The 71,500-nt window shown below is 41.0% G+C and overlaps 3 protein-coding genes across 13 annotated transcripts in view; 2 read left to right on the forward strand and 1 right to left on the reverse strand.

Annotated features, from left to right (window-relative positions):
• Positions 1 to 2,425: 2,425 nt before the first annotated feature.
• On the reverse strand, positions 2,426 to 19,036 carry CMPK1 (cytidine/uridine monophosphate kinase 1). The gene is made up of 6 exons (XM_073357780.1): positions 18,762 to 19,036; positions 9,215 to 9,361; positions 7,970 to 8,122; positions 5,912 to 5,988; positions 5,737 to 5,833; positions 2,426 to 4,165 (listed from the first exon to the last, which is right to left on the reverse strand). Exons 1-6 carry the CDS (start codon positions 18,930 to 18,932, stop codon positions 4,124 to 4,126), a joined length of 687 nt encoding a protein of 228 aa, XP_073213881.1. The 5' UTR covers positions 18,933 to 19,036; the 3' UTR covers positions 2,426 to 4,123.
• Positions 19,037 to 19,104: 68 nt separating this feature from the next.
• Positions 19,105 to 58,759, forward strand: STIL (STIL centriolar assembly protein). Of its 7 annotated transcripts, none has more exons than XM_073357784.1 (17): positions 19,105 to 23,326; positions 25,280 to 25,342; positions 30,611 to 30,718; positions 32,640 to 32,755; positions 32,936 to 33,123; positions 35,385 to 35,632; positions 36,571 to 36,654; positions 36,788 to 36,874; positions 38,905 to 39,052; positions 41,638 to 41,747; positions 42,661 to 42,775; positions 46,409 to 47,494; positions 49,032 to 49,197; positions 50,096 to 50,321; positions 53,486 to 53,678; positions 54,439 to 54,695; positions 57,021 to 58,759. In XM_073357784.1, the coding sequence occupies exons 2-17, from the start codon at positions 25,299 to 25,301 to the stop codon at positions 57,850 to 57,852; spliced, it is 4,008 nt and encodes a 1,335-aa protein (XP_073213885.1). In that variant the 5' UTR covers positions 19,105 to 23,326; positions 25,280 to 25,298; the 3' UTR covers positions 57,853 to 58,759. The 7 variants fall into 7 exon arrangements, with proteins under 7 accessions (XP_073213885.1, XP_073213882.1, XP_073213888.1 ...); XM_073357781.1 differs by lacking the exon at positions 19,105 to 23,326 and adding an exon at positions 24,313 to 24,734; XM_073357785.1 differs by lacking the exon at positions 19,105 to 23,326 and adding an exon at positions 26,150 to 26,273 and having other exon boundaries at positions 24,741 to 25,342.
• An 8,227-nt stretch (positions 58,760 to 66,986) lies between these two features.
• The window catches only part of TAL1 (TAL bHLH transcription factor 1, erythroid differentiation factor), an 18,063-nt gene continuing 13,549 nt past the window's right edge, over positions 66,987 to 71,500 (forward strand). Inside the window, exons 1-3 of one of the 5 annotated variants that reach the window (XM_073357792.1) lie at positions 66,987 to 67,188; positions 68,227 to 68,328; positions 69,479 to 69,717. Coding sequence is in view for 2 of the 5 variants with exons in the window: in XM_073357789.1 (XP_073213890.1) it covers positions 67,175 to 67,188 (14 nt within the window). In the remaining 3 variants the exon portion in view is untranslated. The other 4 variants (XM_073357791.1, XM_073357790.1, XM_073357789.1 and 1 more) reach the window with 4 other exon arrangements.

Raw genomic sequence — 71,500 nt, forward strand, 5'->3', positions numbered from 1 at the left:
GGACATCAGGCAGCCGCAAGTGAAGTCCTGAGCCCTGTTAAAATTGATATACAAAGTACTGCATGGAAACTGAGTGAATCCCCATAGCTTCTTGGTTAGTGTAATCTATAGTCACTGATTGGCTAAGAGAATGTACACATTCTATTATTTTTGTTGCTCTGTCTCCTGTACCCTTCACTCTTACTTGTCTGGTTATCATATCTACCTGTATATCTTGTGTTTTAGGATATAAACTCTTAGGGGCAGGGACTGTGATTTACTGTGTGTTGTACAGCACCTAGCACAATATGGCCCCAACCTGGTTGGCCCCTAAGTGCTAAAGCACTATAAATCTGTGTTCTGGAGAAACGACCTCGTCTAGGTGAGGGACCAGGTACTGGCTTCCTCTGAGCGCAGACTGCCAACTCTGTTATAGGCAGTCCTTTTGAACCTCTTGGTATAATATGAGACAGCACTGGTATAAAATTCATTTCAGCAAGGACTTCAAGTCACGTCTGAAGTAGAAATCTAGTCTCCTAAAATGCCACCTTTCCAGCTGAATAAAATAATCATGGATGACTACTGCAGTTTGAGCTAAGGTTTTCCATGCAAATAATTAAAACTCTCCTCACTCAACTCAGTTCCTCCTGGTTAGCTGTAAACAAGTTTACATAGCAGCATAAATCAGAGTACACTGCAGAGTAACTCAGTGTTACACTCATGAACTCTCTTTTTAGGTTCATGACAAACACTCCCGTTGGGAATATGCGGTAAAGTAACCAATAACCAACTAACTATCTGTATACCTTATTCTATGATGAAATATTTTTTCACTTTAAAGCTGGCAACTTTTTGCACTGAATCTCAACTCAAGAAGGGGTTTCAGCAGTTGAACACCTAAACCAGAGCTATAGCAGTTCCTGACATCAAAAATTAAGACCTCCAAGCAGATCTCATTTGAGGGGGGAAAAAGTTCGGGGCCCAACGAACCAATCTTACTCCCGCTGACATCAATGAGGTTTTACCATTCATGTCCACTGGAGCAGGGTCGGGGACTAAACCTAAAAGCAAGTTCAACTTTGCTGTATCTGAAATAGTGCCTTTAAAGCTCTAAGGAGAAAAATACAACTCTTAAGTGGAAAAATGAATCACAAATGTCTCACCTACAGCCAATAATGGCGTTCTATTGAGGAAGCCAGATTTATGAGGCATCTAAGACTCAACAGGCTGCGCAGGGGGCCGACACACTTTGAGAAGACCAAGTGCCATTGAAAAGAATTATGGGGGAACTCAGACAGTGAAAGGACATCCATACCTGTTCAATGGTGAAAAGTTTCTTGAGAGCACAGAGATGCTACAGGAGCTTGCAGTGCCTTGGCACCAAAGAGAGCAGCTGATGGCTGAATAAAGCTGGGGGCGGGGGGAGAAGGGAAAGAAATACGAGCCCTTTTATAGCAGTTGTAGACCAGAAACAGCTTTTCTGATCCATGTGCCAACACTGATGGGTCCTTTTTCTTTTACAGACGGATCAGATGAATTATCACTGCATGATCAGATAACATTATATACATATCAGAGAGAAGGAGAAAAGCCATGTTTTCAAATACTATATGCTCCCCAATCTTAACCTGGGTTGAGTAGGGTCTCTGGGGCCTCGTTTTCTGACCTTGGAACCTGTGTGTTATATAGGAATATATCCTTAATTTGTCATTTTTCATGGCAGATCATAAATGTAAGCCAGGAACTTGGATGAAGCCACACAGCAAAATGTATTGGAGGAACTACTCAAATTCTTTATACAGAATGCCGCTACATGGAAAAGACACATTGATATATTACTTTCTATTTTTTTATTGAATTTAATTTTAATTATGTCTCATCTTGAATAAAACCATTAATGGCATCTTCAATAAACAGAAGGACAAGATTACTCAAATTGTACAGACAATGCACAATTTACTCCAAATTCAATACTGCCAACATTTTTTGTTTTTAAAACAGTGTTTTTTAAAACTTATTCCTAAGTAACTGTTACTTATTTGGCTTCAGCTCTTAAATACATAGTAAGGTATATAATGAGAGGAAACAGAATCTATTCTTATCAGAACTCTTAAAAGCCAGTATTATTAGACCACCACCAAAATAAATATTTGCATCTTCAGACAGATTTCTTCAATCTGCCTACAAAAGTGTTTGAGTCTTGATTTCAGCTTTTATATCAGAACTGTAGTTCCATTTCATCCTGTCTTAGGTCAGCACATTTAGACATGGAAAACAGTTTCAGTAGTTTTGAAAAGGGGAGGAATTAATCAGGTGAAAGCATTTAAAGGATTTTGTGAAAATCTTCCAAATTCTCAGGAACAAGGCATGGTCCATATTTTCTGTGTTACTAAGCTTTATATTATTTGTGCTCAATAGTCTGACTTTAAACATCCGATGTGTTGGGAAAAAAATCTCTTTTAGCAGTGGCTATGTTCCATTGCATATTAAAAACTCTGAACTCGCAGTCTTATAAGCTTCAGTAAAGTAAACAGAGTTTCATGCAAGAGTTGGCCTGAGCAGATCCGAATGCAGGATCAGGACTAAAGTAGTCGTAATTAAATCAAAACTATTATTAACTCACTTGTGACTTTCCCAAGTAGGATTTCAAGATGAGCTGAAGCCCAAAAATTCAAGACCATTTTTCCCTATACATCACAACATGTTAGAGTATCACATCTAATTATAGCAGCAGCTGATGTAGCAAAAATAATAATGGATAACGCCAAAAAAAAAAAAAAAAAAGAAAAAGTTAAAATACTCATCCTCAGGTTTCTGGATGTCCTTTAATGAAAGTTTTGGGACTTGAGGAATGCAGGATTGAACCCCTATAGGTCTAGGAGCATTAAAGCTTGTGGAAAAAATGGTATTTAACAAAAGAAAGTCATAACTATATTACAACTGCACAGTACTTAAATACAGGATGGCTTGTTTCAACCAGTCACTTGTTAATTCCAACTATTACTGCTGACAACTGCACTGCACTAATGCAAGATAATGCCATAAAGCATGAACTAATTTGTTTAAGGGAATGAAACATTTAAAAAAATTCAAACTGGTCAAACGAAGTGCAATAATTAAAAAAACTTTTTAAAACAAACTATTAAAATTATACAATTTTAGAGAAACTACAAGTTTAACCATAAAAATCTCTTTCCCTATATAACAAACCTTAAAGTATTCAACAATACAATCAATAATCAACAATACAGAAATGCCCTTTCATTTGTTACAAAAACAGAAACTGTTAAAAGAATAGTTTTACTACACATCTGTTTGGAGGTTTGTCACTGTCTAATTACTTCATTGTACTTAAGAGCATAATTACCATCACAAAGTGAGTGCTTAGACACTAAACTAACTCTGCAATTCTATTCTTAACCCCTGCGTAGTCCTCCTGTGCAAAAGGGGGTACATTTTCTCTAAGTACTCAATAAATTACAACACATGCTATGCACTCAGAGTCCTAAGAGAGTACCACTTTACCAAAGCACTTTGTACATCTATTGCTTAACAGCTTCACACTGTATTAAATTAGTTAGACGAAAAGTTCTAAAACAAATGCACATGCTAATTTTACAGTTCTGCTTACAGAATTTAGCTGTGGGATAAAAGGACTATCAACTGCATAAAATTTTACTTGGAAAAAGTTTCCTAAGTTTGGTCCAAAAACAGGCTGAGAGGTTTTTTTTTTTTTAAAAAAAAAAAAAAAAGATATGTAGGCTCTGCCACTGAGCATTGCTATTTATGGACTCTTAAAAACAGATTTATGGCAATAAGGGATAAGAAAGGCTGCCCATGAATGGCACAAATTGTAAAAGGATTGATAGTCTCTCCAGATCGATTTTGACTACTATCTTTATTTTGTAAGTAACTGAACTAAGTTAGAAAAGAATCCTGAAATTTATTGTCTACTATAGCCACAATAAATGAATCCATTCCTATTTAAAAACAATTTAATTTTCAATTAATTGCTTTTCCAACTATCTGTGAATACAAGAAACATTTAAAAAAACCTTTAAAATGATTACAAAAGTGTTGAATTTAGTAGCAGCTATTAAAGCAAGATTCAAGCACAATTTCAAGAGAACTTTCAAGAATGGAACTAGCCTTCTTTGTCAAAAATGTTCACAACCTTGCCAAAAACCTGAAAGAGAAACATTTAATTAAAATTATGGAACATTAAATATTCAGCCATTTTCAGTTAGACGACCACACACAGGTATTGATGGTAAATCAGTATTTTTTTAAAATGTACAAGACGTAGTTCATTTTTTTAAAAGACATGTGCATATCAGAATAGAGGTGAGGGAATCTGGCACCAAATCCTATTCAGTCTCTCATCTCCATCTATTTTTGTTTAGGTTATCAACATTATTACATTTTCTTTTTGTGTGGCAGCATGAGAGCAAGCCATCTATAGCAGAAAACTCTTCAAAAGGGATTACTACATTTTAAAAAATCTAAACAAAAACACAGTTAAAAAAAACAGGCCCCTGTCACAAGCAGATCCAGATAGGTGAGCCCTTGTGGCTTGACTACAAGTGGTCTGTATGTACTGAACTAATTGCAAAATGGAGGGCCAATTTCCCAACCTTTATGATGTGAGGGTAACACCAATAATTAGTAAAAACAGAACTTTTTTCTACTTATAATGTTTAGTTTTTGCATTTCATTCAGCTTCAACAATGAAAAGAGACTAATACATTTAATTTTCGTTTTTAGTTAGTTTCTATTTTACTTTGGTTTTGTATTTCCATGCACTGGCATAAAAACTGCAGTGTTTGGATTGTACGGGAATATTTGTTTGAAGCAAAACTGGTTCCCAGTTGAGGAGGAAAAAAATTCAATTTATGGAAACATTTTGTTAAAGGAGTGCTCTATCTGTATATATGTAAACAATTAGTTAATAGTCAAGGTGGCAGTAGACAGAGTTTAATGTATATGAAGCATAGTTCCTGGGTTTTGTAGAAGAAATAAAACTTCCGGTTGTGTGCACTGCAAATGTCTTCCTTCACATGCTATTTACATCAGTTCTTAACACATTTTATTTGGTTTTAGGTTTCATAAAAAATATATTTTTACAAATTCTAAATTCTGGGCAAAATTTGACGAGACATAGTCCATTTCAATTAGAGATGTAGCCAAACATACACCCAGCTTTCAACCATCCTTCAACTTTAGGTAAGTGAATCATGATCCACCCTTGCTCCCCAGAACTCTCTTGGAAGAGTAGATGGAAAAATCTACATTATGATCCAGTCTGGTGACTGGTCTGGGATTGCACAATAGCTTGTTTCACTGGGTCTCAGTGTTAAGAACTAGAGCTTGGTTCCTTGGTCCTGAACGCGCAAAGGTTAATAGCATTGTGATGCAATGCATTCAGCCCCAGGGTGAATAGGAAGCACATCATAACCCCAGTTGACTTCCTACATGGAGCCCTCTCTAGCCCTCCTATCTTCCTGTGATAAGGCAGCTTTTGAGAAGCAGGAAAAGGAGGTGATTAAAGGTGATAAATGGGGAGCTCTTGTAAGAGCCCTACCACTAAAAAGAAAAAATTATTGTATTTGACATTTCATAGGCAGACCAAAAAGACGAAGACTATATGTAAGGGATGGAGAGAAGGGATATCACTGACTCTACATCTCAGAAGAAGGGATCCAAAAATATATACCATGTTATTGTAAGCCCAACAATTTATTTGTCCTTGAAACTTACTTCATCAACAGATTTAGAGGCATCCACTTTCCTGACTTTTCCCATTTTCTCATATTGGTCTATTATGGGCTTAGTTGACTGCAGGTATGTGTGAAGTCTGTAAGACAGAAAAAGATGTCTCACATCATACAAAGAAAACAAGAAACATAACTATGAAAACTTCTGGGTACAGTACCTCTTTTCTAGACTCTCTCGGTTGTCATCACTCCTACCACTGCTCTTTCCTCTTTCAAGGCAGCGGCCAATACATATCTACCAACAAACACAGAATGAACTCTTAAAAGCATGTGACCATTATCTTTCTATATCTGAAGAAAGACTCAATAACAAACCTTTGTCCTTTGTTCAATAGGCCTAGTTCATTAATGTGAAAACCGATTTGAGGGCGAGTGAACCTGCGCGCACATAGTTCAGTGCATATATTTTACAAAAGATTAGCTAGATCTAGACAGTATTATGAATTAGTTTTTGATTCACTTGCCTTTTTAATTGTGGCTTGGGAAATGGGGGGAGGAGGGGCGGGAGGTGATGGCTTACAGTTTCAAGAGTGACTAATGATTTTGGGTGCCCAATCTGAGACACTAAGATTGAATACCTAAACTTTCAGAGAGCAGATGCTCAGCGCTGTTTGAAAATCAGACTCTTTAATTGTCAAGTTTAGCCACTAAAAGTGAATATATTAAAAAAAAAATCCATTAGTCTCTTTTGAAAATACAAGCCTATAACATTTAAGGTACACATACTAAATGTTAACTTACTAGGTCTGAATGACAAGCGTCTTAATTTTTGCTCAGTCAGTATCACTGTATTTATTAAATTATTCTGATCTGTAATATATATATATTGTTCACAAAGTATAACTGGTTAATAGTTACTAAATACATATAAAGTTATGGTTACATTCTAATGTTAAATGAATAATCTTGATAATACATGGCAAATTTTTTATATATGTCAAGGTGCAAGAGAGGGATCTTTTAAAACAATTTTTCATATGGAATACATCGCTGATTTAATTTAAATAAAGTAAAAGGTCATTCAGATATTATTGTAGATTATTAGAACTAGTCAGACAAATTTGATCAAGAACTTTTGGGGAGGGGAAGAAATTATCTTTTTTTCAAAAATGAAAGTTTTCATTTAGTTTCCCCCCCCCAATTTTTCTGATAGAAATTTCTGATGAAACAATTTAGCTTGTTTGTTCTTTATCATGTTTTTTTCAGCTGGTCATCTTTTGAATTCCCAAGTTTGACTGATCAGTTTAACTATGAGATTTTTTTCCAAAATTGAACATGTGCAATTTTAAAATTTGAAAAAAAAGAAAAAAAAAAAGGAAAAAGTAGATTTTTTAATTAAAAAAAAGTTCCCCAGAAGGTCAATCTACCTACCATTTTAAATGTTTCAGTTTCTGACTAGCTCTAACGGTTACATCTCACTTCAGTTTGTGGTGTGCATGTGAGGAGCTGGGAGCAAAAGGTACTAGGAGCTGAGAGTGAGAACGCGGACTGTTGGAGGACTGAGGAGTACAAGCACTATCAGACACCAGGAGGAAGGTCCTATGGTGAGAATAAAGAAGGGGTTGGGAGGAGGCCATGGGGAAGTAGCCCGGGGAGTTGTAGCTGTCGCACAGCTGTTCCAGGAAGCACTTTAGACAGCTGCATTCCACAGTGCCCTGGGCTGGAACCCGGAGCAGAGGGCGGACCCGGGCTCCTCCAAAACCTCCCAACTCCTGGTCAGACACAGGAGGAGTTGACCTAGACTGTGGGTTCACGAAAATGGCCAAACTGAGGGCTGCCGTGAAGCTCCAAGGCGAGCAAATCCACCAATAATCCACCAAGACAGAGGAGGAACTTTGTCACAAGATATGTGACACAATCCTTTTGATTTCAAAGGGTTCTTAAGGAAAAACTAAATTGTTCAGAATTGTTGTTCAATATAATTTCTTAACGCAACTGGACATTTGCTATTCTGAAGAACACAGTAATAGCAATACCTAGATCTAAAACCAATTTACAAAGGTTAGATTATTAACCCCATTTTGCACAAGAAGTTTTATAGCTACCAAGTGAACTACCAAAAATCCTCAGTAGTCATAGCCCCAGGACTTCCTTATGTTGCTAATGCTCATGAATATTGGAAAATTCAGTACCTTCAACACAGTTTTACTGTTCTCGCTATCTGCCTCTCATCATACAACATGGGATAACAGTACACAGCAATGATATTTCAATACCTCATTGTCACAGTCGAAAAACAGAACAAAAGACACGTCTGCCTTTCCATCCATAGTCTTATTCCAGCCTTGAAGATTGTCTTCATTCCTGGGGAATCCATCAATCAAGAATTTGTACTTTTGGACATTGGCAGCCATTGTTTGATCCATAACCTAATAGATAGCACAGTTCAGTTCAATAACTTCTTACACACAAAATAATATATTTGTCTATTAAGTGTTGGTCAGATGTTGACATGATTTACAAACTTTTAACATGAGAGTTTTATTGGACCAATGTCTGTTAGCGAAAGAGAAAAGCTTTGGCGCTGACACAGAGCTCTTCAGGTATGGAAAAAGTATGGGAAAAACCACTGAGGGGAGGGATAACTCAGTGGTTTGAGCATTGGCCTGCTAAGCCCAGGGTTGTGAGTTCAATCCTTGAGAGGGCCATTTAGGGATCTGGGGCAAAAATTGGGGATTGGTCCTGCTTTGAGCAGGGGGTTGGACTAGATGACCTCCTGAGGTCCCTTCCAAACCTGATATTCTATGATTCTATAAAGTAAGGTACTCAGACTTTCAGAGCTGAACACAAAGTGGAACAGATTGTTTCGCATAAGGAGTTAACACATTGTAAGAGACCATTCAAGATGAAGTAGCCAGTTAACACCTCTGCAGTCATAGGACAAAAAAGAGGCAAGGATTAGAAAGGGCCCCAAAGGGTCACACGGGGGCGGGGGGAAGGAACCAGCAGCCAGGAAGATGAAGGGGCGGGGCCAGAGCCTCTCCTCTTTGGGCCATGATGCCTGGGACGCTGCCCCGTGCAGCACAGCAGCTGCACAGTCCCAGGCAGCTGCACGCTCCCAGACAGCTGCTGCGCTGCACCAGGCAGCATCTGGAAGTAGCTCCATATGCCAGGGGGAGCCGGGGCAACAGGAGGACAGAGACCTCTCACAAAATACAATGTGCCCTGAATGTACTTGGTTTTGAATTAGGTTCAGTTAAAAGCTTCAGAGAAAACATAATAAAATGTACCAAGTGCCCTCTTTGTGCTTTATGTAATGAAAGGCATTGCCTCTTGCCTACTGTAAGGACCATAACATAGCCATATGTGATTTTAATGAAAAGCAAGTTTACAACATGCACCCATTGCCTATCATCTTCCTCTTGCTGACTTCAAACGGAGGGAAATGTTTTCTCAGGCTACACCCACTACCTTATTTGCTTGGAAAGGTGAACCATCAAGACAACATTCACTTTTCTTACCCTCTTCAACAAGCTGATAGTAATCTCAACTGGTACGATTGCTCCCTCTTTAATATATTTTTCAATTAGTTCTCCATACTGAGAGCCTGGTCTTTTTCGTTCATCTCGAAGGAGATCGCCTGCAGAAAGGTGGGTGTACCCATATTTCTGAAATACGTATAACAAGTGTTAAGCAGATGAAGACTCCTTTGAGTAAGTACATATCCTAAATTAACTTAGCTGTTAAAATTAATTACATTATCCTATTAATAAAAAGGCAAATTTACAGCCAAAAATAGTCAGTTTGGATAAAAAGCATTCTATTTTCAGCCTCTGTCATGATTTCACAGTATACCCAATATGTGCAGGAAGCCTGGCAGACTGCTGCACCTTGGGTAAAAATTTTCAAAAATGCCTACGTGACTTTTGAAAATGAGATATAGGCTCCTTAGGTCTGGTCAACACTAAAAACTTCGGTTGGTTTAACTACATTGGTCAAGTGTGAGAAAAATCCACATACCTCAAGTGGCTTAGTTAAACTGTAGACAGCCCATGTAGACAGCACTAGATTGAAGCTCAAGCTTCACAGGGGGGTGGATTATCTTTCCCAACGGGAGAACCCATCCCATGGGTGTAGGTCATGTCTACACTGTGCTGCTGTAGCGCTTTAAGTGTAGACAAGCCCATAGTCACTTAGATACCTTTGAAAATGTTACCCCTTGTAATGAATTAGATGTTTAAAGTAAACCAAAAGACTAAAAGATACATGTTACAGTCCCACCCAAAATACATGGCTATTTAGAAATTCACTGGCAATTTTAGCCAGTAGATCAAATTTTAATTTAGAAAATGAAAAGGAGTCAAAACAGCTGCTTTACTTGGTAAGCTTGAAGGCAGGTTTGTATTTTAAAATAATTACGTACCTTTACTGCAGATATGGGACTACTATATGTTTAGACTAAAAGTTCTTTATTTAGAGAGGGAGCATGCTCCAAGCACAGTGCTAGAAGCTAGAAATACCTGCTTTCTACTTCTGACTCTGACATCTTCTGTGGCCTTGGACAAATCACTTATACTCAGCTGTAAAAGCTGTGTGAATAATGGATTTTTTTGGTCTGTTGGCAATTCCAAGAAACTGCTAAAAATAGCTGTGAGCCAAACAAAATGGTTCATTTCATTTGAGCACTTTTTTACATTTTTAGTTCTTTTTAAAATAAAAAAAACTTTTAAATTGTGAAATTTCCTTTATGTCAAATAAAAAATTGGAGGAGTCCGGTGGCACCTTAAAGACTAACAGGTTTATCTGGGCATAAGCTTCCGTGGGTAAAAAAACCACTTCTTCAGATGCATGGAGTGAAAATTACAGATACATGCATAAATATACTGGCACATAAAGAAAAGGGAGTTACCTTACAAATGGAGAATCAGTGATGACAAGGCCAATTCAATCAGGGTGGATGTGGTCCACTCCCAGTAATTGATGAGGAGGTGTCAATACCAAGAGAGGGAAAATTGCTTTTGTAATGAGTCAGTAACAGTCTCTATTCAAGCCCAAATTAATGGTGTTCAGTTTGCAAATGAATTGTAGCTCTGCAGTTTCTCTTTGAAGTCTGTTTTTGAAGTTTTTTTGTTGAAGGATGGCTACTTTTAAATCTGTTATTGAATGTCCAGGGAGACTGAAGTGTTCTCCTACTGGCTTTGTATGTTACCATTCCTGATGTCCGATTTGTGTCCATTTATTCTTTTACATAGAGACTGTCTGGTTTGGCCAATGTACATGGCAGAAGGGCATTGCTGGCACATATTACATTAGTAGATGTGCAGGTGAATGAGACCCGGATGGTGTGGCTCATGTGATTGGGTCCTATGATGGGGACAGAGTAGGCAATAGGGTTTGTTACAGGGATTGGTTCCTGGGTTAGTGTTTCTGTGGTGTGGTGTGTAGTTGCTGGTGAGTATTTGCTTCAGGTTGGGGGGCTGTCTGTAAGTGAGGACTGGCCTGCCTCCCAAGGTCTGTGAGAGTGAGGGATTGTTTTCCAGGATAGGTTGTAGATCGTTGATGATGTGCTGGAGAGGTTTCAGCTGGGGGCTGTATGTGATGGCCAGTGGTGTTCTGTTATTCTCCTTGTTGGTCCTCTCCTGTAGTAGGAGACTTCTGGGTACCTGCCTTGCTCTGTCAATCTGTTTCCTCATTTCCCCAGGTGGGTATTGTAATTTTAAGAATGCTTAATAAAGATCTTGTAGGTGTTTGTCTCTGTCTGAGGGATTGGAGAAAATGTGGTTGTATTTTAGGGCTTGGCTGTAGACAATGAATCGTGTGATGTGTCCTGGATGGAAGCTGGAGGCATGTAGGTAAAAATAGCGGTCAGCAGGTTTCCGGTATAGGGTGGTGTTTATGTGACTATCACTTATTTGCATTGTGGTGTCCAGGAAGTGGATCTCTTGTGTGGAGGGTCCAGGCTGAGGTTGATGGTGGCGTGGAAATTGTTGAAATCCAGGTGGAATTCTTCAAGGGTCTCCTTCCTGTGGGTCCATATGATGAAGATATAATCAATGTAGCACAAGTAGAGGAGGGGTGCTAGGGGATGAGAGCTGAGGAAGCGTTGTTCTAAGTCAGCCATAAAAATGTTGGCATACTGTGGGGCCATGTGGGTACCCATAGCAGTGCCGCTGAGTTGAAGGTATAAGTTGTTCCCAAATCTGAAATGGCTGTGGGTGAGGACAAAGTTACAAAGCTCAGCCACCAGGTGTGCTGTGGCCTCATCAGGGATACTTGTAGTCCATCCTTGTGTGGAATATTGGTGTAAAGAGCTTCTATGTCCAAGGTGGCTAGGATTGTGTTTTTAGGAAGATCACCAATCACCGTAGTTTCTTCAGGAAGTCGGTGGTATATGCTTGTGTCTGTAATTTTCACTCCATGCATCTGAAGAAGTGTTTTTTTACCTACCAAAGCTTATGCCCAAATAAATCTGTTAGTCTTTAAGGTGCCACTGGACTCCTCATTGTTTTTGTGGATCCAGACTAACATGGCTACCCCACTGATTAAAAAAACTGGAAACATTTCATTTACAAAATGTCATAACAAAATGTTTTGATTTTTTCTTAGGGGTGTTCTTTTTGTTGTTGACCAAAACAATCTGGCAAAATCAACATGAATTGGCAAAATGTTTTGGTGTGATCCAATCTGCATATTTACCAAAAAATGTTTTGGTCAAAAAATTTCACCCAGCTGTACTCCACAGTTTCCCTATTTGCTAAATGGGGATAACATTACTAACCAAATGCCTAACAGTGTTGTGAGAAGGAGTTAATGTTCGCCAATTGCTTTAGGGATGTAACATACTAAATAGTAGGAACTATATGTATATTAGGTAGTTTTGATGAAGTTGTCCTGGTTTCTTTATTCTTATTTTTCAAAAAAAAAGAAAAAAATCCCTGTTTTGTATGCATTTCAGTTATATGCATACATTGAAACCAGGAAACTGAGCACATATGTTGAGCCGGGTGGCAGTCTCCACGGAGAGTGTCAGGATGTGACACGGGTAATCCATGAGAGAAGCTAGTGTATTCCCCTAGTGCTGATGTGGCAGTCCAGGCTAAGCAGCTAGACTGATGCTATTAGAAATCTCTCAATATACTGTATTCTTTCTATAGAAAGAAATACAGCAGGGAATCTATATGCAAACGTATCATACAGATAGCAGTATTTAGTCTAAACATCTATCACTCTTGTATTTTGTGGTCAATTAAAGCATTTTAAAAACATTAAAATACTCTAACATAAACCCTCACCGAAAAGCACGTGTTAGACCTATGCTTTTCTAAGGCACCCATCACCATAGAATCTAGACACCAGAAGTAAAATACATATGTGCTCATACTGTACAGAGAACAGATTTCAGAGTTCAGAATGAAATCTCAGCAGGAAAAAGTTAGAAAAGGAGAATTTTTTAGTTGTACTAGTGTCAGTTAACTACAGAAATGTCAAGTACATAAGGTCTTTTTTAAAAGTAAGTTTTTAATATTACATAAAACTTTAACAAGATTACACACAGCTAGTTCTATAAAACAGGTATGAGACACATAACCTAGGAACATACCAAAATTAAATTACAATTCTAAGAATACAAAATAGAGTATGTATGTATATCTTTACTCTAAGCTTTAGTCCGGAAAAAACACCAAAACAAAACAGAGTTTAGGGTTATCCGCTTGGCTGCAGTGATAGCCACAGCAAATTTCAACAAAGGAGTCTGGGCAGAATAGTAATGTGCATACTTCCCTTTTATGGCTGTGATCTTGGGATTTAAAACCTTGGCTACTAAATAAATACAGTAGACATATTATACAACTCACCAAGCAAGCTTAAAAATATTTAGTTGCTTTCCAGCTCTACCCACAGAAGCCTGAAAAGGCAGTTTTGCTATAATCACAATTTAAGAGACGATATAATTACTTAAATCCCCAAAAAACTGCAGACAGCTGGAGAAAAAAATAAAGCATGCAAGATTTTGCCCTAAATGACCATGGAGAGAAACTCTAGCTACATTCTCTATTACCTTACTGTATTTTTGTTCAAATGGGCAGTGCATTTAGATATGCTTATTTAATTGTAAATCTACATATTAACTATGAACTGCAGAAGCCATAAACCAGAGTAAAGCTTTTTATAAGCAAGAAGTTTTACTCTCCAGAACCCAAAATTAACATGTAGCTCTTCTTGCTACAATTAAAGAATTATGATATTTTTAACATTAAGTTAAACATTAAGGAGAAAAGAGGAAGACAAAATAATCCCCTTGGTTTCATGGGATTACAGCACCATTTAATTTTCCTCAGCATTTTTTCTTTTCATGCAAGAAGAAATACTGACTCAATCTTTGGAATTCTCTTTACAACAGCAAACTAAAATAGTTTTAAATAGATGAACAGGAAAGAGAGAGACAGAAGTATTTTAAAGTGAACTTGTTAAATAGGGATGTTTCTAATTACATTAAATTCTAATTTGGAATGCTTTTCAGAATGGATTAGTTGAGCTACATAACAGACAGCCTGCTCCTCCAGAATTTGTTAAATTTTCAAACACCTTCCAGCTTTCTCCCATGCTGCCTCTCATGCTTGGGAGCAGCTCCCTGCAAACATCCATAAAGCTACCTCATTATCCTTCTTCTAACTCTCCTTCACTGAGATGTCTATGGAAAACTTATAAGTCTGCTAACACAACTGCCTATGATGCTGTCTCATTGTTTCATTGTATCTCCGTTTCACTGTTTCCATCTGTTGTCTATTGTCTTATACTTAGATTGTAATCTATTTGGAGCAGGGACCATCTTGTTGTTCTATTTGTACAGCACCTAGCACATCCATGGGGTCCTGATCCATGATTGAGGCACGTAGGTGCTTTGGTAACGCAAATAATAAATTATAGTAACTCAATGGCAAAACTTCCATTTGTTGACTTTGATGAGATCAAAATCCAAAGGAAACACTTAGTTTTAAATCTTGTAAATAAATGTGACAAAGAATCTGGATTTCCAATCTTTAAATAGAAGATTGCTGAGAAATGATACTCAGCTTCATGAAGACAGGCAGCAACCGGTTATCTCTTTATGGCTCTCAGAGGAGTGCTCCCTCTTGTCTCATACAAGGCAAGCATTTAGAAAATGAACTGGAGCTAAAGAGATTTATTCTCTCTCCCAGAAGCCAGGAAAGGAAATGTCATCGGCAAAACTTTTGTCTTTCGGGGTGTGCGTGTGTGTGTTTTTTTAACACCTCTGAAAGACAAAAGTTAGGCTCTCCTGCCAATAAAGCTAACCCTGTTTGTTGGGGGTAGGAGTCTTTTGGCATTCAATTGCCAGTGTAGACTTAGCCTTAGTTCTTTTTGTTATGTCTCTTCTTCCACGGGTGAAAGTAATTTAAAGGACTTACCTGTACGCAGGGCGGCCGGGCGGGAGGAGAGGCAGTGGCTCTGAGGACCCGGAAGGGGCAGGGCCTCAGGCAGAAGGGGCAGGGCTGGGGCCAGACTCCCCTAGCCAACCCTTCAGCACTGCCTGGCCTGCGCCACCTGGGGCTCCGGCAGTGATTTAAAGGGCCCAGAGCTCCAGCCGCTGCCGGGAGCCCTGGGCCCTTTTAAATCACCGGGCCCCAGAGCAGCTGCCCCTTTTGCCCCCTCCACCCCCGCCCATCAGCAACCCTGCCGGTATGGCCCTTAAAGTGCTGCCGCGGCAATGATTTAACATCAGCTATGTACCAGCCCATACCGGTGGCCACTTTCTTACCAGTATGCCGTACTGGCCCGTACTGGCTTACTTTCATCTCTGCCTACTCCTAAGGATTTCCCCTTCCTAGGTTTAATACTAGCAAAGTTAACATGTAATACTTTTCTGGTAGTAGATACAATTCAAGCAGCAGTGACTCATTTGACTCCCTCTTCCTCAAGTGGTCTTTATCCAATTACTTTAGGATACCAAACCAAAATGATTTACATTTCTAAGTATGGGGCAGCAGCCACAGAAGCTCCTTCAGCCCAGAGGCTGCATTAATAGCTTGCAATTATATTCCCTCCAGCACTACAAAACTTCCCTATGGTTGAAGCTTGTTTGTTGTGTACCAAGGGCAGGATTTGACCCAAAGTAACACAAAGGCTTTTTGAAAGTTACTAGCCTTATATCCCACAACTTAATTTAAAAAAAAACAAAAACAAAAACCTGTTTGAGTTAGAGTTCATAATTTATGGTGAAAACCCTATTGTGGCTTAAATATTAAATTAGAGAGACAGTATCCTTTTCTCTCTCTAATATCCTGGGACCAACACAGCTCCAACAACACTTTATGCAATCTTAAATGTCAGTTTTCAGTCTGGACTAAATTTTTATAACGAAGTTATACAGTACGGAAACCTAGGCTATAATGTAACAGTAGAGTACCATTATAGTTTCTCCACCACGCATCACTAGAAAACAGAAACAAAAATGCTAGTGCCAGGACTTGCGGTTTTTCCTTCTGAAGTTTAAGCAATGTGGGCATTGTTATGGTTCTTAGTCATTGCTTTCATGTGGGTGTGGACAAACCTCCATCATTTATGGCACTTATCATGCATGAAATATCCAAGTCTACTCCTAAAAGGCTTTATTTGGAGGCATTTAGCCTTAAATACACCATAACTACCCAACAGAACAGATTTTCATCATCCTGATTTTTAAAGGGGTCTGCTTCTGTATGTAAAGAATTGTCAGCTATTAACCATCAGCTATTCCCCCCCCTCTTCTAAACATCTTTTCCATCTTAAAGTACTGTTAAACTAAAAAGAATTTGAAATATTTAGAAATGTTGTGTGAAATTCTATAATTAAATCATGTAATTAATCTCTTAATGCCAGTTTGAAAATCTTTGATGGCAGAAAAGACAATGATTAATTTATCACAGGACACACATAAAGACTCACTCTGCACAACTTGTGACCTCCATCACATTCAGCTGCTGAGCAAAGTTTCACTTCTGTTTTTGCTTATAATATAATCTGATTTTCACAATTTACAGCGTATACTACTGTAAAGCACCATATTTGATTTGAGATTGTTCTGGGCCAATAGATATGGAGGATTTTTCTGAGGCAGGTTGTATGGAATGAAGACAGTTTGGACATGTCATACTTTCTCATTCCCCAGCATTCTGCACTATAAAGTAGTGTTGAAAGTACACAACTCTGATAATCTCAAACCAAGATCTAGAGCACCATCATTGCCAGGAGGCGTTGGAGATGGATCGGCCATGTGCTTCGGATAGAAACTGATTCTATCAGGAGAGCAGCAATAAGATGGACACCTGAAGGCAAGCGAAAACGAGGCTGCCCGAAAACAACATGGCGAAGGAAGCCAAGCTGAAAAAATTGGGGCACAGCTAGGGAACCATTGAAAGACTTGCCAGAAACAGACAGGAATGTAGGAGCTTCATCACTGCCCTAAATGCCAGAGGCTTAATAGGAACATGATGATGATGAAAGCACCATATACCTCTGGAATAATAAACCCGTTGTACCTGATATTGCAACCCCCCACAGTATCTTTGAGGGACATTCTCTTAAATTTATTAATGGTTTATGTATGATTGTGTTCCACTCCATGAGGGAGGCTTACCAACAGCTTTTCCAGGAACTACAAACAGTAGGAGGTAATTAAGTCAAGTCATTGAGTGGACCATGGAGGGGACCACAGTTGTGTTAGGTGCTATACAAATACAAGAGATACCTTGGGGAAAGGAGTAAGAAACAGGGGACACGGAAGGTATGCCAACACTACAATAAAAGAGACTGCAGCATGGCCACAGCTGGCTTGAATTAGCTGACTCAGGCTCATGGGACTAAAAATTGCAGTGTAGATATTTGGGCTTGGGCTGAAGCCTGGGCTCTGAAACCCTACAAGGGGGATGGGTCTCAGAGCCTGGACCCAAATGTCTACAGACTGCAATTTTAACCCTGCAGCTCAAATCAGGGCTTGTCTATGCTGAAAAAACTGCAACTCCACCACTGTAGTGCTTCAGTGGAGACACCTACTCCAGTGGGAGGGGTTTTCTGATTGAAGTAGGTACTCCACCTCCCTGAGAGGCAGTAGCTGGGGCAAAAGAAGAATTCTCCCATTGATTTAGCACTGTCTATGCTCAGGGGGGTTGGTTTAATTGCATCGCTCAGGGGTGTGTATTTTTCACATCCTTGAGCCATGTAGTTATATTGGCATAATTTCCTAGTGTAGACCAGACCTCAAATGACCCGGGCTCTGAGACTCAGAGCCCAGGGTTTTTTATTGCAGTGTGGATGTATCCAAAGAGGCCCTGGCAGAAAGGTAAGGGGAAATGGGACACACAGGTCCCTGGACTCTGGCAAGCACACCCATCAGCTCTAGCTAGGTCTGTGATTATTGCTAATCGTGAACATCTTCCTGCACAATACCACCCGCACCCCCAGTCTTAACTCTGCCCACGGTACTGTGGAGAACATGCAGACACAGAACTCGACCTACATACACAAGAGTCTAGTAGGTACGTCTGTGCCTTTACCACACACCCCCTTCCCCCTTGCAGAGATGCCCATTTCCCCAGCTTTGCACTGGGGGAGCTAGGGCCCTAGAGGCTGGGAGTTCAGTCTGGGTGCCCAGAAGGGGAATGTGGGGGCTCCAATGTGCACTGGGAGAAACAGGTGGGTTTCTTTTCAAATACACCAAAAATAGCCTTTTGCACCTTTAACCCAGACTAAGAGCTAGAACTTCCCTAACCGCCTAGAAATAGAAGCCGAACCCCAGGGAGACCATTATAACGGGCCGCCTCCCTGGGGCCCCATGTCCAAGCCCCCGCTCACCCCCGCAGGGCCGCGGAAACGAGACCCCCGCGCGGGCTGAGCCACAAGACTGCCCGTCCCGCCATGCCCCGCGCCGCTTCGCAGGGAAGATGCCAAGAGCCCCGCGCCGCGTTGCATGCTGGGGGGTGTAGTCCGCTCGCTCTCTGAGGAGGCGGCGGCGGCGGCAAGGGGGGAGGGGGAGTTTGCGGACACTGAGACCCTCCCCGCTGCGCTTCTCACCTCCACGATGCGGGCGCATTGGGTCCCCTTGCCAGCCCCGGGCCCGCCCAGGACGAACACAACCAGCGGCTTCATGAGGAGGAGGAGGCGGCGCGGAGCGGCGGCGGTTCGGAGGCAGCGAGCGCGAGGGCTGAGGCGAGCCGCTACCACCAGCGGGCAGCGACAGAACATGCACGGCCCGCGGGGGCGGGGGGAGCGGGACTGGGAGGGAGGCCAGGCCGCCCAACCGCCACCGGCTGCCACACGCCGGCTGCTGACGTGGGAGGGAAAGTGCTTCCGGGTGCGGGGGCGCGCGGGGCGCTGTCCGCGGCGGGGGCGGGGTGACGTGACACCTGGCGGGCGCGCGGGCGGCACCGGGGCAGCGGGAGCCTGCGGAGAGCGCGGCCCGTGCAGAGGCGGCGGCGCGGGGGGGCCCAAGGCCAATCCTGGCGGGTGTTCAGACACGATCCCTGGGGGAGCAGCGACACAGCCCGCTGCTGAGCTCCCTTCACTGCTCTCGGCCCGCTGCTCGCGGTACCCCTGCGAAAGCCCAAGGTGTAGTGGGTTTCACTCCCGTTTGCACCACAAGACCTAGTCTGCCCCCCTGGGCAGATGTCTGCGGATCTGCTCAGACACGGGGTTCCTCCCCCCCACCCCCCACGCCGCCCACGTGTTCCCAGCCAGCATTGTCCCTTTTTTGAGGTAGCTACTGTAGGGGGACTGTTGCCCCCCTTACTAACAATCAGTGGGGGTGTTTTGGTTGGCTAGCTCCCAGTACTAAAAGGGGGAAGGGTCGATGGGGAATCAGGACTCTGAGACTGACAGTCCCCAGGAACAATGGGGAGAGGCCGGTGCTCCAGGTCAGCCTGAATGAGAGGGTGGGCAGGCTAATCAGAGAGTCAGCAGGCCAAGGAGGTCCCGTCCTGTCCTCTGTGTGAGCTGGATTTGCCTGGGTCAGACAGAGTGGGGCGGAGCTAAGGAGAAAGCAGGCGCCCAAGCTAGGCTGGGGAGCAGAGCTGTGCCAGGTCCAAAGGGACCAGAAAAGCAGCCCAGAGAGAGCAGACCCTGTCCTGGGAGCAGAGCTGCAGCAACCAGAGCCAGAGGGGCCAGAAAAGCAGGCCAGGAAGCAGGTCAGTGCTGGGAGCAGTCACAGAAGCAGCCTGCAGAGCAGACCTGTCCTGGGAGCAGAGCTGCAGCAACCAGAGGCAGAGGGGCCAAAGAAGCAGCCCAGGGAGCTGGAGGCAGAGCAGCAACAGAAGCGCAGAGACCGAGTGGTGCAGCTGGGGCTGGAGCAGTCTGGAGCTGGGTGCGGTGAGCAGCTGGGCAGAGCGAGGGGGACCCTCGGCAGCGAGCCCAGCACAGCCAAGAGGCTCTGCAGGCCAGGCTTGGATTGGGGGCGACACTGGGAAGAAGGATCCTACCACTTAGGGCCTGAGAGCGTGTGGCCACCACCAGAGCAAGTGTCCAACCCACAGCATCCCTGCAGCAAAGCTAGGGCCTGAGAAGGAGGCCTGGGACTTACAAGGAACAGACTGTGAACTGCCCGGACATTCCAGAGACACCAGTTGTGATGTTCCCTGCCACAGAGCGGGTTGATGTGTTTCCTTTAACCTTTCCCATTTTTCCTTATTCTTTTTTAAATTAATTGTTGATTAAATAACTTGCATTTGCTTTAATTTGTATGTAATGGTCAGTGGGTCAGAGAAGTGCCCAGTGCAGAGAGAGTACCCTGGACTGGGGACACCCTAGCCCCTGTCCTAGGTGACCACAGCCGGGTTGGGGGTCGAGCCCCCCAGGAATCTTGGGCCCAGCCTTGTTGGGGTTAGGAGGACTCTGCCAGACAGGAGAGTGGAAGGGGAGTCCTCAAGGGCAGGGAGGCCACTGGGTAAAGGAAGTGGGAGCGAGGATTTGGATCCTTTCGCTAGCCCACTTCACCGGGGTAGTGCAGAAGCCAGGAAAGTTCCTCACAAGAGCGGGACTATTCCCCCGCTTACACTACTCTAGCTGCCTTGGGAAATCAGTAAAAGTGCCCAATAGGCACTGCATGCCAGCTGTTCAGTGTTATGGGTTCACAACGCCAGGACATCCAAGATGGTCCTGATCCTCAGTGAGCACCTGTTCGGGAGCATGCAACTAACAGGAATTTCAAGTCTGAGCAGTGTTGCATAAAAGCAATACCGTACACTTGAGACCTGTATAAGTGCCAGGGAATCTTCAGGAGGAATGATATAAGGGCAGATTCAGGGCTTGACCTTACGGCCTTTCGGTGACTTTTATTTTTCTGAAGATGGGTATGCAGTATGCATACAAGAGCTTTGATTCAGAAATGCTGGGGTTTCTACATACCTCCGATTTCAGGCTTGTCTTAATATAGATCTGCATCATTTGCACCGATGGTCCGCCTGTACTAACTCCCCATCTCCAGAACATGTAGCCAGTAAAATATAGTTCTCCTTAAAAAAAACAATTAAAATCCCCTGGCAAAAAAACAAGTCTGTAGTTATTTGGAAATAACTACTTAAAACATACCTGTGGTGATAGGCTACTGTTTGGAGACAGCAAAAGTCAGTATAATGCAAAGTTCATTGTAGTATAAAGCAAATAATACAGAAAGTTACCAGTTCTGTGTAAAAGGTAACTATCAATACTCAAGTGAATGTTATGGTCTTTTGGGACAACAGCTGTGCTATTGTTAGGTTGTTCAAGGATATATCTAAGATATAAGACAGACTATATAATTATGCTGTTGATTTTTTTGATTAACAACTTACGTTTTAATTTTAGAAGCCTTCCTTATGGTTTGCTTATTAACTTAATTTCACTAGATTGGTTGTGAGTACTGATTCGGTTTGGTTCTTAATCACCAGCATAGCAAAGTCATCAATATTTCCTGCATGTGAGGTGACCATGTTTTAGTTGATTTCTGGCATTTCATTTTTGTTATACAAATATTTTTAATCCTGTTTACATACTCAATTTAGATGGCATTTGATATCCCATAGAGAGCTAATCTGGTCTGGTGGTTAAAGCTGAGTGCTGGGAGCCAAGAGGTACTTGGTTTTAAACCTGGCTTTGTCCGTAATTTACTATGTGGACTTGAGTAAGTCACTTGGGCCCTTATCCAGCCTATGTGTGCTTAACTTTATACACATGAATAGTTCCACTTAATAATAGGACTATTTACATTTGTAAAGTTAAGCACTTACGTTAAGTGTCTGCAGGATCCGGACCTTAACCCCTCAATTTCAATTTTTCCATATGTAAAGTAGACATAACACCTATTTCGTAAGGATATTGTAAAGACTAGTTAACATTTGGAAACTTATATAAGGCTCTGATCTGGTGCTTTTGTCCATTCCACACAATGCATGTGTAAAGTAAAGCATGTGTGCAAGGGCTGGTCTATACACACCAGTTCCACTTGTTTAACTACATTGGTTTCTAAATCTAATTAGTTAAATTGGTACCCTTATATGGACACTCTTATATTTGTGTAAGAGTGGTTAATATCATTTTAGCTGGAAGCTTTGATTGGAGCGTTCATGTCATCAAACTTAAACATGCATTTGTGTGGGCAGTATTGGGTCCTAAATTATTAGTAATAAAAATAGAGCAATTATCTAGTGTTACATTTTGACTTATACTTTAGATTTGGTAAGAGCTGTTATGTTTTTGTTGTTCAATAATTCCTTAATGCCAATATAATGGTTTCCCTAACTTTTTTTTAAAAGTCCAGTGTAAATAGTTAAGATATCTATCTCCCTACATTGTGCTAGTGCATGAGAACATGAAATTGACTAAAAGCTGATTACAACCAAAAGTGAAACTGAGTAGTTTTCAGAGTAGCAGCCCAGTTAGTCTGTATTCACAAAAAGAAAAGGAGTACATGTGGCACCTTAGAGACTAACCAGTTTATTTGAGCATAAGCTGCATCTGATGAAGTGAGCTGTAGCTCACGAAAGCTTATGCTCAGATAAATTGGTTAGTCTCTAAGGTGCCACAAGTCCTCCTTTTCTTTTTACTGAGTAGTTTGTTTTCATTGCTAAGAGAAATGCAAAAAATAGAGTATAAATAATAGAAAAAAATCACTTTTTTTTTTAGATTTAATTCCATAAGGTCCTACTTGTATTGTAAGTTAAATATTTAAAATAATTCTTAACTGTTTCTCTTTTTTAGGTTTTAGCATTGGTGTCAGACAGCTCTTTGTAGTGTGCAAAATGTCAGTGTGGATATTATTATGGATGATGGAAGAACTATGTTATTTTACTATTACACTCTTTAGATATGACTTGCATACAATTCTTTACTTTGAATATGACAAATTTACTTTTTGGGGGGAGGGAAAAAAATTCAAACTGTAAATAATCCAGATTTGTAAAATTGTGTAAATAAGTGCTGGAAGTGTAATGGTAGATTCAACTTGTTAGGTTTTGGTATTCTAGAGAGGTTATTAATAGTCAGCTCCTTTTCATTTGACCATTTAATACAGTAACTTGGCAAAATGCTGCACACAGTATATATCTCATATTTTTCCTTTTGAGGCAAATCAGTGCAATCTGAGGTCCCAGTCTTGCAGTTTATTCCAGGTGAGTACATGCCTATGCTGAGCTCCACACAGGACATGATGCATGATTTGGGGCTTCATACCAGAGTTGCCTGTAACTTTCACTGCAAATTGGTAATATCAAGTAGTTCGGTCTTTTTCTCTCTATTTGCCTTTCTCCTTCCTTCCTCTTGTGCTGTGAAAAGTAAGGTCTTCTCTCTCTCTCCTTTTCTCTTAAAAGGCCAAAGAGACCAGTAGAAGGATAACCTTAAATGTTTTTAAGGCCCAGCTTGACAATGCCTTGGCTGGGATGATTTAGTTGGTGTTGATCCTGCTTTGAGTAGGAAATTGGACTAGATGACCTCCTGAGGTCTCTTCCAACCCCAGTATTCTATGATAATAATCAATAATCACAGTATTATTTTCTTGCACTTGTTCTGGAGTAGAACGAAACATTATCAGTTTGCTAAAGAAGAGAACATTTTAAAACACAGCCCTTTAATCTCAAAATAAAATTCAAAACAAAGTGGAAACCATCCAGGGCGATTATGGGGGACCCGGGACTGTAAGGAAAACTACTCCATTCTCTGGTTTACCAATGGACCTGTCAATAATCAAAGCATTTCAAAACTCACAATATGAGTTAGCCCCCCCCTTCTTTGTTGCAGGAATAAATTATGTTTCCGGTTGCTGGAAGGTTGAAAAGATCCACCCAGGCCAGAATATGGGTTTAACAAAACCCCAGACAAAAAACGTGCTGGGGACAATTGTGCAAATGAAACTCCCATCTCCAATGTGCCTTTCCCTCTCAGCGAGCAAACCAATCAACCCCTTTGTGCAGTAAGGGTTCCAGAGTGGTACCTTCCCCCCCATCCTGCCCCTCACGCCTACTCAATATCCTCACATTCGAGGCTTCCTAGGGTGAGAGGGGTCCCGTGTAAACGCTGTGGGAGTGTTTGGGTTTCTTAAGCTCATGCTCAAATAAATTGGTTAGTCTCTAAGGTGCCACAAGTACTCCTTTTCTTTTTAGGGGGTGTGTGTCTCTTTAAAACTCTAACCTCGGCCAACTCGCCGGTTGCTGTGGCATCCAAACCACGCCTCCATCCCCGTCCCCAACCAGTGCGCCTGCGCAGTAGCGCTCGCTCGCTCTCTCTCTCTCTCGGGTGACCGTTTAAAGCGGTAGCGTTTTTAAATCCCCCTTCGCTTGCGCGCGCCGGGCGGTTGATTGCCCGGGGTGTCAACTGATTGGCCGAGGGGGGGAGTGGAAACGGCGTGCTGATTGAGCGACCGCAAAAAGAAGTGGGCGGAGTGCAAGCTGCGCCTTCTGATTGGGCTAGAGGGCCGGGCCGGGCGGGGCGGGGCGCGGCGCTCATTGTTTGCAGGGCGTTGGAGGGGCGGGAGGCTGGCGGTGCCGCCGTTGGAGCCGCCACAGGCTGAAGGGCCCGGCCCAGGTGAGTCCGTTACCGAGCTCCCCACCTGGACCCGCGGCATTGCCTCTGCTTGCGGCGGGGGGAGGGCCCCGTCCGGGGGCTCGGCGGGCGCTCCCCAGCCCGGTGTGGGGTGGCTGGGGACCGTGGGAGCTGCGGGCGCTGGGGTCTTGGCCCGCGGATCTGCTGGCCTCCCGGGGGGGCTAGGATGAGGGGATGCCAACCCCCCAGCTACAGCTAGCTCCCGGTCCGGGGCCCTCTCCCCCGGCCTGGTCCTGCGCGGGTGCCCGCACGCGGGGTGCGGGTGTACAAGTTGGGCTGACTTTATTCGCGCGTGGGGGGGGGGGTCACGTCTAGGCTGTGGTGGATTCACATGTCAGTCTTAGTAGCCCTGTCAATGACCTGGTACCATCCTTCGGCTGGTTATCCGCTCTGATGTAAATCAGTTCTTGATGTGAAGATGTGATGTGTGCGGTTTGTTTGTTATTTGTGTTACTGTAGTGCCTTGGGGCCCTGACCCATGACTAGGGCTCCTTTCTTTAATTTTCTTTCTTCTGTTTTCCTGGCAGGGGGTCGAAATCTGCAGTCATGGAGGCTATTTCTGCTGTTTCAGATCACCAAATAGATCCTAGGTATCTGCGCCTCTGTAGAGAAATTACTTTATGGAAAGCTCTTGATTTTAATATTTTTCCTTACCAGGAAAAGCACTCAAAGAAAGCACTAATCTCTCGATTCTTGGGACTACAAATAACACAACTTTATTACGTCTGCAATGAATGATATGCCCTCATGTATTATATGCATTACAGTAGTGCCCGGAGACCCTAATTACGATTGGGAGCCCCCTTGTCCAGGTTGATGCACAAATAGACTTTAAATGGCAGCCTCTTCTCTGAAGATGTTACAATTTAAGGCCCTGTTCTGCTGTTTGATCCGTGCAGGTGGGTCCCTGTGCCTCCACAGAGCCTAATCCTTACAGGTCAGCTTTCACCTTTGGGCCCTAAATATTGTAGTTAGTGAGAGTTCTTATGTTTAAAATGACTAAGGGCATGGCTACACTGGAAACTTCAAAGCGCTGCTGCAGGAGCACTCCTGCGGGAGCGTTTTGAAGCGCAAGTGTGGTTGCTTCTGAGCGCTAGAAGAGAGCTCTCCCAGTGCTCCTGGTAATCCACGTCCATGAGGGGATTAGCTCGGAGCCTGTCCACACTAGCTCTTTAGAGCACTCAGACTTGCCGCGCTCAGGGGGGTGATTTTTCACACCCCTGAGCCAGCAAGTTAGAGCGCTATAAAATGTAAGTGTAGACAAGCCCCGAGTTTGGTGACCCATTTAGCTTTGCCCTTAAAGACCAGGACTTGTTGGTAACAGTGTATAGAAGGAGTGGGGAAGGGTGTGTCTGTGTCATATTTATTTGTTCCCAGCTTATTTTTTCTCATTTTAGCTGGTGGAATTTTTACATGTTGGAGAAGTTCAGTCCATACTTGCACAACATTTGTGCATAGGAGAGGGATACAACTTCTATAGTTATATCCAGTCCATTCACCTGCAAGTGTAGGATGATCCAGGTAGTGTACGTTTTTTTTGACTGCTTGGTCCGCTAACCATAACTTTTTGTTTATATAAAAAAAAAAAAACTTAGTTGAGAATTGGGCTCCATCATTATTAAATACCCATTGAAAGCTGTGTATGGAGTCCATTTTCTAGTACACAGGTGTGATGTTACAGAAACCATCACGACTCAAATCCTAGTATGCATCTAAGCAGTGAGGCAAAGATTCAATAAAGGTTGAAACTGATTTTTGTTGTTGTTAGTTATAAAGTTTTGCTTATTTCTGATTGCTATGGAAGGTAGTGAGACTTGAATGTGGAGAGACTGGGAGCTTGACAAAGCAAGATGGGGAGAACTTTTCATGCATAGTGACAGGTAAGGGGTAGAACAGGAGAGAAGGCATAGAGATAAGATGACAAATGACACTACTTGGACAAACAGAATTCAGTACTACAGAGGGCTTCTTAAGAAAAAAACATTAAGATTTTAAAGTTGCTGTTAGTGGCCTCCCTTAGAAGTAGCACCTCTAAATAAATAGTGGGAAACAATGGTGAGGAAGTTTTGCAGTGGTGTGCTACTTCTTTGGTGAACGTAGGACCTCAATCTCCAGAGGTCTCAAGCTATTGCCTTTCACCAGTGTGGCCACTGTTGAATTCCTGTCTCTTTTTCCATCCCTTGCTATGTATGGAATATTCTCCCTATATTGGTTGAGCAATCCACCATCATGTTGTTCCAGACTGTTATGGAAGAAGTTAATCTCTGCAGTGCCTATAGTGCTGCCCACTTCTTATTTACAATGTCACCAGAAAGTGAGAACAGGCATTCACATGGGACTTTTGTATCTGGCATTGCAAGATATTTACATGCCATATATGCTAAACATTTCGTATGCCCGTTCACGCTTCGGACACCATTCCAGAGGACATGTTTCCATGATGACGCTTTTTAAAAAAAAAAAAAAAAAAAAGCATTAATTAAATTTGTGACTGAACTCCTTGGGGAAGAATTGTATGTCTCAGTCTCTGTTTTACCTGCATTCTGCCATATATTTCAAGTTATAGTAGTCTCCAATGATGACTCAGCACATGTTCATTTTAAGAACACTTTCACTGCAGATCTGACAAAACGCGAAAAAGGTACCAATGTGAGATTTCTAAAGATAGCTACAGCACTCGACCCAAGATTTAAGAATCTGAAGTACTTCCAAAATTTAAGAGGGATGAGCTGTGGCGCAAGCTTTCAGAAGTCTTAAGAGAAAAACTCTGATGTGTAAACTACAGAACCCAAACCACCAAAAAAGAAAATCAACCTTCTGTCGGCAGCGTCTGACTCAAAGGATGAAACTGAACATGCATCGGTTCACGCTGAATTGGATTGTTATCGAGCAGAATGCGTCATCAGCATGGACATATGTCTTCTGGAATGGCGGTTGAAGCATGAAGGAACATGTGAATCTGTAACGCATCTGGCATGTAAATATCTTGCGACACCATCTACAAAAGTGCCATGTGAATGCTTGTTCTCGCTTTCAGGTGACATTGTGAACAAGAAGCAGGCAACATTATCTCCTGCAAATGTAAACAAACTTGTTTGGCTGAACAAGAAATAGGACTGAGTGGATTTGAAGGCTCTAAAGTTTTACATTGTTTTATTTTTAATGACCATTATTTTTTGTACATAATTCTACATTTGCGAGTTCAGCTTTCATGATAAAGAGATTGTACTACAGTACTTGAAAAATACTGTTTCTTTTGTTTTTTACAATGCAACTATTTGTAATCAGAAATAAATATAAAGTAAACGCTGTACACTATGTATTCTGCACTGCAGTTGAAATCAATATATTTAGAAATGTAGAAAACATCCAAAAATATTTAAATAAATGGCATTCTCTTATTAACAGTGCAATTAATTGCACGATTAATTGCAATTTTTTTAATCACTTGACAGCCGTAATAAAAATTTATGATTTTTTTAAATTCTTTTTATTTAAAAACCAATTTAAAATTAATCTTAAAATTAGGCTTTAACAGAAGTTGTTAAACTTTTCTATTAAAATAATTTAAATTTAAATATGCAAAAATAATATTAAGCAGTACATGTTTGCTGCCAAGTTTTAAAGAGTCAAACCACTGAACTGTTGGAAGTCACTAGCTAAACTCCTGGTACTGGAGTACCAGCTTCTGACAGCAGTTGGCTCTTCTGCAAGTACAGAGAGAATATTTCTTCATTTTAGTTTGTTCTGTTCCATGCCTAGTTCATTTAAAAATTAAGAAACCAATTGGGAGTTAGATAAAGCAGGAAAGTATGTCTCTTCTTCCAGTCTAGGAATAAAAACTAGATGTGAGGGGAGAAGATCTAGCTCTAAAATCTTGAAGGAACTGGGGACCAGAAACAATCAGTTCAGTTCACTAACTACAGCTAATACTGCCTTTGTTTAATCAGCTTTCAATGCAAAGCATTGCTGACAAATTTTTCTTTTGTCCAGCGCGCTTAAGTCCATTTTATGTAATCAGAACATTTAAGACGTTGTTTGTGTGCATTTTTAATTGTTCTGAATTTCCATTCAAATAAAGCTAGACATAATCACAAGTAAGAATTTACCATCTAGCAATAAGAGATGCATCCTTCACCATTTTCTAATATAATACAAAATATAACAATTAAAAATCTTAATAAAGATAAGTTAACATGTATAATTTTTTAAATAAATGTGCATAGATATAGCGTATCCTGACGGTTAGCAAAAAGAAGCATTACATTTAATGTAAAGACTATATTTAGTTGCATATCAACATGTTTTAATGGTTACCAACCAATAAGAATCAACCTTTCTTTAGGAAAAATAACTAAAAAGTACAAATGTAAAACACAAATTAAAACTGATGGTTTTAAATCAAGGTTTCCTGCTTTCTAATTCAAATGTTTAAAATCTTCTTTTGATTTAAATCAAACTAAATTGGACTGCTCACATGTTTGTTATTAAGCATCTTTATAAGTTTTTGTGGGATTGGGCCCTTAATTTTTAAAGGAATACCTACCGGTTAATTTTTTAATCTAGCATTTCCTTATCTTAGCTTATTTTTAACACTGACAGGATATTAATCTACTTTTCACTATTTATGTTGTTTGTCCTCTCAAGTAAAATGTAACCAATGGACAAATCAGTTTTACTTTTACCTTTTACCTATCTAGGTACTTATGTGGTCTGCAACACTCATAACTGGGTGCTTTTGTGTCTAATTCACTTTCTGAAGTGCAGTGTTTGGGTTGTAAACAATACAGGGAAATATTAGTCCTTAATTCAACAAGACTGTTTATTAAATTTTTAAAAAACAATTTCTGTGAGCTTGTTGGGCGTTGCAACTTTAAAAAAAAAATTTAAATTGACTGACAGCATTCTTTTAATGAGAACCAATCCTCCATCATAACCAGCATGTGAGACAAGTGAGTGGACTGAGGTAGGGCATGAGAATAGAGAAATCTCTTTCCCATGGCAACTAAGTGTTCAGAAAAAGAAGTCCGTAAAGTAAAAGGAAATAAGAAAAAGTAACTTGACAGAGTTTAGGCAGTGCTGTGTGAGGCAGATTTAAATGTATATTTTTGATTAACGTAAAATATTTTAAGGAAGTCCTGAGTTGGTCTTTAGTCAAATATCAGCAGTGGGTTATGAACTGTATTATATGGATTACTAAAAGATTATTTCTGTCAACTTGGAGAAATCTTAAAATAAAATTTGTAAGGCTTCGTTAAGAAATTTGAATGGCTACAGTTTCTTAGCATCTTTTGAGTCCTGTTTGTGGCTGTGAACTTGGATTTCTCTGGTCACAACACTCACAGCAATACTCTTTCTGTGTGATATGCTGTTTGACTTCAGATATAATTACGTTTCTTTAAATATTCTTCAAAACATGCTGCTTTTTAATGGAGCAAATCCCTATGTAAAACTATCAAGAAAACTGGAAATACGACCTTTTGGCAAGTTTTTTCTTAATCTGAATTTAAAGTGAGCTGAAAATCACTTATTTCCTGGTATGTCTTATTCTTTCCAATGTTTTATCTAGAACAGCTTCATTTCCCAAGCTTTATCTAAAAATAATTAGTGCCTTCGCATTAACACCTAACACTGTATGAAGGAACTGTAGCAATTAGCCCTTTAAAATGGCAAAATAAATGAAAATCTCATCTTTTCCGTTTCATAGGAAAAGTTTCTGCTTCACTATTTTGACATTCTTAAAAGAAATGTTGGGTTTTTTTTGTTTTTCTTCATCTTCTGGCCCCCAACCCAAACTGAATAAAGTGCAGCTAAAAAGATAAGGCTTAATATATTTCTGATTATTTTTTATTTTGCAGAATTGCTTCAAGCAGGATGGTACCATTCAGTTTTCCTCTATCAAAATGTGCACTTTGGGATCCAACACCTGTGGGAGATGTTATTGGCACACACATCAGTTATTACAGGTATGAGTAAGACTAGTTTCTCTTCGAGATACAAATATTTAAAGTAGAAGGGGCTCTTATGAGTATGTGCAGAACAATATTCCACAAGTTACGTCCTGGTATGGCATACTACTCTTTCAACCCTGTTAGACTGTTCCAAGATCAGTTAATCATGTGTGGACTGTATAAAGCTTTGAGTTTTATTGTGCTGAGGAAGATTAACCATTGTAAGGATCTGTTCATCCTTTACGTGTCCACAGACAGAGAGGATTTTGATTTCCCTAACCCCACCCCTGCAAAAGCAACTCTGTGCTGGAACTCTACAGCATCTCAGGGTGGGGCTGCAAGGAAGGGCTGTCGACAGCATCTGTTTCTCCAATGCAAATATCCATGTTTGTTTGTTTTAGTCAGAAGCACTAAGTACTTGTCTTCTCTGCCTGCCCTCGTGGGGACAGAAAAGGGGTTTGCTTAACGCTGCATCACTTCCATGTTTTTAGTAGGAACTGTCCTCCCAGAGAGGCAGAGAAACAATGGGGAGGAAATCACAGTGAGAGCAGTATAAATATCTAGCTAGAGGGTTTCTTCCCTCTGAAGGATTGGGGAGTCCCTTCCTTGTGGATCAGCACAATCAACAGGATTGAGAGGCCCCTATGAAAAATATCTGCCCCTCAAGGGAGAAGGTGGAAGAAAACTATAAGGTACAAAGATGATGGCAAATCTCTTGTTTCTATGGGCTAGTTGTCCTCTGCCGGCACATGTCTGCTTTGTCAGGATCACTCTTTCCTGCAAATGCCAAAATGCTGAACTAAGTTCAAAACTCAACCTGGAAATCCTAATTAAGTAAAATGTTTACAATCCTGTTAACATGTCAAAAGTTTTTTGACAAATGTTCTCTTCAAAATAAGTCAAAAGGCAAATCCTGGCCCTCCTCAGTTCCTCGGGCCTTGTGTGTCAGACCTGGCATTGGGGCATGTTTGCACTGGCGTGCCCTTCAGAATAAAACCTGCGACCCTCATGATTTAAGAGGGTCAGATGGTAAACAGGGTGTGAAAAAGTTTGATTATTCAAACAAAGTCCATTAACATTAGGAGAGGGAAAAATCCTGCAACTCAACAGTGCAACAGCAGAGCGAATACCCTTTTACTAGCCAGGGGTGAGTACTAGTTGAAGACAACATGTCAGACTTCTGGGCAGCCTAGAGATGCTATGGGAGCTTCAACAAGAAGATTAAATGTAGATAAATGCCTGTCAGTGATGGAAAAATGTTCTTTTAATGGAGGATTAATCAGATTTGTACAAAACCTTCTGTGAAGTTAAGCATTGAACAAAGTGACGCATAGTGTACAAGGGGCATTGCAGTAGTTGATAGACCTGATCCTTTTCAGTTGGCTAGGCTGTACTTTTGTTACACCTTTACCCTTTATGGATTTTTCTCACAGTATTCCTGAACCCTTTACAGGGTAGTTCTAAAATAGACATTCATTGGTTAAAAATGTATGTTAAAGACTTACATTTTAAGTCTTCCCTAACCATGACCAGGTAGGATTTGGGACACGCATTATAACATTCTCACAGACCACTTCAGTCTACCGTCATCTCTCATCCTTATGTTCTTTACAGACAGCTCACGGTCAAACTAGACATGCAGCTTCAAGCTAAAAAAATTTCTAAGGGGCTTATTGCACCTAGATTCTACTATTCTTCCTTTACTATAATATCCAAATCTCTTCCTGTTTAGGGCATGGGATTGTTTCATTGTAGTAAAATATTGGTTTATTCTTTGAAGTAGTTTATTCAGGACAAAAGATTATATATATTAAAACTTCCTAAGTATACCTAAAATATTCTTGTTTATATAATATACCTAGAAATCATTGTTAATGTAGTTATTAAACACATTCATTGTCTTTTCTCCTCTTTCCCCCCCCACCCCCCGGCCCAGAAATCCCAAACTATTGATGATGGAGAAGGCTCTTCGTCTTGCCTATCGCCATGCTAAGCAGAGTGAAAGAAAGTTCTTTTCCTGTTTTTTGCTCGGGACTCTTGCAGTGGATGAAGGTAACTTTTTTTTTTTTTTAACCTACATGAATGTTTTATTAAATCATTTGTCACTGGCTTTCTTCTTTCTGCATTTCTGGTGATTGAGCAAGCCTCGGTCAATGAACTGAACTTGATGGTTTTGGTGTGAAAGATACAGTATACTTCTCCACATCCACTCTTATTTTTTCCTCCCCCCAGACGATGAAGGTGTATCACTGACAATAGACAGATTTGATCCTGGTCGAGAAGTAACTGATGGTTCAGAGAAAGTCCCCACAGCACCTCTTCCTGGAGACTTTTTGATTCCATGTACAATTAATGCTTGGGGATCTTCCTCCGGAGATGTTGTAGTGCACAATTCTGAAGACTTCAACTCCGCTTTTAAGGTAAGCCACTCCTAGCAACTTTCTTATCTCTTAAAACAGTGACACAGAGAGGAGACTAGATGGCTTTCAGTATCTAAATCCAGACCAGAAGAGGAAAGACCAGAAGGCTACCATTTAATGGCCTATGTGAAGTGAGCTGTTCTCAGTCCACATCATGATTGTCACCAATAAGCTCCTTTATTGGCAGTCTCAGTAGAAATTCCAAAGACAAAATAAGCATGAAGACAAAACTCCTTTTTGCTCCTAGCTGAAACTCTCTCCCAGAATGGTGGGATAATATGGGGAGAGCTTGCTCTGTTGATGATGCCAAATCATTCTTGTGAATAATTATTTCAGTTTGCAAGGCAATATTCAACAGTAAATTCTCTTGAAATCAAAAGATCCGCAAAGTGCCCCCCAAAAAACCAAAACCATCCAGACCCTACACCCTCTTTATCGGTTGATTTACAGCATATAAAGACAGTCATGCATAATTTGGGTGGATTTTTTGTTTATATATAAATCAGGAACATCAGTTCTTTTAGCCCCGCCTACAAAAAGCCAAAGGGAAGTAAAGAACCCTCTTTGGGTATGTCTAAACAGCAACTAGACACCTGTGGTTGGCCCTTGCCAGCCAACTCGGGCTGTTTCATTGTAGTGTAGACTTCTGAGTTCCGGTATTCTCCTACCTTGCAGGGCCCTAGAGCCCGGGCTGCAGCCCGAGCCCTCAAGACTACACTGTAATGCAACAGCCCCGTGAAGCTGAGTCAGCTGGCACTGGCCAGCCGTGGGTTTTTCATTGCAATGTAGGCATACCCTTTGTTGCTGGAGAAACCTGAAATAATTACATCGCAAGAGACCGCAAGATAAGCTGCAGCTTTCCAAACCTTCAGTTATGATAGGACAGGATATCTAGTTACACTGATTAGTTTTCCGGTTTTGAGAATTGTATTTCAAACTGTATTTCAAACTGATTTCAACTGAAGTCTGAGAGCTAATCTTAAATTTCAGTCTGTTAGGATTTTTTTTTATCCTTCTCTAGTTCTCCAGTTGGTCCTTCAAGCAAAATGAGTAAGGCAAGCCATGATGATGTTGGTTTTTTTCCCCATGGTTTAAAAAATAAAGCAGAAAAATACCTCATTCTTTTTTGCATCAAAAGGCATAGTAATAGGCATAAGCAATAAGTTTCTCTGCCGTTCATCTTTAAAGAAATAATGTTCCTTTGCTTGAAGCTGAACACATGCTTAAGTCTTTATAAGATCAGACCCCAAGACAGGTTTGTATGATTGGTTTAGGACCCAGTTAATTTAAAACAAAAATGTTAGGAATTCTTTGGTAGGGCAAGTTGCACCTTGTATGGTTTGTGCAGCTTTTAATACACAAAGTATTGAGAGAGTTATCTGGACTATGAACAACATTAAAATGTTGTTGTGTAGAAACCGTATACCAGTAACTACAGAGATGGTAAGTAAACAAAAAATTAAGTTACATAGATAACTTGTGAAGTAATGTGGTAAACTCACAAGAGTATGTGTGTAAATAGGCTATTACTTGTAAACAAATGTAAATCTAGTAGGCTTTACAGCTGAACCAATTTCCTTTTCTACAAACTGTATAAATGGGAGCTGTACATCTTTAAATATTTTAAGCCTAGCTTAAGTTAAACCTTCCTTGCCAAACTCTTCTGGGAGAGAAGGGATATTTGTTTTCTCCAAAGGGGATGCTTCAGTAAGTATAGCTGCTGTTCAAGGAAGCAGAGGATCTGGGGCAGCTAAACATTTTTTTCCTGCTACTCTTGCCCTGTGACTGTATTTATAGGGTGGTTTTTCATATCTAGAAAAAGCAATTTATGTTCCATTGAATAATCTCCTTGTGGTGACACATCCTTTTGTGTTATGCAGATTTCTTGGATGCAAGCAGTTGTCCTGTTGCTCGGATTTTTAATGAACTAATTCTTGGACCCTCCGTTTGCCCTTGTAGATTTTTGTGTTCCAATTTAACATAACTAACTACGCATTTTCATATATCTATATAATATGAGAGAGAGAGAGCTATATAGAGAGAGATATATAATGGATGCATTTCCTATTACTATTCACTATGTTCAATATAGTCATGAGCTGTTTGAAGAAGGGGCCGATTCTTTGTGTTTAAACAATGCCTGGCACAATGTTGGCCCTGATTCATGACACAGGCACCTAGGCATTACTGTAATATACCTATTGTCATGTATAAATTAGGTGTATAAAGACTAATTTCAGCAATTTTTTTGCATATCCTAGGGACTTCAACACAGTTTATGCAGTAGAGACTCTTTGGATCTTTCCAGACTGCTCACCATAAGAGTTCACATTACTTCAGCAGAGAACATGGACAACCTAAACTTTGATTTTCACTGGGCAGCTGTTACTATAACAAATGCTTTAGAATACACGCCTGTGAAATCTGTCCCAATTATTCCTACAGCCCTGGCAAGAAACTTGAGTGGTCATATGAATATTGCACAGGTTCAGGGGACTTATAAATGTGGGTAAGTTAAAACTTTCAGGCATGAAGTGCTGGTCAGTTGAATGTCCTAGGATCAGTTAGGTGGTACAAGGAAATTATCTTCCATTAGTGTCAGTGTCTCAGGCTTCCTGCTTCCTCATAAAGACAGCTGAAGTATAAAGAATATTATTTCTGATTTAGCTTTCAGTATCTTGAATTAGAAGGAGTTTACACGGGGAGCTGGTCCTCCTGGAACAGGAATCTGGGGACATTCTGCACCATTCTATTCAACTAGAGCTCTTGGTTTTGACTTTAGTAGGGGACAGATCAGTCTACAGGAGGAAAAAGAAAAACAATTTATAGATAGTTTTATTAGCTTTAAAAACAGTCTGCAGTTTTTTAGATTATCGTATAAATAATATCAGTGCTAGACCCAGAAGTGACAATCAGGCCGTTTCATTCCAAGCTCACCGATCTTAAAAGTATTTGTAAGTACTCACAATAAGATAACATTAGAAACTCTTCATTTTGTCTGATTGTTATATTGTTAATTGGATGCACTGGGAACTTCATTTATGATCTACATCAGAAAATAAAGTAGTTTAAGCCTTCAGTGCTGTCAGGATTTTTGTCCTGGATCTTTGACCATTTAAAATGTATATTTTTATTTTATTTTCTCCTAACCTCCTTCTTTTATGACTTAAAATTTGACACATCTTACTACTTTTCTGGGTTCATCAGAGCAACCAATATATTAAGCTGACTGTAGTGGCTTCAGTAACAGCTTGGTGGGTTGTTGATAGCTAGGAAATAAGCTTGGGAATATCCATTCTTTCCCAAGACATGAGTACTTCTGCCACCTGAAGCCTTCACAGAGCATCTTCTGAAAACACACTTTCAGCACAGGATTTTCTTCTTACCTTAAATGTTGTTCTGGACTTCCTCAGTCCTAGAACAAACACTTAACCTATTATGTTCCAGATACCTTACAATGGACCAAACCCGAAAACTACTTCTGGTGCTGGAATCTGATCCCAAGGCTTATGCTTTGCCGTTGGTTGGAATGTAAGTATTTGGTTAGTTTTGTATAATGCCTTTTCCTGATGTTTCTATAGTTTTGTCATGTACTTGGGTGAGTGTTTAGTGAAGGATATAACAAATCCATTTCTAATGGTATGTTTTTTCCTCTTCCCTTTAGTTGGTTGAGTGGCATCACTCATATATACAATCCACAGGTCTGGGCCTGCTGCCTGCGTTATTTGTTCAGTTCTTCAATTCAAGAAAGGTAAATGACTTAAACTTTATTTGATAAACATCTTGTCTGAGCTACTTAACATGGGATGCTGTGGAAAACTTGCTTTTGGTTTGATCATGTGCACCCCTTCATGGACTGTTGGCTCTATATAAGTGTAACTGGGTGACATTGTGAGGCCTGTGCTAGTTAGGAAGTTTGACTAGATGATGTAATGGTCTCTTTTGACCTTAACATCTATTAATATAAAAATAAATCACTAATGTTCCTAATATAAATTTCAGAAAATTGGCAAATTGGGTCAGTATCTGTCTAATGACTTTTGGGAGGGGGAGAATAGGTGTTAGTTTTTAAAATGGAGGAATATGCCTCCCAGGTTGTTGTATTTTGGTTTCTTTTGTTGTTGTTTTTTTCCTGACTCTTAGGGCAGCTGATCTCTTCTCTTCTTCTCCTTTCTACTCCCCTCTTCAAAACAGACATTATTTTAACAGTTCCTAGTACTTTTTTCTTGTGTACCAATTTTTGGTTGATCTTCTCCTGTTGTCTGCCTTTTTTTAACTCCTGTTGTCCTTTCCTGTCCCATATTCTTCCAAGAACTTCAAAGCAAGCATTGACTTCTAGTGCTGGGGGTCTTAACATTAGCAATACACACCTGTTAGCTATTTGTCATGGGTAGTGTTTTTTCCTAATCCTTGTGGGATCGAGTGCCACTGTGTTCCAGTGGGTTAAAAATTGCACTACATGATTAAATGCCAAGAATATAGTTCTGTGACCTGTTTGTACCAGTCATTAAAATTAGAATTTATTATTGCCCTGAAATTAAACTTGAAAAACACAGTTTGTCATTATCTGCCCCTGAAGTATGGTGACCAGACAGCAAATGTGAAAAATTGGGACAGGGTGGATGGTAATAGAGAGCCTATATAAGAAAAAGACCCAAAAATCCCTACTGTCCCTGTAAAATCGGGACATCTGGTCACCCTACCTTGAAGGAACACAGTCAACTTACAAATAGATACAAGTAACACTTGTCGTAAATATGAACTGTCTGAAATTTTGTAACGGTAACATCTATAATTACTTAAACTGAAAATTTAGAGGAAGATTTTGCTATCCATTTTGCTTACTCTTTGTATTTGACTGCACTTCATATAGTGCACTCTTTCTCTGTATAGTCAAGTTAGCAAGGGGGTAAACTGTCTAACCAAAAAGACCTTTAGACATTCAATGGGGGAGAAAATTAACTTTATTATTATTTTTTTTTTTTTTAAATCAGGATGCCCTGATTTAAGGGTGCTATATCACTTAATGGAATTTTGACATTAGCCACGTCAAAATTTTGACTTTCCCTCTTGATTGTCTTTGCTCACTTCTCACAAACGTTTTTTAAAAAAAAAGCCAACCTTCAAATGAAATAGTTTTCAAATATTGTGAGAGTAAACTGTACTGTTACCTTCCAAATCTACATAACTCTTTTCATTGTTCTTGATCTTGGGTTTATTTGTTTCAAATGCTGAATTGGACTAAAACATCCAGTGTTTCTCAGCTGTAGAAAATGTTAGTATATTATAGGATTAAATTATCCTCCTCCCCAAACATTCATTTCAGTATTTTCAATAGAAGAGCTCTACTGAATATGTAGAAACAATTGAAATGCTTTAAAATGGAGGTTCACTGCTTGAATTTTAGAAGCAACCTAGCAATCAGCTAAGATGCTACAACACTGGACCCTAAAGCGCAGCAGTTCTGTCTTGACATCTGTTCTGTGAATGAGTTCCTCCGTTTAGGATGCTAAGTAATCTAAAATGGTTTGTTTATTAAAAAACTCAGTCTCCTTACTGTTCTCCTCTCCATATACAGCGTCCATGAAAGGTCTAATTGTTTTTGTATACAGTTCCATACAGAACTCAGCTAAAAATGAGTATTGACATGTATCATCTTGATTAGCCAGTGGTTCCTCATTTGTCAGTGAACCATATAGGCAGTTTAGTTGGCCAACTGGATATTTTCTGTTTCTAAAATACATAAATCTTAATTTTTTTAAAATTTATTCTTTTATGTAGGGTTCTTTCAGAGTCTGGGAGTTTCCTTATTGTTCTCTATTCACTGACCCACAAGGCACCAGAGTTTTATGAGTGTCTTCCTTGCAGTGGTCAAACTGAACTAGGATTTCAGCTACTAACAAGTAAAGAAACATTACATCTCTTCAAAGTAAGTGGCTTGGTTGACTAATACATCTTCAAGATTATGTTGTTGTATTTTGATAATTAAAAGCTACATTGTAGCATAAAGTTAGAAATTACTAATGTGACTTCCACGAGCACTATATTTGTGCAACTCTAAATCTAGGTTAATTACAGTAATTTAATTTCCTAACTTATAAGAGACTTAAAACCCAAGATGTCTTACAAACAATTGCTGACTTTGGAACTGTCTAATCATAGTTAGTGCTTAAAAGCCCTCTGCTTATGGACAAACACCAAGAAGTTAACTTGTCATGGCACAACCCATCCTTATGTCTGGTCAACAAAACTCTGGGATGTAACAGGTTTAGAAGGAATATGAGTAATGTTATGACACTAGTTTGTGTGTCCCATGTACATGGTGGAAGAACAATCCTGGCTGCTGCATGATAGTTCTGGAAGGAGTAGTAAATTGTGTTGTCCCACCCCATTCCATTTTCTAGGAACTGAGCAAAAATAGGAAAATGTCAGGAATAGTGACTGGTTTGTGGATTTCTTGCTGTTTTAAAAGTACAACTGCTATCTATGTAAGTACATGAGAGACAAGGTGGGTGAAGTAATATCTTCTATTGGACAACTTCTGTTAGTGAGAGAGACAAGCTTTTGAGGTCAGTCCAGAAGCTGATCCAATAAGATTCTACCTTACCCACCTTGTCTCTCTAATATCCTGGGACCAACACAGCTACAACTACACTGCATACAACAATATAAGTATATCTTCATTGTAATATTTTCAAAGAAATTTAAATTGCATCAGTAGTATCCAGGCTTTTCAGCCTGAGGTCAAGAAAGGGTAAGGGGCCACAATCAATACCTTAACTCTTCCTTGGGCTCAGGCTGGGCTAGTCAAGCTCCTGGCCTGCTCCAAGTAGGGCTCCTACATCCTGGCAGGGAAGTAGGTAGAGGGACAGCCTGAGTTACTGTCTCCTGCAATGCTGAAGGCTGCCAGGAGGGGAATTGCTGAGCAGCTACAACAAAGAAGGGACAGCAGCTCACGAAAGCTTATGCTCAAATAGATTTCATAGATACTAAGGTCAGAAAGGACCATTATGATCATCTAGTCTGACCTCCTGCACAACGCAGGCCACAGAATTTCACCCACCCACTCCTGCGAAAAACCTCTTGCCTATGTCTGAGCTATTGAAGTCCTCAGATCGTGGTTTGAAGACTTCAAGGAGCAGAGAATCCTCCAGCAAGTGACCCGTGCCTCATGCTTCAGAGGAAGGCGAGAAACCTGCAGGACCTCTTCCAATCTGCCCTGGAGGAAAATTCCTTCCCGACCCCAAATATGGCAATCAGCTAAACCCTGAGCATATGAGCAAGATTCACCAGCCAGATACTACAGAAAATTCTTTCCTGGGTAACTCAGATCCCACCCCATCTAACATCCCATCACAGGCCATTAGGCCTATTTACCATTAATATTTAATTACCAAAATCATGTTATCCCATCATGCCATCTGCTCCATAAACTTATTGAGTTTAATCTTAAAGCCAGATAGATCTTTTGCCCCCACTGCTTCCCTTGGAAGGCTATTCCAAAATTTCACTCCTCTGATGGTTAGACACAGTCATCTAATTTCAAGTATAAACTTCCTGGTGGCCAGTTTATATCCATTTGTTCTTGTGTCCACATTGGTACTGAGCTTAAATAATTCCTCTCCCTCTCTGGTATTTACCCCTCTAATATATTTATAGAGAGCAATCCTATCTCCCCTTAACCTTCTCTTAGTTAGGCTAAACAAGCCAAGCTCCTTGAGTCTCCTTTCATAAGACAAGTTTTCCATTCCTCGGATCATCCTAGTAGCCCTTCTCTGTACCTGTTCCAGTTTGAATTCATCCTCCTTAAACATGGGAGACCAGAACTGCACACAGTATTCCAGATGAGGTCTCACCAGTGCCTTGTATAACAGTACTAAAACCTCCTTATCCCTACTGGAAATACCTCTCCTGATGCATCCCAAGTCCACATTAGCTTTTTTCACACCCATATCACATTGGCGGTTCATAGTCATCCGATCAACCAATACTCCAAGGTCCTTCTCCTCCTCTGTTACTTCTAATTGATGCGTCCCCAGATTATAACTAAAATTCTTGTTGTTAATCCCTAAATGCATTGACCCTACACTTCTCACTATTAAATTTCATCCTATTACTCCAGTTTACAAGGTCATCCAGATCCTCCTGTGTGATATCTCTTAGCCTCCAAGGTGCCACAAAGCGCTTTTCTTTTTGTGGATACAGACTAACATGGCTACTACTCTGAAACCTGTCACTATTCATGGCTCACCAGATCTGCCTCTAGGGCTGCAGGGGAAGCAATGGGAGACAGGTGGGGGGCATCATTACTGACTCCCTGTAGTGATGATCCGGCGTCATGCACTTGAGTGACAGATTTGCAGGGCATTGTACGAAGAACTTATCTTTCAGTTGGTAACCAAATACAAATGTTCTTACGTTTTTGATAGCCATTATATAGTACATTGGGGTAGCAGGTTGGATGCCACTGACTTTCTTCAAATTTCATTAATGCAACCCATTATTTAATTTCAGAATGTTGAACCTTCAGACAAGCACCCTATTCAATTTGAGCTGAATGCGGAAAAACAAAATGCAGAAACTGAGTTCTTCAGCAAAGTTTCTATGAACCTTTCCGTTAGAAGGTGAAAATCTCTCAAGTGTCATGTTTATACACAGTCTATTTCCAACATCTGTTGGGTGAAGTTCTTTAACCTATGTTATGCAGGTCAGGCTAGAGGGCCATAAAATGGTCTCATCTGGCCATAAAGTCTATTAATTATGGATCACTTGCACCTTACCTAACTTAATGGCTTTTCATGTAGTAAGGTCTACAAGTTGACCATATGTTTCTAGAGAAACTCTCTTGCATGTACTTACACTAGATAAATTATTGGCATTAAAGGCTTTTTTACACACTTAAGTGGATGTTTCCTAAAATATGTATCTCCTCTTGTGTGCTGTATGACGCTTAGTGTTGGTGAGTTCCAGTTGTCCAAGGAGGAAATCTGTAACAGAAAACTACCTGTATTAGTAAAATGCCTTTTTCCTTATTTGTCAAAGCTGGGAGATGTGCATAGCAGGAATCTTGGATTTTATAACTCTACCTTGTCATCAAAGCTAGTCTCTAACAATAAGATGGCCTTTATTCTGCTTAAAGCTATATTATGTATATGTATTTTTTCCTCAACTCTTCCTTCCCTGTCAGTATCTTACAGTGGGCCTGATAAATCAGTGGCTTAGCTTAAAATGTCATGTGAAATACTTGTATCTGTCAAAGATTCTTTGACTAAAAACTGGATGATAATCCAGAAAGGGATAATTATTTTTTCCACATTTTTTTGTGATCCGTAGATCTTTTTACCATCTGACACTTCCTAGCCAGTCAGGAGAGAGATGTTTATCAGTGGTTCTTCCAAACTGGTAACAGTACTGCTCTGTAGATCTCCTGGTATGGACCACAAGTGAGAAATAGATAATGTTGTTAGGATTAATGCACTCTGTCAAGCGTATCATTCTAAAATAGAAAAGTTACTAAAAGGTCTGGTTTTTTTTTAGTTCTCCTCAAGGCTCCTCCCCCAGCAAATTGTCAGTAAGTGATCATGACTCAGGTGTGGAAGATGAAGATTTATCTCCAAGACCAATTCCAAGTCCTCATCCAGTGAGTCAACAGGTAACTTCAGTTTTTCTATACTGCCTCTCATCCTGGGAATTTATAAACGCTATAGATGACTATTTCCTAACTCAAAAAGTGTGGTAGGGGAATTCTGTATTTGACAGATGTATTATACTTCTAACAGATAAAGAGGAAGTGATCAGAGAACTAAAAATTAATGATAGATTTGGTTTAAGTGATCATGACTTTATTCTACTTGTACCATACAAATGCGATCACGTCCAGACCAGTGATATATAAACTTGGTACTTTACTAGGGACAAAAAGAAAAGGAGTACTTGTGGCACCTTAGAGACTAACCAATTTATTTGAGCATGAGCTTTCGTGAGCTACAGCTCACTTCATCGGATGCATACCGTGGAAACTGCAGCAGACTTTATATATACACAGAGAATATGAAACAATACCTCCTCCCACCCCACTGTCCTGCTGGTAATAGCTTATCTAAAGTGATCATCAGGTGGGCCATTTCCAGCACAAATCCAGGTTCTCTCACCCTCCACCCCCCCACACAAATTCACTCTCCTGCTGGTGATAGCCCATCCAAAGTGACAACTCTTTACACAATGTGCATGATAATCAAGTTGGGCTATTTCCTGCACAAATCCAGGTTTTCTCACATCCCCCCCACCCCCATACACACACACACACTCACTCTCCTGCTGGTAATAGCTCATCCAAACTGACCACTCTCCAAGTTTAAATCCAAGTTAAACCAGAACATCTGGGGGAGGGAGGTAGGAAAAAACAAGAGGAAACAGGCTACCTTGCATAATGGCTTAGCCACTCCCAGTCTCTATTTAAGCCTAAATTAATAGTATCCAATTTGCAAATGAATTCCAATTCAGCAGTTTCTCGCTGGAGTCTGGATTTGAAGTTTTTTTTGTTTAAGATAGCGACCTTCATGTTTGTGATTGCGTGACCAGAGAGATTGAAGTGTTCTCCGACTGGTTTATGAATGTTATAATTCTTGACATCTGATTTGTGTCCATTTATTCTTTTACGTAGAGAAATAAAATAATAAAATAAAAGAATAAATAAAATAAAAGAAATAAAAGAATAAATGGACACAAATCAGATGTCAAGAATTATAACATTCATAAACCAGTCGGAGAACACTTCAATCTCTCTGGTCACGCAATCACAGACATGAAGGTCGCTATCTTAAACAAAAAAACTTCAAATCCAGACTCCAGCGAGAAACTGCTGAATTGGAATTCATTTGCAAATTGGATACTATTAATTTAGGCTTAAATAGAGACTGGGAGTGGCTAAGCCATTATGCAAGGTAGCCTGTTTCCTCTTGTTTTTTCCTACCTCCCTCCCCCAGATGTTCTGGTTTAACTTGGATTTAAACTTGGAGAGTGGTCAGTTTGGATGAGCTATTACCAGCAGGAGAGTGAGTGTGTGTGTGTATGGGGGTGGGGGGGATGTGAGAAAACCTGGATTTGTGCAGGAAATAGCCCAACTTGATTATCATGCACATTGTGTAAAGAGTTGTCACTTTGGATGGGCTATCACCAGCAGGAGAGTGAATTTGTGTGGGGGGGTGGAGGGTGAGAGAACCTGGATTTGTGCTGGAAATGGCCCACCTGATGATCACTTTAGATAAGCTATTACCAGCAGGACAGTGGGGTGGGAGGAGGTATTGTTTCATATTCTCTGTGTGTATATATATGCAGTTTCCACGGTATGCATCCGATGAAGTGAGCTGTAGCTCACGAAAGCTCATGCTCAAATAAATTGGTTGGTCTCTAAGGTGCCACAAGTACTCCTTTTTCTTTTTGCGAATACAGACTAACACGGCTGTTACTCTGAAACCTGTTACTAGCGACAGTTTCACAAAGCTGAAAACAATTATGAGCCAGATCAGCTGGAGAAAAAACTTAATCAGAAAAATGTGAATAGTAATTGAGAATCATGTAAGAACATCTTACAAGATGCCCCAAAAGTCACGATCACACAAATGAGGAAGAAGACCATTCTGTTTCAAAAACCAACCTGATTTAAAGGAGAATGAAGATAACTGAAAAATAATTGAAGAAAGGGGAAGTTGATAGTTATGAATATAAATCCAAAGTTAGGAATTGGAGAAAATAAGGGAAACAAAGGGAGACCAGGAGAAATTTATGGCCAGCAGAGTTAAGAATAGTAAAGAGGGGGTTTTTGTGTGTGGTTTTTTTGTTTTTTTTAAATATACAAAAGAATCCCGACAATGGTATTGTACCATTACTAGATAGAAATGGTAGAATTCTCTATAACAATGCAAAAAAGGCAGACGTGTTCAATAAATGTTTCTGTTCTGTGTTTGGGAGGGAAAACAGATGATATCATCTCATCCTATTGTGGTAATGCACTTTCCATTCCACTAGTAGCTCTGGAGGTTAAAGAAGCTAAAGTTAGATATTTTAAATCGGCAAGTCCAGATAACCAGCTCTTTTAAAACTGTTGGAGGCAAACTGAGGAGCTCGCTGGACCATTAATGTTGATTTTCAATAAGTCTTGGAGCACTGGGGGAAGTTCTGGAGGAAAGCTAATGTTGTACAATTTTTTTAAAAGGGTAAACAGATGTGCTCTAGGAATTATTTTGGGGAAGTTCTATGGCCTGTTATACACGTCAGACTAGATGATCGCAATGTTACCTTCTGGCCTTGGTATCTGATCTCAAAATGCTTTGATAAACAAAGTTTCACCACACCTTTTGGGGAGGTAGACATGAGGTTTTTTTTCTAAGCTTTCTACTTGGTAGCAGAACTGGAGGACCCAAGAATCTTGACTCCAAATTCAGTCTAATCCTTATTGCTGGTAATAAAGTTTCTTCTGATGAAAAACTGTAAAATGCATTAGCACTCGTGAATAGAAACTAGAAACTCTAGTGTTAGGCTTGAACCTGCAGTCTTATAACCTACAGGATAAAGCCAGCTGAACCATATTTGCCCTAGAGTTGTTAGGGAACAGCAGTATCTTCTCCTCTTTGGCAAGGGGAGAGGCAGCAGAAAAACTGACTAAACAGTACATTTCTGGGTGGGAAGATATAACGCTCCCCTTAGTCATCCCCTGTTAACAGGATTGTTTGTTTGTTCTGAATTCTATTCTGTGTTCCTAAAGCTTTTGAATAGGTGCATTTTATAAACTTAAAGAAATACCCAGAAATCAGGAAATACCTAGTCATTCTAGACTTAAGTACACTTACTTAAATTCCCCACTCTAGGGATTTTTTAGCTGCCTGGGCTGGGAATACTGTGAAGGGCACACTCCATCCTGAAAGGGAAGGACCGCGCTACTTGAGCAGTCTTGCAGCTGTTTCTCTCCCAAACACCCAGCCCCCGGAGTAACACACTGACTCTGTTAGACACAACATCCGGGCCTCCATAATGGCTGAAATTTTGCCTCAAAACAGGGCTTTTACATGATTCCTATCTTCCCACTCTTGGCTCCCTATTGCGTATGTTAATAATACCTTGAGCGGGTGGGGAAGAAGTCTTATTGACCAAAAGCAACATTTTTATCTGTTCCATATTTATTTTGGCTAGGAGTGGCAGAGAAGTTGTGCTTCATGTAGATCAGATAAGGTGACATGATGGTTCCTAAGCTAGCTTGACTTCGCTCTTATAACTGTCTCCTATCCAGGTTACTAAGATCCATCCTTCAGTTCCTGAACTCTCCCTTGTCTTTGATGGCAGTTTCATAGAACCGAAACCAATGTCTCAGCCTATGGAGACCATGAATAACAAAAATCAACCACTGCTGGTACCTCAGCCTAATAAAAAAAAGACCTATTCAACAGGACCATTATACCAAAATCAATGCTCTGATAGCCATAAACAAAGCTTCAGCACCCACACTAGACATTCTTCATTGAGAAGGTTACCGAGCCAATTAAACCAGATCATTCCAACTTTAAAACCTAGCAGAGGAAAGCAGCTGCCACTACAGCAACAGTCTAATTGTAGGAGAGTTGGCCTTCAAACAAGAAAGAGTTCTGGATCTTCTTCCTCTTCATCATCCCCTTCCCCTTCAACACCTCGCAGTGGGCCCTCTCCTGATACGTCTGTGCATCAACCCAGGATGTCATCTGAAAGACTTGTATCTAGTCCTGATGGAGCCACACAAAGAAAAGGGGAACCTCCAGCAAGGAGACCCTCAACATCTAATTCCAAGCAGCCTCCTGGTGCCACACAGCCTCTCCAGTACAACTTTGCTTTTTCACCCCAGAACTCAAGAAGACCAACAGAACTGCAGGTGCCTGTCCCTCAAGTGCCATCTTGCTGTCCTGCTAGTGTCTGTAGTTGTCAGCTTCATGGACATATCCAATACAGTTCAACAAATGGTTGGCAAGGACTGGTTAAAATGGGCACCAATCATGCGGAAATCCAATCTGATGTTCCTCAAGAGAGCACATATTCAGTTTTCCATCAAAATGTCACTTGTCCAAATATTTGCTGTAGTCCAATACATACCCCAACTAGTTCTGTAACTCATGGGTACAATGGGAAAATGGGGAATTGTTCTCCCCTTGGTAGCAGCTTATCACCTGGATCAAGACTTGCTTCACATCCAAGCCCTTGCCATCTTCAGTCTGGTGCAGCACATTCAGCATGCACATATGCACCTGCCCCCAAAATGGGATCAGATAATGGAATGATGGGATTATCTCCAGATGCTTACAGGATTCTTACAGAACAGGACAGGCAACTGAAATTACTTCAAGCTCAGGTTTGTTTGGGAGGTTTTCTCCTCTGCCCTCTTACTGATAAATACACTCTCTGGTAAATATTTTCTAAAAATAACCCTAATGAAATAACTTGGTTATAGCTATCTTTTTGGTTGGAAGAAGGGATCCTGTCAAATTGGGACCCAATTCTCTAAGTAGGCAGCTCTGCTGATGATTGGTCTCCGTTAAAGAAAATTGAAAGTGATTTGATTTTTCTCATTCAATTATTTTGGAATTACAGTCAAGTAACGCAGGTAAATATTTGCTCTGCTTTCAGCAATCTGTTTAGTATTCCTAGGATATTACTTTCTGGGTGGGTAGAGACAGCTAACTGCACAGTTTAATGAGCCATGAACTAGTTTGGAATTAATATAAATATATGGTGAAAGCACAGTGCAATCTAATGTGTTTTCATCTACCATAACTTAATAGCTTACAACAGACTTGTGTGACCTTTTTTTGAGAAGCATGAATATCTCCATTGTTTGCAACATGCCATTGAAATTCAGCAGGGTCAAAGCACTGTGGTTGGACTTGTGCTTTTCTTTTGGTTGTCCTATGGAATTCCATTCAGGATAAATTAAGTGGTCATTTCCCTTCTGTCACTTGCATTCCTCTGGAAAATTGTCAGCCTCCCAAAATGGTAGCTGAACAAGATCATTCTAAAGAGCCAGGCTGCTTCCGGAGCAGTTGTAGTAATAGAAGGTGGAGCCAAGCCAGGTTCCCTTCCTCCTCCACCTCCTGATTACACCCCTTTCCCCCACCATGGACTCAGCATGAGGGACCAATGGCCCATTCTCTCCCTCAGCCTGGCCTCCAGGATGATAGCCTTCTCCTTCTGCGAGCTAGTGTAGTTCAAGTGTCAAATTGAAGCTTCAGGGTTCAAACCCAATAGATGATGCAAGAGGAAAGTGGAAGGACTGTAGCAATAACAGAACTTATCTGTTTTTTGTCTGTTTTAAGAAAAAACTAGGAAATGACATTGAAATAATATTATTTAGGTTGCAAAGGTAAGCCCTCCAAGGTTGATGCTAGATTTTTGGTTGCCCGTGAAACCTTAAGTCTGCCCCATTATGCATATGCATTATGACACCGTATTTAATTACATGATCATGTACTGTTTTTCCACAGTACCCCGGCCTCCTTCAGTGAACAGGATGGATGCAGAAGGGGGTAAATCTGGCCTTTCCAAGCTTTCATGTACTTAGCTTTGCAACCTAAACAATGTTTTTCTCCAGGAAAGGGGGGAGGTGCACCAAAGGGATAGTGGAAATAGGTGCATGAAAGCTTTTTGGTGTAGTTCTTCCAGCATGACCTTCATTTGCCTGCTATTCCAAGCTGAAAACAGACTCTTTAAATCATGCCAAACTCTCTGATGGTAATTAAAATACCATTAAATTTGTCTTGTATTGCAACATAATCAGAATTTGAATCCAGATCTTCAAAAATGAAAGTCTAGTATGGTAACTCACTGTCAGCTAGTGTCCTGAGTTTATTATACTTGCCATGCAAGTGATACTCTCCTGATAACTGTTCCAGATCCAGCGTTTGTTGGAAGCACAAACTCTTCAGCCTTGTTCTACGAAAACGACTATAGGTAACAATGCCCTACCGTCTGAGAAGCAGTTGGAATTTGTTGCCATGGAAACACAGTCTTCCCAAGGTTTACACATGAGAAAAAGTGTGAGCATTGCTGTAAGCACAGGTAACCCCCTTTTTTTTTTAAATTCCTCTTCAGAATGACAATGATATAAACCTGTTCTTAATATTGCTTAGACTTCTCTCTTGGGCCTGATTTTCAGAAGTGCTGAGCACCCACCCATCTAGTCATAGTCAATCCGTTGTTAGAGGCTAAGCACCTCAGAAAATCAGGCCTGTCCTTTGGGAATTGTCATGCAAGGTCAGACAGGAGTTGTCCTTGACAAGGGAATGAAGGCTATGCGTTCAACCCGTGACTCGGTCACAAAAACTTTGGTCCCTTTTTCTATACATGTACCTACTCTTGCTTTAGGTGTAATAGTTTGAATGCTGTATGGCGTACTATCAAATATTTATCCAGGACAACTTTAAGGTTCTCCATTTTTCTCCAATACTATATGCTAAGTACTGATGTCATATCTATCTTTGGGGGAAAATTAACTCCCTTTAATGTCAGAGTCACACAACTGAAGCCAGTAGGCCATAAACTAATGTATCTGGTCCTATTAACCTTTATTACAAGGTTGTGGCTGGTTTGGAGGGGGAGATGGGCACATCCCTTTCTTCAAAATGAATTTAGGAATATAATTAGTCTTGTATACCTCTATCTAGTCATTTTGTTTGTTAAATAAAACACAGCATTATTTGCTATTGTACATAAAGTAACAATGTTAATTTTGGCAGTTATTTCATTAACTAAAGGCAAGTTTCTCAGATTTTTTTTTCCGAACAGTGTTTTAGAACTTGTCATTTTAAAACCAAAAGCAAAATAAAACTAGAGAAAATAAAACCAAACACAGCAATGGCTTTAATTTCTGTAACTGTAGAGAATAAATGTATTTGAAAACCAAATGACCTTTTCAAAACTGTTAAAATCACAATCTGCATTAATTTTCTTCTGCTAGGTGCTAGCTTATTTTGGAACGCACCACGTGAAAAGCAAGACGACTCTGTGTGTCCAGTTAAACAAGAGGACACTGAAATATCTAAAGAAGATATAAGCATTTCTATGAACACTGAGCAAGATACAAGTAATACAAGTATTGCCTCCTCATTAAAGGCTGTTGACATACCCAGCTTTGTAGAAAGTAGCCATCTTGTAGAAGAAGGAACTAACCAGACTGGACTCAGGTAAATATTTGATTTGAAAAATCTTGTTTGTGGGTTGATAGTACTTGTTTACTGTTTAAAGTAACGTCATGTAGAAGCGACTGACTTTCTTACAGAACTTCGTCAGTTGGCATCTGACTTAATTAAATGTTGTGTATAATTCCTTCCTCCTTTTGCCTTTAATCCCCTGTCTACAAAATCATTTGTGCAGGCGTACCAAATATAGTTGCCCTTGGCAGTCAGGCACCGCTGGTGGCAGCAAAATCCCTTTAGGTAACTTTTTTTTAAAAATTGCAGAGATCTTCCAAGATCCTCCCCTTAAATCACCAGGGGAAACACTGCTATACTTGCTTATCATTTTCCTACATGAGCTCTGCGCTGCCAGCGTTAAAATTGCTTATGGTTCTCTGGGGCTGATTTATCCCCAGGACTAAAGGGTTGAAGGTCATATGACCTGAGTATCTCCCTGGATTCTTCTATGTTTCACACCTAATTACTGACTTTCTTTTTTTCCCTTGTGTTCTCACTGTACTAAGTCAAAATATAGAATCTATTAATGTGGCACCAGAATAAGCCATTTTGATTACTTTTAAACCTCCATTCACAATTTTACAATGATGTTAAGAAAATTTAACTCAAAGCGCTTCTTGTATTAGAATGAGATTAGTTTTCCATGCATAGATATTCTCAGTCTTTTCCCTTGATAAAGAATCAAGTGTTTTCATTTTCAGATAGCTACATAAATATAAAATTCTGATCCAGTACATTTCACAGATGTAAAAAGCTAAGTGAAGAGAGACCATTCAGGTCAGATTAAATTAGATGACTAAAAATAGTCATACTAGAAAAAGAGTAGTCATTAAATTGATAAACTATGGATTTCTTTACATTTAAAACTAACTTGGGGCTCTGAATTAGAATTAGGGAAGTAGTATATGCATGTAGTTTTAGTTAAATGTGAGCATTGGTTCAATCAGTCCTTTTCTAACATGGCTTGTTTTAGAGAGAACTCTAACTTGGCTTTATACACGTGAAGTACTTTGATGAATTCTTCATAGGAAGAATGCACAGTAGCACTGGGTTTTACCTGTTTGTTTTTGCTGGGGATAATGAATTGCTTCTCCTTGCAGTAATTGATAACCTGCATTGACTATCTGGCACAGCACATGATTTAAATCTTATCTCTTTCAACATGCACTGTTGATTGGTTTGGGTTCCGATATTTTCGCTATCGTTCATGTTTGTTTCTGGGGGTCACACAGAGATCTATCTGGAACCCCAGCATTATCGTTCCTTCTAGCCTCAACTGTTACACGTTTGTAGATAACACCCAGATACAGTAGTTTCCCCATGCCCTGTGATAGTTCACTCTGGCATATCTGCCTTTCTGATGTGTGAAGACTTGGAATCAGATTCTTTCCTGAAGCTCCTATTCATGTCAGTAACAGTGAAATTTTTCAGTCTGGACTTCACTTATCTTATGGTAGAAACCAGCTGAGTGCATAGCACTGTGAACATGACATCCATTCAGCCCAGGTTGATATTTTCTTTAAAACTATAGTATGTGAAAATATCGGTATGTGTTTACAGTAAAACATAGTAACAATTCTTATTACTAATATTAGTGTTAAAATGACTTCATGTTGAACTAAAAAGCAAAACAAAAAAGTCCCAAGGGCTTTGAAGAAGCAAAAAATTGCTGATGGTTTGAAAACGCTGATGCAGCAGGTGAAACAGATTAAGGCCAGAGGGGACATCATTCGTTCATCTAGTCTGACCTCCTGTGTAACACAGGCAACACAATGTCGTCCTAATGAAAGTATATCAGACAAGCATTCAGTCTTGTTTTGAAGACTTACTCCTGAGGGAATCCTTCATCACTGCGCGTGCACAGAATTCGTGTCCCCCGCAGCTATCTTTGCTTCTCCGGAGAAAAATGGCTTCTGACAGGGAAGCAAAGGGAAGCCGCAAGAGTAGGCCACGTTCCCCTCCCTGGCATTGCAGGCAGGTCAGTTCAGGTGCCTGGAGCAGCCGGTAGAGACATAAATCACTGCCGGGGAGAGGAAGGCTGGGAAGTCGTGAGAGAGAGACTCTGTCCCTCTTGCTCATTATTGAAGCGTATTTGGTGTGGAGAGGCAGGGCTTTGGGGTGTTTCTGAGGAGTGGGGCAGGCTCTGTCCCGTCAGGCAGAACAGAATGTAGCAGCCTGCCTGCTTAGTGAATTGTTCCCATTTTCTTTGTGAATTCCCCACGGGAGTATAAAACAGGTGTAAAAGTTTTAAGGCTCCTTTACATCACTCTGGCAATGTAAAGGACAGTGGCCTTATAAATGCTTATGGTGCTTTTGTGATTAGACCTGGTCTAAATTTTTGTACTGAACATTCCTATCAAAATGTGCTCCATGAACTCTTTGCTACTGACCTTTCTGGAGCGGCTCAGTAGCCAATATAAATTGTGAGTTTCATTCCCCAGCCTTCACTTGCTCTTTAGTTGCTTATGATGTAACACAGAGCATATGGCTGCATATATTTGTTGATTAATAACTAGAAATAAAGTGTCAAACCTAGCTACGTTACTGTTAGGCCAGCTCCCATTCTCCATCTATTGTATTGTAGTTTAAATAAATTACCAAAATAATTGAAACCAGCATGATTTATATTGTGGTGTTTTGACAAATAAAATATGTGGAATTTTGCAGAATTTTAAAATATGTGCAGAATTTTTAATTTGGGGGGCAGAATTCCCCCAGGAGTAAAGACTTCAAGAGACAAAGAAACCACCACTTCCCTTGGTGTCTTGTTCAAATTGTTAATCACCTTCGCTGTTTAAAGAAATTGTGCCTTTATTTTCAGTTTTAAGTTGTCTTGCTTTACTTTCTATCTGTTGGTTCTTGTGCTCTTCTTCTTTTTGGTAGATTAGTAACCAGTATATCCCTCCTTATGAAGGTACTTGTATACTGTAATCAAGTCAGCTCTTGATGTTCTTTTTGACCAGCTAAACTGAGCTCCTGCAGCCTCTCTGAATCATTTTTGTAGCTCTTTACTGCACCTACTCCAATCTTTCAACATCTTGGAGAACATTAAGAGAAATTGAGAGATACAATTTTCCAAGATTTAGATTCATAAATTACTTTCAAACAAGGTAAAAAATAAATGGTGTATTAACTCATTGTTCTGTCTCCTTCAGAAATGAGCCAGTTTCCCCAACATGTGTTCCGAATTCACTGTTGGAAGAAAGCGCTAGCATGTATTTACAGACAGGACCCACAGAAGGGGCTAACAACCACATGGTGGCACCAAATGAACCAAAAACTGAGCATGCTGGTCCATCACTGCCTAGCCACCCATCCGATGATCAAAAGTTTTACCAGGACATATTGGTAACAGCATTTTAAAACAAACACTTTAATATCTGGCAGTCTTTCATATCTTACAATTATTTGCCACTTGTCATTCAGAGTGACAGGTTTCAGAGTGGTAGCTGTGTTAGTCTGTATCAGCAAAAACAACGAGGAGTCCTTGTGGCACCTTAGAGGCTAACAAATTTATTTGGGCATAAGCTTTCATGGGCTAGAACCCACTTCATCAGATGCATGGAGTGGAAAATAGCACTCCATACATCTGATGAAGTGGGTTCTAGCCCATGAAAGCTTATGCCCAAATAAATTTGTTAGCCTCTAAGGTGCCACAAGGACTCCTCGTTGTCCTTCATAGTATTTCTCATAACCAGAATAGGCTCCGTGCAATACACTACTTTGGCTTTCACATGGCTGAAACTGTGTATGGTTGTCACATGCATCTCAGCTCTTCTCCATGTTTTCTGTGGTGCAAAAGAGAGGCAAGCTTGTGACTTCCTTTTCGTGGAGGTTTAAATACTCATTCTGCCATTCACTCCCTTCTATGCATAAATGTTGTATTTTATTTTTGCACAACAAGTAATACACAACGTTTAGTGATACCAAGAGTTAACTTGGTTTGTTTGTCAGAATAAGTTTTTCATATCTAGCTGTAAGATAGTTTGATTTGGAGTAAATATGCCATAGATGACAAAGGAGTTTACTACAGAATCCTGTTTTGTGTTAAGTTCCTGTGACTTTGACTAGTTGGTCCACATGTGCTTATGCTTTTTTCCCTATGTAGGGTCAAGTAAATCACTTCTTAAAGTCACCCTCTGAAGAAAGTGGTTATCCATCTACAAAACAAACAATGGTCGGCAATGATGGTACCACATGTCGGAATATAAATAACCCAAAAGAAAGGAGTTCAGTATCTGACCCAGGCCTGACAGATAAAGATTGCGTGATTAGTGCAACCCTTAAGCAATTAAGGAACCTTGGAGTGAAAATTGAATCTCCTGACAAAATGAAGAAAAATGCACACAAAGTAGAGAATGCCAGGTAAAGTGTTAGCCTTCACTGCTCGTTCTCTTTCAGATAGAAAGACTAATAGGGACCAAAAGTGGGCAAGAAGTGATGCAGAAAGGGCCTAATGCATCACCTCCAGGACCACGTTTTTGATACTTGTCCACAGGGAACACACGCTTAGTCTGATCTTTTCAGTCTAGTTCATGCTAGGCACTACTAAGGCTGTTAGAAGAGAATGATGGGAAAGGCTGGACTCCATCCAGATATGTACACAGGCACTAGATACAGGATAGTCCTTTTTCTTTTCTTTATTTTTAAAAATAAGAAAAATTAAAGGCAGTTCTCAAACTTGCGTTGGGGAGTGCATCTAGCTAAACCATGGAGTTCCTGCTCTCACAGGTTAAACAGCCATATTGTTCTTTAAGGAGTGGTGTTTGCTGCTAGGTGTATCCCAGTGCAAAACTCTGAGGACTGCTAGAGGCTTTCTTAACCAATGAAACTTTTAAAATAAAATCAAGCATCTCTGTATGCTGTCTGGCTGTTTCGAGCCCTTCTTTGTCTTGTGTTTCACTGGTGTAAGTTTAGTTGTCATCAGACTTGTGCATGAGACCAAAACTGGAGGGACAGCAAACACATGAGATGAGGACAGAACCAATCAATAAAGAGACGTGGAGAGCTTAGAGCAGTGGGGAACTGGAGGCAATGAGAAGAGGTCCAGGCCTGAACCCATGGAGAGGGCATAGATTAAAAATGGAGGGTGGGAAAATAAAGGTTACCAAGGAGCCAACCCAGCTGCACTTAAAGCAAGCTTTGTTTTCATCTTGATGCATCTTTAGTGAGACCGTGTTTCTTGATTCATGTAAACGAAGAGTTCTGGCTGCTGCAAAGGAGGTATAGCATCAGGCAGGCAGGGGGGAGATGTCTGTCTCAAGAACTTATCCCCAGTAGGAAAAAGTTTGAGAATTGTTCTAACTTGCGTTGCAGCAGGTGCTTTTTACCAAAATTTAAGACAGCCTGTATTACTGGCTGTATCAAACTTTCCCCACCATCACTCTCAAGCTTGTGTTCTATTAATATGTTCTGTTAACATGCTAATAGGGGTGAAACTATAAAACTAGAGGTCTCCTTTCTTGATATACCTCTTAAAAAAAATCCTCCCCTCCTTCTGTCATCTTTGTGGCTGACCAAAGAGACCTTCTTTCACAATTGTCTGCAACACAGTAGGGAACAAGCTAAGAACAAAGTCCCTCTTGCTTGTTTTTTGGTGGTCTATTTTTTTTTTTTTTTTTTTTTTGAGCCAAAAATTTTCCTCAAGTCCGTCTTTCGCTGGAGTACGTGGGTAGATGCCTTTTAGTCTCTTGATATTGGGGAAACTGGATTTCTTAATCGGACGCATGTAGCCTGTAATAGATGAAGTAATGAGCACCAGTATCTTGGAGCTTGTCTTGACTGTGTGTATTTTTATAATTAGACATTACAAGAGTTTAGGGGAACAAGGACAGGAAAGAGTGAATTTCCTTCACAGACTGAAAGAGGTCTTGAAAACTATATCCTTCCGAATAACAATAAAAGTCTCTTAAAACTTACCCATTTCCAAAAGCCTGAAAAGGGATGTTGGAAAAATCTCTAGATGGCCTGATATTATTTTGACATGAAGACAAAAAAGCAATCCTTAACCAGTTATTGGGCTCACAAGAGAGGCTGTCTTCCATCTGGATAAAAATATTGGGCAACATAGCCGTATATAAATAATAGCCAGCTCTCACATAGCACTTTTCACCAGTAGATCTCAAAGCAATCACTAAAGAGTCCAATGTGATCCCCATTTTATAGGTGGGGAAACTGAGGCACAGAAGTGCTATAACTTGTCCTAGGTCACCCAGCAGGTCAGTGACCAAGCTAGGAATAGAACCGAGGTCTTCTGAGTCCTAGGCCAGTGCTCTAACCACTAGGACACATTGCATCTCTGGGCAGAGATCAACTAACTATTAATAATTAGTTTCTGGGTGGTATATTGAACTGTTGGTCTTAACTTACAAAGCCCTAAAGCCTCCCTGAGGCTTCCTGTCGCCATGTGACACTACCGAAGTTGTGATCAGCATTGGATCAGGGATGATTATTCTCAATCCACTCGTGGATCTTTTTCTGTAATGCAGATACTATTAGGTAAGACGCACAATCTTCCTATGTGAGGTGTGTGTTAATTATGTGAACAAATAGCCTGCTTAAAAGCCAGATATTTGGGGTGGGTTAAGAGGTGGGGAATACGCTTCACTGTGTTGGTATTCTGAAATGACCATGGAACATTCACACGGTATAAAGCTAAATTAACTTAATTTTCGGTGCTTTGTGTTTTAGCGTATTGGCCTGCATAAATCCTGAAGCAGTGGTCCCTGGACTAAACTACATGTCATTTGTTAATGTCGGCATGAGTGGGTTAACTCCCAATGGAGTTGATCTGAGTATGGAAGCAAATGCAATAGCACTCAAATATCTAAGTGAAAGTCAACTGACGCAGCTTTCTCTCAGTCACGCAAGTGAAAAAACCCCTGAAGATTCATCTTTCCAAAACCTCTTGCATACAAACATGGACAAGAGCATGATGGGTCTTAGCTTAATTTCACCAAACAATATGTCCTTTGCAACCAAGAAGTATATGAAAAGATATGGGCTCCTACAAAGTAGTGACAATAGTGAAGATGAAGAGGAGCTGCAAACTCAGAACTGCAGCATCTCTAGTATTGGCAAGTGTGAAGATGTGTTAGAGACTAACTTTAAGCCAATGTCAGAGGGCTTTAACTTCGGGAAAGAATCTTCTGAAGGAGTTTGTGAAAAATTATCCATTAACCAGAAACCTTACAAGGAGTCAACTGGAAGTTATTCTTTGTCAGAATCCGATGGTCCTGTGTTGAGAAATATTACAAATGAGGTCTTTCCTCCAAAAATACTACATCAACCTCATGAGAACTCACAGCAGATTCTGAAGGATTTAAAGCCAAAACCCAAACTTGTAGCTGGGAAAGTAGAGTTCACTCAGCAACCGGACAGGGAGAACCTAAGAAATGTTCGTCTCTTCCCTGAAAATCTACAAACTCCCACCCTGGAGACATTAAATCAGACAGACAGCATGAGTTCAGTTGGTACCTTTCTTGATGTAAAACACCTCAGACAGTTGCCAAAGTTGTTCTGAACCTTTTTTTTTTTTTTTTGGGGGGGGGGGGGGGGCTGGCAACCAGCATTTCTTGGATTTGAAGCCTTCTCAAGGTTGAACAAGATTAGAAGAAGCCAATGATTATGTTGCCTTTATAGGTCACTTAGCTTTCTTGGCAACAAATGACTAACAAAACTGAGTATGTGATACAGTTCTGGTCCGCCAGGTGCTCAGCTGACCAGGATTTGTCTGACAGATTTTTAAAGTACATATGTACTTTTTTGTTTACAATTTGGATACATCTTTAATATCCAAAAGGTCAATCAATTCAGAATAGTCTGGATGTAAGCTGTGCTCCAATATATTTTTAACTATGCCTGTTTCTTAACTTTTCAATTGCATTTTTTTAAGCATCATTGACATTTTTATACATTTATGCCAACACTGAGCTGTAGGGTATAATGTGTGGGTGGGAGTTTAAACTCAAATAGAATGAACTTAATGACTTTAAAGTCTACCCAAGCATGTGGCAGGTTACTGTATGTGGAAAAGCATAACCTTGATTTTAATTAGTATAAAATTATTTAAAATTCAGCCACAATTGCACATATAATAGATATTAAATGTATCATGAAAACCTAACAAGGACATCAGTAAAATTAGCACTTAATGATTTTTTTCTTCTCAATGAGTGTCTTCTATTTATTTGAAAAGTACATGTTAATCATAAAAGGCTAAGCAAATCCATAAGATACAAAACGGGCCTATTGATCTGTTGCTTATTTATGTTTGATGTGGTGGTTAATCCTTGTTAAAACACTTACAATCTAGCAATCACAGTTAACTGTTAAACGAGTGACTAACCTTGAGTAACATTGCAAGTATGCTGTTTCACATGGTTCAAACTTTTTAACAACTCTGAGTTCAATAAAGACAAGCAAACTAACTTGTTTACTTTTTGTTCTTCTGTGTTAATTTGTAAATTAACCTGTCATCAATGCTCTGGAGTGCATTACTGAAATAACCTTTTTTTATAATCCTATAAGATTTATACATTCGTTGAGTTCATGAATCTGTAATAAATTATTCATTCTCACTTGGTCCATTTCTGTAATGAGGTTTTAGTTGTTGGGGGTTTTTTTGGTGGGTGGGGGAGGTTGGTTCAGTATTTTTGCTGTTGTCACTAGCATCACTTACTAAATTACTTACAATCTTAAATATAACAGAAAATGGCATTTTGTGTACTGACTTTAATGGTAACCTCTCTACCTACTTTTTATCAGGTGCTGTCCAGCCATGTAAAAACAGTTCCTCCTGAGCTCTGTTAATTCTGACCTGCAGCATTGCTGTTTTTGAGTCCCCTGAGCAGAAGCTATTAATTGTCATGTTCAGTAGGAATCAAGGGAGATGCCTAAGAATGAGATCCACAAATGCCAGCTTGCTAGGTGGGTAGCTGCTGAAGCTAGCCAATGAGAGATACTGATTAGAGGGCTGTGTGCTAAGGCCTCCCCACTCACAGATAGGCACCTATTGCTGCTAGCAGTCCATGAACAGGAACCAGCTCCCCGGAGTCGGACGTCTTAGGAGCCTACAGTTTCTTGCTGTAATAAATTAGGTGTCTGTCTTGCTCTACACAAAACAGCTAGAGGAGGTGCACACCTCAACTTTTAGCCCAATGGTTAGAGCACTCAGCTGGGATGTGGGAGACCTAGCTTCAAATTGCCCCCTCTGGCAGAAGGGGGGGCAGGATTTGACAGGGGTTTCCCACCTCTCAGGAGCATGCTCTAACCACTGAGTTAAGGGATATTCTGATGTGGATCTCTCCTGTTGAAGCTGTTCCACTGTGCATAAACAGCGAAAGAGTGATTGGAATGAGGGAATTGGACACCTCGCCATGATTACAATTGAAGTATTTATCTGTAGTGGAATATACTGGTATTGCAGAGAAATCAGAACCTTTCTCAGCAGAGTCCAACTTTCCTCAACCTAAGAGCTGGGCGAAGGAGGGGGGATTGGGGTGGTAGCTGGGAGCGGGCTGTCTTTCAACAGGTTAGTATGTCTGCTTGTTAACATCAAGCTGTCCATGGAGGGTGTGTCTACACAACAACTAGACAGCTGCATCTGGCCTGTGCCAGCTGGCTCGAACTGTTTCATTGCTGTGTGGGCTTCTGGGCTCTGGCTGGAGCCCAAGCTCTGGGACCCTGTGATAATTAGAACTGGAGAAAGTACTGAGACTATGCTCTGAGTCCTGCATTGTGCCCTAGGGCAATGAATAGATGGCCTCGTGGTTGCACAGAAGAAGAAATTGAGATATAAAACCCAAGAGATCAGATACACTTTCCAGCTGTAGCCTTCTGCCTCTGCCCTCTAGAGGTAAGCACCTCTCTCATGACCTTTGGCCCTGCTGGATGTGGTTGGTATTTTTTAGAGCTAGCAGGGGGGTTTTTTGTGTGCAATTTGTTATAATAAAGCTACAGTCTTGTCCTCCATTATACTCCAATAAGTGGGGCTAATGGGAAGAATAAGAATATGGGTTAGCTATTTTAAAGCAAAAAATTTAATTGCATCAGCTAGACTCCAGTGGTCTTTGAGGTGTATATATTTCTGTTCATGTTATGAGCAGTTGTCTTGTCAAAGTGGATAGTTTAATGATCAACAAGAATATTTGCTGGCTCTTAAGACCTTTTTCCCCATTGCCTACATATTTTGAAACCACTTCAGAACCTTTTTGATTGTACAAACCTTTACAACCAGGTAAATCTCACTAGCTATCTGGATGTTTTTGCTCAAATAAAAACATGGTTAATGTTCTTAAGCTGTCTTTGCTAGGTTGCAGAGTTAACATCGATGAGGCCATTCATACCTCTTTAAGCTATTTTTTTTTTTGTTCAGTATTTCCCACTGAAAACTCAAGAAGATGCCAGCTGCATTGGTTTAGACTTTGTCAACATGCTGAAGACTTTTTTTATATCTAGAAAGATAATTTTAAAACAAAAGCTCAACTGCTAGAGCACAATCTTGAAGCAGGAGTTGGGCTCTATGGCAAGTCCCACAAACTGTAGAATCTAGGGGATAGACAGGACCCTGAATAAGTGGAACATTAATTAGTTTAGAGGAAATATCCCATTAAAACCATCTCTCCTTGCATAGTACAGCAGTGCATAATTTGAAGAGGATTCGCTTTCCTCTGAGGTATATAGCAGGGGTTCTTAACCTTTTTCTTTCTGAGGCCCCCCCACTCACACTATAAAAACTCCACAGCCCACATGTGTCATAACTGGTTTTCTGCATATAAAAGCCAGGGCTGGCGTTAGGGGGTAGCAAGCAAGGCACTTACTTGGGGCCCTACATCACAGGGGCCGCCACAAAGATCAGTTGCTCAGGCTTTGGCTTCAGCTCCGGGTGACGGGGCTCAGGGCCCAGACTTCAGCCCCATGCAATGGGGCTTCAGCCTTCTGCCCTGGGCCCTAGTGAGTGAGGGACATGATCGTTCCCCTCTATTTGACATTGGTGAGGCCTCATCTGGAGTACTGTGTCCAGTTTTGGGCCCCACACTTCAAGAAGGATGTGGATAAATTGGAGAGAGTCCAGCGAAGGGCAACAAAAATGATTAGGGGACTGGAACACATGAGTTATGAGGAGAGGCTGAGGGAGCTGGGATTGTTTAGCCTGCAGAAGAGAAGAATGAGGGGGGATTTGATAGCTGCTTTCAACTACCTGAAAGGGGGTTCCAAAGAGGATGGCTCTAGACTGTTCTCAATGGTAGCAGATGACAGAACGAGGAGTAATGGTCTCAAGTTGCAGTGGGGGAGGTTTAGATTGGATATTAGGAAAAACTTTTTCACTAAGAGGGTGGTGAAACACTGGAATGCGTTACCTAGGGAGGTGGTAGAATCTCCTTCCTTAGAGGTTTTTAAGGTCAGGCTTGACAAAGCCCTGGCTGGGATGATTTAACTGGGAATTGGTCCTGCTTTGAGCAGGGGGTTGGACTAGATGACCTTCTGGGGTCCCTTCCAACCCTGATATTCTATGATTCTATGAGTCTGATGCTGGCCCTGCTTGATGGACCCCCTGCCCTGAAACCTATCTACGCCCGACCCCTGGTTGAGAACCACTAGTCTATAGTTCAGCTTGGAAATAAGATACATCCTTTGTTTGTCCCAATGAGGCCATATGGCAATTCTTGTGTTCCTTATGTTACTAGAGCACCTAGAATTACAGTGACAATGTTGGTGCAGACTTAATAAAACAGATCAAGGATTGGGGGGGGGGGGGGAGGAAATAGGATTAGCTCTTCTTAGATTTAGGCTAGAATTTGAACAGACGGTTGTAACAAGGGCCATCAAACTCAACTGACCAGTTAGATTTTACTCCCAAATCGTAGGAATTGTGCTGTACTTGGAATGGTAGCTGGAGCTAATATTGCATACATTTTCCGGTTGCTTCTAATTTTCATGTTTTAGTCCTAGTGAATGGGAAATGTTTGCAACCCTGGCTTTTTTTTTAGACTGTTCAAATTGTTTACGATGACTCTGAGAATCGCTTACATCTGTGTATATGTGTGTCTTTGTCTGAGTTCCCTATCACTCATAATTCAGTAAGATTGTATAGATCAGTGGCTCTCAAACTTTTTTACTGGTGAATGCTTTCACAGAGCAAGGCTCTGAGTGTGACCCCCTCCTTATAAATTAAAAACATTTTAATATATTTAACACCATTACAAATGCTGGAGGCAAAGCGGGGTTTGGGGTGGAGGCTGACAGCTCATGACCCCCCATGTAATAAACTTGCAACCCCCAGTTTGAGACTCTGTTATAGATGGAGGGCAAGCAAGCTCTACCAGTGGTTGTGAAAGTGTGAAGAAGAGAAGGATTTCTCAGTTATTTTATCTGAGTCAAATAAGTTCTTCTTTGAGTGCTTCTTCATGTCCATTCCAATCAGGTGTGCACATGTCATGTGCATGTTTGCTGGAAGATTTCCCCCCTAGCAGTAGCTGTAGGATCAGCCTGGGCACCCCCTGGAGTCATGCCCTCATGGTGCTCAATATAGTGCCCTGCCAACCTGCCCCCCCCTTCAGTTCCTTCTTACTGCCTGTGATGGCCGGAAATCCCTGTTCCTAATGCCTCAGCAAGCACGTGCTTTGCACTTGTATGTGTGTGTAGTTAGATCAGTAGTAGTTTAGTTAGTATTATGGGAGAAATCAAATCTATCTAATTTCTTTTGGGGGTTCCCCCACACACTGGCACATGTTTCCCCAACTCCACGGTATCCCTCAATCCCGAGGCTTATAGCCATGCTCTGATGGCGGCAGGTTTATGCCGAGAAGTGACTCGCACATTTCGTGCTTGAAATGGTAACAGCTGATTTAGACCCCATCATTTTATCTGTACAGCTGGGATTATGTTTTCCAGTGTGCATTACTTTGCATTTATCAACATTGAATTCAACATTATGTGATTACCCAGCAGGCCAGAGCTGATGCAGCCTTTGGTAGAGTGTGCTCCAATCTGTGGACAACTCTGACCCTGCCTCTGTAATTTAGGCTTGGGAGGCACCTGATGGTTCATGTCATTTTCAATCACTCGAAGAGGAAGAGAAAAGGGTTACTCACCTTCTCATAACTTGTTCTTCAAGCTGTGGCGTTCATGTCCATTCCAATATCCACCCTCCTACTCCTTTGTCTGAGTAGCCAGTAAGAAGGAATTGAAGGAGGGTTGGCTCAGGCTGGCAGGGCCCTACATTGAGTACCATGAGGGTGCAACTCCAGGGGGTGCCCAGGCGCACCCTACGGATACTGTTAGGGGAAAAATCTTCTGGCTACCCTGCAGGCAGCGCCCACAGGCCTGATTGGAATGGACATGATCAACACATCTCACAGAACAACAGTTAGGAGAAGGTGAGTAACCCTTGTATCCATCCAGGCTCTGGTGCTAAGGAGGGGGGAGGTGTTAATATTTCTCTCTGATGCAAGAGCCACTTGGCATCTCCCCTGAGATCAGCACGCTGGTGTTCTGAAGTTAACTAGACAAACACACGGACAGTCCTTGCCCTAGCTAGATTATTTTCTAACTAGGACAGCGTATTAAAAGGGGAAGGGGGGAGATACTCACAAATAGATGAAATAATTGCCCTAGGTTCCTAGAACACGGGCAATTATAAGTCAGTGGAAACACTCCCATTGATTCCAGTGGGCTTTGGCTCAGTGGCAGATTACAGCCCAGGTCTCTTAAATGCGGGTCCTTTACCTTACCCCTTAGCCCACCGTGCTTTCACCGTCGGTGTCCATCCCTGCAGAGAATAAATTCCCTAATTCTAACTAAAGGCAGCGTTGGTACGTGTCGGGTCCCATTCACACTGCCCGGGGATTGTGAAGCTGGGGTAAGGCGGTGTATATACCCTGTCGGTCTATGTAGTGTATGGTACAGAAATGATGTAAAATGGATTCTGCTGGGCCCCTAGCTGTGGCGATGTGGATCTGGAGGTACACAAGAGGCTTGACTTCCTAATCTCCCCTCCCCAGCCCCGTCTGTTCTATCTTTAACGCTTCCTGTTGCTGAGACGAGCCCAGCTGAAACGGATCGTGCTTCCTGGCTGGAGCTGGAAACACGGCACGGCAAAGACTCCGCTCGTCGTGACCGCCCCATGCACGCTCCCCCCGCTGCACGCCCCACATCAAACGCAGGGCAGGAAACCCATCGATCCAGCCAGTCCCGGGCCGTCGCTCCCCCGAGGGGGGGGGGCTCGGAAAGCCGCTGCGGGGAAGTGGAAACGAAGGGAGCTCGAGGGCCCTTTCCCCTTCCCCTCTCAGCAGTTTGGACTGGGGGGGGGGGGGCACGTGGGTGAAACATTGCCACCCCGAGGTGGGGCCGTTCCTATGAGACCACAGCTGGAGCGCAATGCGGGGCCCGGAGACCGAGCTCCCGAGCGGGGGGCCCCCGAAGGGAAAGGGGGGAGGGGAGATGAGACCCAATTTGTGGTTGAGCCTGGGGGCGTCGTGCCTAGCGGGATCGGGCCCCGGAGGGGTGAGCCCCACCCCCCCCCCCCCCGCTCTCAGGAGGCCAAGTAAAAAGCTTGGGGACGGAACCTGCTTCTTGGCAGGTTTCCTGGCTCCCCTTAGAGAGGATCACATTCATATTCTCCCTCACGCCCCTTCCTTTCCCTACCGTGGGGGTCTAATGCTAGCAACCAATGAATCGCTGTCCCTTACTTGGGGGCTTGCCAGGGTCCGCTAAACTGCGCGGCCTGGCGTCCCCCCTCTTTCTGGTGCGCGTGTTTTGGGGGCTCTCTGCGCCCCCCCCCCCAGCGCGTAAGGATCAGAACTGGAGCCCCCGGCCTTCGGGTGGAAGGAGAACTGGCCCCAAGGGTGCCCGTGAAACGCCCGCCAAGCCCGATCTTTTCTCTCCCTCGTTCCTCACCTGACCGGGGGGGTGAAAGGACCAGGATTCCGGGGGCTTTACGTGGCCCCGTGTCCTCGGAAGCCTTTCTTCTGAAAGCCCCGTGCACCGTGGGCGCAGCGTAAGGCCCGCTCTGCCTGGCGCCGTTGGCGGGGCTGGCGGCAGGAGGGGGACGATGGGGTCCCTCGCAAAGAGCCAGGGCTGGGCAGCGGAAAGTAGCCAGGTAGCCGCATATGGGTAAGAGAGAGAAAATGAAAGCTGATTTTTTTTTCCCCCCACAACTGCCGGCGAAACCCAGGCAGCCTCTACCTAGGGTGATCCAGCACAGAGACCTTAATCACCAACTATCCCCCTCCCTCGTGCCTTTGCTGATCAACCAGAAAACCCCTGAGATACACGCGGCCATCAACATTGTTCCAACGGGGAGAAAAGAAAGGAATCAACGTTGGGGTTTTAGTCTCCCAACACTACACGGTCTGTTTCGCAGTCATTTCCCTGAAGGTTGCTTGGCCATTCCGCAATTGTGAGAGATACCACGTGTGCAACCAAAGCACGATATAATAATGAACCAACCAGGGTGGCATCACAGAGTGTATTTGATTGAGTTATTCACCTAGTTATTTCTTGGTTTTGTGTGTGTGTTTGTGCGTCATGCTCAGTATTGTAATGGTGATTGTTTTATTAGTCTGGCTCATTAGCGTTTGTGTGGGACCTATGCCTGTGGGCTTATCTTCGCTACATTTTAATACTGAAAGTGGATAGATCGGCATTTCAATCGAGGTATTTAGCACGTTTGTAAAAGTTAGTGTGGACCCTTCCCCCACACGACGGATCCAGATTTATTCTTTGCCCTGTGTTAATCCCCTTGGTACAGCGCACATTGGATGGTTTAGAATTTAAAAAGCCAACGTATTTCTCAATGCTAGGGGAAAATACCCCCCAAATCCCTGCTGCACTCCAGCTTCCAAGGACAGGGATCATTTTTCACCAGATCTTCGATTTTGTAAATTGCACTAACTTGCTATCTTGGCAGATCATTCTCTGTCAGTCATGTCTTATAGTTTTAAATAATAAGATTGTCTTCCTCCCCCAGTCCCTTACACCACACGTTTCACAGCCCAGCTATATTGACCTAGCACGATCCGAGATGCTTTTGTGTTTTCCCAGTTTCAAGCTGATTATTTTCGAGGACTTACCTTTTATTTCTCCGACACACCCCTTCCCCACGATAAATCCCCGAGCCCCACATGGATTGCAGAGTTTTTTTACCACCCCCTCCTAAACCTGATCAGATTAAATTAAAACTAGAGATTCCCCCCCCCCCCATTTATGCCTGCAGTGAAGAAATATGGGGGGGGGCCGAGGGGGAATCTTGCTTAAATGTTCCCTGTCAATTTGCTTTATTTACCCTATTGTCCTAGACAGCCCCCCTCCTCTCTCAATATCTCCAGCAATTTATTTGGGCTCATTAAATTTAATTAAGAACTGAGTAGGTGTTCCATATTTAATCAAAAAAATGCAGGGGCATAATAACCTCCAAGAGGACTAAAATAAAGAATTGCTATTCAAATGTGGGCAGTCATGGTGCATTTTTTATTACTCTTTTCTACAGTGTCTTTTTAAGAGCATCTAAGCACACACACAGCAAAAGCTATAAGGCATGCATTCCAAAGTTATTCCTATGCATATCCCTGCAATAAGTTCCCGCTTTCCTTCGATAAAATTGCCAAATAATAATGAATCATTTCATAAATAATGGGTTTAGAAGCTTATCAGGGCAGGCGGGCCATTGCTGGGGCTTTATCTCTGTTGGCCACATTGCTCTAGTGTTCCGTTCTCCATACTAAATAGGAAACTGGACGTGATGTGGAATTAGATCCTGCTCCAGTAAGAGAGAGAGAGGAAGGAAAAAAAATATACATAGCAGCAATGAATAGGCCACAAAATGGCTCCACTCACTTTTACCAATGAAAAGCAAATGGTGAGTATAGAGATCTATGTATACGTAAAGGGGAAAGCGTTGTATTTCGCTCATTGTTTACAGGGCTTCCTTCTGGAGAGAGCGCGAGCATTTTCCCGTGTGTGGCGCAATATGGGAAAACGCGCAACAAAAATTAAAACCAATTCTCCGTTGTTCAATGGGGGGAGGCGGCGGGGGGGGGGGCGGCTCTTTTTCTTTTGGGGAAATTTCGTTGAGCAAACTGATCCCAAAAGCAGCCGGATATTTGATGCTGCAGAGAGAAGGCAGGATTAACAACCCTTTCTTCGGGGCAGATGCAGAAGCGAAGTATAAATATGGGTGTATAGGTCTGGGTAGGATTGGTTTTGTTCCTTTTAATCGGGATCTGGTTGCGCTATGGAGCCAGTTTATCGGAAAGGCCCTGTTTGAATCTAGCTGGCCAGAAGCAACTCCAAAATAACGTTTTATTTCATTCTATTTTTCTTGTTGTAGCTGTTTCTGGAGGGAAATGAACTAATACTTGGATTAATGGGTACAAATTTCCGGTCAGATCCACAGTTTTAAACAAAGAATCTAGGACAGGGGTTAGGACCAGCACAAATTACCTAGGAAGAGTGGAATTTAAGACATTAAAATTATAGGATTCACACACACACACCTCCCATGTTATTCTAGTAACAAATTCGATCCGAAAGAAGCAAATTCAATCCGATTCTCTGTTGCTGTTTTAAAAGTGTGAAATATTATGAAGGCAAAGAGGGAAATTGGTTGGGGAGGGTTACTTATTTATTGGAAAATGAAAGGATTATTATTTTTCTGCGATTGCATTTGAACAGGCTCGGGAAATGTGTGTGTGTGTGGGGGGGGGGGGGGGGGTTGCAGAGAAATGCTCTGTGAAATGATCAGAAAAGAGAGCGCTTTGGCTAATGGCTTGTTGATAATTTTCTCTGTGTTTATCTGTTACTTTGCCTTGTGTGTCTGTGAAGGGGAAAGGAAGGATGTGTTTAAAATTTCCGATTCTTTCTTGTTTCATTGTATTATGGCTTAACTCGTTGAAAGCGATCCCAAAAGGAAATATTTCCACTCCGCAATTTTAGAGAGAGAGAGAGAGAGAGAGAGATGTGGAATGGACAGACGTATTAGGCAGAGATATCGACACAGGTAGTTTATATCTCCTTTAGGGTTACATCCCTTAAGCAGCCACAAATACCGGGATTTTAAAAAAATCATACTGATTCATAACGAACGTTATGCTAAAGGAGGGAAACATTTCTATTGTGTGGGTCGGACTGGAAATAACAGATGTTGAGGATGGGGTTCCATCTTAAACTTTCAGTGAGAAATTCGGACAAAGACTGTACTAGATACAAGCTTCAACCTGTGTATTCATCTCCGACTGGCTTTTAGGTTTAATTTTTAGGCCCTGCACTTTTAATAGCATGTCTGCAAACCTGCAGGCATCAGTTTGAGAAATGCCAGCTGAAAACAAACACCCTGTTTTCAGCTCTAGTCCGGTAATACAAATAAATCGTTTGTTTTATTTCGACCTATATGTGTGATGGGATATATGGAGAGAGAAATCTTTACGTTATATATCTATATTAGTAAGGGGTTTGCATCCATGTTAAACCCCTTTATTAATAGAAATATATGAATATGAAGAACAAGATATTTACATATATTATAAATTTGTTATATATACATAATTAAAACAAATAAAGTATTTATAAACGTTTATAATTATATATACATACACACACATATAGTATATATTTAACGTTTTTAAATAAGTTTATAATTATATATCTATATATTATATGTGTGTGTGTATATATAATTGTAAACGTTTATAAATACTTTATTTGTTTTAATTATGTATATATAACAAAGTTATAATATATGTAATATATATGTAGATATGTATATATAATTTAATTAAAGGGAATAAATACAGTGTACATAGATAGGGTGTGTTTCTGTCTATATACCCTATTAATAATATAAACACCCCTATATACATTGAAACTAAACAATATAGATTTTTAATGTGCTATCCAAATTCCAAGCCCAATTTACGCATGAGGAGGGTTATATTTGGGTCCAGTCACCCCGTCCGTTAGTTGTGATTGGCTGGGGCGGGGGGGTGTACGGCGGGCATCCCTAGCCACACGCCTCTCTATCAGCGTTTGCTATCTTGATGTCGATCTCTCCGGCTCCAATGTGCAGTTGATCTAAAGAAACTGGGGCAAGAGATCTCCCCCCGCCCCCAGGAATTATTATCTCGATATGGGTTTCCTTTCTCCTTGTCAAGTCCTAAGTATCCTAGAGGTGGGAGGCGAGAAGGCAGCCCTGAGCCGGAGAGATCTTTTGCTGGAACAGGACACTCGAGGAGACAGATGTGAATGGTCGCTCACGATGCAATATCCCGACAGACCGTTAGAATCCTTCCCGGAGAGGTGGCTGGGAAAGGGCCGGCGCCCTGGGACTTTTTCAGGTCTTCCCTACAAACGATCTGCTTAACTGAGCCCCGCAGGAGTCAAGGAAATTAAGGTTAGAAAGGCTGAGTCTGGGATCAGATCTGCTTTCGCAAAGCACCGGGCCTCCTTTATTTACACCAGCCATGAAATGAACAAACCCCAAACTTCGGGAGGAAACAAAATGGAAATAATCATTCCTCAGCGTGAAATGCGTTTCCTGTAACGATACATCCATGTGTTTGATGGCAGAGGAGACACTAACCCGCTCCTTGCCCAGCGGACGGCTCCTGTAGCCTGCCTGCCTGGGCTAATGGATAGAGAAGGTGCCTACAGATTGCTTTTTAAACAAGTGACTTCAAATGTACCGAACACATTTTGGATACGACCAGATAGTACAGCTGCAGGACGTGGGTCTTTCGGCCCAAAGCCACGGGCCATTCTGCTTAAAACAAAAATCTACGGTGTAATATGTCCCCAAAATAGGAAACATCAAAGTAACCCGATGCTGCTCTCCTTACTCAAGACTGGGCCCCGGACTAGACATTTGTTTTGCAATAATATAATTACTTCCCATTGCTAGTCACACTTGATCAGACTCCACATCTTGGTTACAGACAAAGCTAGTCGTTTGAAATGAATAGGAAATCTATCTATCTATCTATCTATCTATCTATCTATCTATCTATCTATCTATCTATCTATCTATCTATCTTCTACTACCTTAATACAGAAACACTACACTCTTATATTTCTCAGCAAAACATTGCAATCATTGTATATAGATTAAGAATTACATTCTCCTCATGCAACGTTATATATATAATGTGTGTGTGTGTGTATAAAAATATACACACCCGGTCTATATTTCTCAGCAAAGTCATGGTGATCACTATGTTGCATGAGTAGAATTTAATACTTCGACTACATCTCCCTGTATAACAACATAATTACCACCATGACTTTGCTGAGAAATATACACGTGATGTGTGTGTATATCAGAATGCCAGGGTTCCGTGTTAAAGCAATAAAATGTCATACAATGTTTATAGCAAAGTACTATAGTATAATGCTGTATATTTGTATATAAAATTATTGTAAAGCAATAGAATCACCACACTGGCCCTGCATTTTATAGTGTAATCATTTTTATATATTTCTTCTTCTTAGTTAATCATTCTTTGATTAAGAACAGGAGGACTTGTGGCACCTTAGAGACTAACCAATTTATTTGAGCATTAAGCTTTCGTGAGCTACAGCTCACTTCATCGGAAAGTGAAAAGGAAGGAAGCTTATGCTCACTCAGGAAAGCTCATGCTCACATAAATTGGTTAGTCTCTAAGGTGCCACAAGTCCTCCTTTTCTTTTTACTCTGAAACCATTCTTTGATTAGTTAATTTATTATAGGATTGCCTATTAGCGTTGTCTTGTAAGATCTGAAGTGCAGTTGGCCTGGGGTAAGTGACCGCTCCTTTGCCAGTGGGAGTAACCTGATTTATAGTGTAACCATAAAATGATTACCCTATCAAATGCAGGGCCACTGTGGCGATTATATTGCATTACAATAATTTTATATACAAATATATAGCATTATATATATATATAGTATACACACATATATGCAAACACTACTATCCAGTGTTTCTGAGGAGCAGCCGTGTTAGTCTGTATTCGCAAAAAGAAAAGGAGGACTAAACTGGTTAGTCTCTAAGGTGCCACTAGTCCTCCTTTTCTTTTTACTATCCAGTGTGTGTATGTGTCCAGAGAGAAATATAATGCCCCTTTGAACAGTTCTCGAATTGGAATGTTAAAACATAGACTCCCTATTGCACCCTCTTTATAGCTGGTAGCCATGATAA

Source organism: Lepidochelys kempii, chromosome 8 (genome assembly GCF_965140265.1).
Source record: "Lepidochelys kempii isolate rLepKem1 chromosome 8, rLepKem1.hap2, whole genome shotgun sequence".
Lineage (NCBI taxonomy): Eukaryota > Metazoa > Chordata > Testudines > Cheloniidae > Lepidochelys > Lepidochelys kempii.

Excerpts from the sequence above, each read along its gene's own strand:
- CMPK1 (XM_073357780.1), bottom strand. The coding sequence starts at position 18,932 with ATGTTCTGTCGCTGCCCGCTGGTGGTAGCGGCTCGCCTCAGCCCTCGC. Across the intron at positions 5,834-5,911 it reads CGAGAGAGTCTAGAAAAGAG|ACTTCACACATACCTGCAGT; the intron begins GTACTGTACCCA and ends TCTGTCTTACAG. Across the intron at positions 4,166-5,736 it reads CCTCTAAATCTGTTGATGAA|GTTTTTGGCAAGGTTGTGAA; the intron begins GTAAGTTTCAAG and ends TTTCTCTTTCAG.
- STIL (XM_073357784.1), top strand. The coding sequence starts at position 25,299 with ATGGAGGCTATTTCTGCTGTTTCAGATCACCAAATAGATCCTAG. Across the intron at positions 36,875-38,904 it reads AGTTCTTCAATTCAAGAAAG|GGTTCTTTCAGAGTCTGGGA; the intron begins GTAAATGACTTA and ends TCTTTTATGTAG. Across the intron at positions 50,322-53,485 it reads ACTAACCAGACTGGACTCAG|AAATGAGCCAGTTTCCCCAA; the intron begins GTAAATATTTGA and ends TGTCTCCTTCAG.